Genomic DNA, 70,009 nt, shown 5'->3' with positions numbered 1-70,009 from the left:
ACCCAGGCACCAGGAGGTGACGTCACTGTGACCTCCCTGGCCTCTCACCATCATCTTGGATGTGCTCCTGGGAGCCCAATGCTGGTCTGAGCCCGGAAACAGGGGCCTTCGCTGTGGGGAGGTGCAGTGCGGAGATTCTCAAAGCAAAGCCTGATGACACATACAGCAGCGCCTGTAGGGAGGTCTTCACATGCAGATTCCTGGGGCTCGGGATGATTGAATTAGAATCTCCCAGGTGATTCTGACGTCCACTGCAGGATCAGAGCCTCTGAAGTGGGACAGACCACCAGGGGACTTTACATGGAGTGGACGAGGGTGTCAAGGAGGATATTGATGCTTTGAGCCTGGTTTTTATTCATGCCTGGAAAGAGACTCTTGCTCTTTACAAAAGCTGGGAATTAGCCGTCTGGGTAATCCAAGGGCCCCCTTCAAACCACACGCATCTGCCAGTCCCTGCAGCTAAAAATTGCCCTGCAATTCAGGGGACCCAGCCTGGCCTGCCCTCCCCATGCCAGGCTGAAACAGGAAAGGGCTTGGGGAGGAAGAAGACTGGGGAGGACGGCAGGAGGGAACTGTAATTCCCCTGCACCCACTGAGTGCTGGGCTTTCCATGTGACATTGATCTCCTCCTCCTCTGGACAACCTCAGGAGGAAGGCATCTGTTTCCCCTAAAAGAGCTGAGTGAGGAACCGGGCTCGGGCAGCGAGTGTGTGGTGAGGCAGATTGGAGCCCAGGACTGTGGCCCTCAGGAGTCTGGGTTCTCTCTCTGAAGGTTGGGGCTCTGGGTTAGTGTGGTCTGCTCTGTGCTCCCCAAACCAGATGTGGGGTGACTGCTGACCTCATGGGTGTCACCTCAGCTGTATTTCCGGTCTGCTCCAGACCTCCCCGGGTGATGCCCTCCCAGGTGGCATGGGCCCCCAGAAGCCTGTCACAGGAGCAAGTTCCCTGGCTCTGTTCCCCCGGGATCCAACTTTGGGAGAATTGGTGGGTGGTTATGTTAAATGATCATTTTTGTTGTTGTTGTTGTTTTTGTTTTTTGGTTTTTTTTTTTTGCGGTACGCGGGCCTCTCACTGTTGTGGCCTCTCCCATTGCGGAGCAACAGGCTCCAGACGCGCAGGCTCAGCGGCCATGGCTCACGGGCCCAGCCGCTCCACGGCATGTGGGATCCTCCCGGACCGGGGCACGAACCCGTGTCCCCTGCATCGGCAGGCGGACTCTCAACCACTGCGCCACCAGGGAAGCCCTAAATGATCATTTTTAACAGAGTATAATCATAACTCACGGGCAAGTGCAAAATGAATACCTGCCAAACATTGTCCCTAAGTAATGAGAGAACCAGTAAGATGCTACCACTGGTTCACAGGAGAATTCAAAGTACTGTACGTATAAGGCGGTAAAATGAATTTACAAATAGATGCAAAACTGGCAGAAAACAATTCTGTATAAATTGTAGATAACTGATAGTCATGCAAATGCAAAGGAAGAGATAGAAATGTGGATTCAAATGCCTTTGGACAGGACATCAGTTGTCTACAATTTATAGAGTTGCAAAATAGCTCAAGGACGTAAAAGGCCAGAATCAGGTAACCCAGAAGGCTGTGATTAGACAACGCCTAGTTTTGCCTTGAAGACACCTGATAGTCTTTTCACTTCAAAGCCTTTCAGTCACCAGAAGTGGGCCACAGATCTGGCTCTGAGCTTCCTAGCAGCCAAACAAGGCAAAAAGGAAACAGCCTCAAATTCAGTGTCTATAAGGACAGCTGTATACTAGTTGTTCACCGTAAGTCCAGCTTCGCGGTGCCTTGAGACCATGTTCTCCTTCAGGGGTGGGGCGGGGGCCTCGTCAAGGGAACCCAGTGCGGTGAAGGCAGCATCCTCAGTGACGTTCCTACCACAAATGCAGCGCTGCTGCCATAGCCAAGGCAGCGGTTCTCAAAGTGTGGTCCCAGACCAGTAACACCAGCCTCCCCTGGGAACTTGTTAAAAATGCAAATTCTCAGGCTCCACCAAGACTTTGGGGGTGGGGTCCCAGCCATCTGTGTTTTAACAAGCATTCTGGATAATTCTGATACGAGCTGAAGTCTGAGAGTCATGGGACAAAGTTCTCAACCCTGCCATCACGGTAGAATGACCCAGAAAGCTTTAACACCGCATCATGCCTGAGCGCCACGCAGGACCGATGAAATCCGGCTCCCTGGATGTAGGGCCTGGTTAGGTATGTTTTTAAAGCTCCCCGGTGGTTGTACTGTGCAGCCAGGCTGCAGGCTCACTGCCATGGAGTCAGTGGGTGCGAGCAGAGGCCAGGAGATGCTCCATCTTCCGCTCCGCAGGAGCCCAGCCCTGCCCTTGCGAGGCTTACGTGAGATGGCGTGTCCCTGTGTGTCTGCAGCACCGAGCACTCATCAGGTAGATGCCGAGGCCACCACCCCAAAGGTGACAGGGCCCATTAGACGCCGCGGTTCCTGGTCCCGGGAGCGCAGCTAGTGGGGACGCCCAGGCGCGGGTGCTGGGGCTGGTGCCACAGTGCTGGGGAGGCCCTGCGTCCACGCTGCGACCCGTCTGACTCCGCTTCTCTCCTCGTCAGGCTGCCAGGGGCTGTGGGACAACACGAGCTGCTGGCCCTCCTCTGCGCTGGGACAGACGGTGGAAGTGGCCTGCCCGCGGTTCCTCTGGATGCTCGTGGGCAGAAACGGTAACCGCTCAGCCCAGGGGCCCAGCTGGGAGGCTGTGGGGCGGCCCTCTGGGTGGGCCTGGGCCTGGCGGCCTGAGGCCAAGGAGACTTCTCTGGGGACAAGGAGTGAGTAGAAGGGTGGGGGTGGTCCTCGCTGGGGATGGGAAGCCTTGACTGGGGAGGTGTGGTGTGGCCTCAGTTGTCAGGGCGCCAAGCAAGGGGGCCGGGGGCCACATACTGGGGAAGTGGTGAAGGAGGCCAGGTCTGCTTCTCCCTGCCCAGTACCCTCTTCAAGAGGCTCCCCTCCTCCCTTCCACGCTTCTGCCCCCTCAGCCCCCGGGGCCCTCGCTCCAGCCCTCGTGTCTGGCTCACACCGGGCCCAGGCTGGCCTTCCAGGACACTTACTTCCTCTGTGCCCTCTCTGCCAGGCCCTGCTGGTGAACTCTGCCCTCCCTGGAAGATTCTGGCAAAGCTGCAGTTTATAAGGGTTCCCTTAATTTCAGGCAAGGGAGTGAGGATGTTGTCTCGGGGGACACGCAGGGACGAACACTGGCTAAAGCCCTGTCACGCGCCAGGCATGTTTAGAGACGTGAGCTCGTTCAGTCATCACAAAGCCCCTGCAAACCACAGACCTTTTCCCTGCGCTTGACCCAGTTCAGGAGTAAAAGTAACAGCGTCGAAGAGGGCTTTAGCCCTTGGCCTCAGGTTCACGGCTGGGAGGTGGAGAGGCGGGGACTGCCGTTTCTCCTCTCTGCCACACGGTGTCGCTGTGGGGCTGCAGGACCCGCCACCCGCCCGTCGGCACGGAGGCGCTGCACCTTGGCTGCGCTGCCTGGCGTCCGGGGCTGGGTGGGGGGATCATCTCAGCCTGGGTCCCACTGTGCTCATGCCCAGCAGCAGGTGCAGGGCATCGGCCAGCCCAGGAGCGTAGGTGCGGTCGGGACAGTCCAGCCTCAGTTACCAAGAACCATCCTCCCGTGGAGACACCTCGGGTCCGGAGTCCGGGGGAAGGCTTCTTGGTGGTGTTCCAAGGGTTCCAGGGCTCCCTAGCCAAAGCAAGGAAGGAGCACCCAGTGAGGACAAGCTGGCGCTCCAGACCCTTCCTTTTGAAAGAAGAAAGAAACAGAATAAGTTAATTCTTTCTCAGGGCACCCGCTACATGGGCCCAGACGGAATGAGTGTCTGTGTGACTGGGGAAACTGCAGGCTGGACTCTGCCTCCAGATATTTGTCTGTCTGTGCCAGGGCCTAGAATGTTCTATCTAGGGTGCATTCCTTTGATGCTTAAAAGGGCGCCGGTCTTCCAGAGTTCCTTATTAAAAAGCACACTTGCCGAGTGGGGTCAGGCCTTGGCGTTTTTACCCTTCTACCTTGGTGGGGATGGGAGCCTTATAGCAGCAGAGATTCCTAACCTGACAAGGGTCCTGGGGGCTTTTGAGAATCAGATAAAAGCTTTGGCCTGGCTCTTCCCCAGACTGCACACACATATACGTATATGTGAACAGAAATGCTGACTGTAGTTTCGGGGGCCCTTGAGGTGTTCATTGACCTGAACTTGGGGCAGAATCCCTTACCTATTAGGAATTAAACCCAGGGGAAGTGGGTGGGAGGAAGGGACTACAGAGGGAGCCTACCCCTTGTCTCCTCTGCGGTTCTACTAAGAGCCCTGTCAGCAGAGGGCACTGCCTTGTTTACTGCTCTGGGCGCCTGGCCTGGATCACACGCCGCAGCATCTTGGGAATCCTGTGGGGTCTGTGGAGAGAGGCCCCTGGACAGGCAGCCTGGCCTCCAGGGACACACTGTCTGATAACTGCTTTGGATTCCAGGCAGTGTGTGTGCTTTTAATTTGGCCTTCTCATCCAGCCAGTGTACCTTTGACCACCGTTCTTTCCTCTCTGACAGCCTAGCTTGTTTGATATAATTATAGAAACCTTCCACCCATCTCCTAAATTCCAAGACTCCAAGCCCCACCGTCCTGGTCCTTTTTTTTTTTTTTTTTTTTCCAGTACACGGCCTCTAACTGTTGTGGCCTCTCCCGTTGCGGAGCACAGGCTCCGGACGCGCAGGCTCAACGGCCATGGCTCACGGGCCCAGCCGCTCCGTGGCGTGTGGGATCTTCCCAGACCGGGGCACGAACCCGTGTCCGCTGCATAGGCGGGCGCACTCTCAACCACTGCACCAACTGGTCCATTTTAGAAAGGCCAAGAGCAGAAGGGAAGTAGCCCTGTGGCTCCCACTCTGTCTGGCACCAGCCTGAGTGACATCTGTGTGCTGTCGTGTTTCCTGACGCGTCCTGCAGTGTGGGTGATTATTCCCATTTGGCACAGAGAAATGATGCACCTAAGGGTACACAGCAACAAAGAGCCAGTGCTGGGTTTCGAACTCAGATCTAGCTGGTGCTAAACCAGTGCTCCAGGTCTCATGAGCCGTCCTAGACCTGGCACGCCTAGAGCCCGAAGGCCACGGTCTCCTGCTAGAGCTGCCCCTGGGACCTCAGGGAGAGGGCCAGGCAGGAGGGCCGTATAGTGATGGGCCACATCCTGGCTGCGCACTGTTGCCCAGTTCTGGGCCTTGGTTTTCTCATCTGTGAGATAGGTCAGCAGCACCGCCCTCAGTGGGGCGCTGTGAGGATGAGATCAGGATCAGTACATTAGCCTAGCGGCTGGTTCTAGAAATGCCCACCATATTTCTCCAGCTCAGTGGAACCCTGAGAGCCAGTGGCCCTGTCAGAGAGGAACACACCAGGCCCGGCTGGGGTAACTGGGGGCCCTGGACAGGATACTGATTAGAGCAAAAGGAGCAGCAGGGCCCCTCTGTACAGGGTCAGCTCCCTGCACCCCTGCAGCCTCCACAGCAGCCAGACCCGGGGACCGGAACACGGCCCTCCTCGGCAGCCCAGAGAGGAGGGTGCAGCCGGGCCGGTCAGGGCAGGCAGGGCAGCCCCCGCTGCTGTCCCAGACCTCCTTCTTGGCCGACAGCTCCTCTACCCCAGTCTTTGGGCTCCTGTTCTGAGAGCTCCTCGTGGGCAAGCTCTTCCCTCTCCTCTTGTAGAAGTGCTTGGAGCAGGCTCTTCATCCCCCCTCATCTGCTTGTCTAGCCAGCCAGCCAGCCTGCAAATGTCTGATGAGCAAGCGCTCTGGGCAGGCCCGGGGGAGCCTTCGGAACAGTCGTCTGCCAGGGAGGCAGGGGGGCCGTTGTCACCTCCGTGTGGGCGCAGGCTGCAGCCTTGTGCTGGAGGGGTGGGGCGGTGAGCCCCGGGACAGGGAGGGAGGGCTGCGGCTATCTACCAGAGATACGCAGAGGTGTGGCCTGGTGTCATGGTTAAAGAGCTAATCATTCCATCCTCAGGGGTGGCTGCCTGGAGGGCTAGCTCTGCTGGTTTTCAGATGCTGGGGAGCAGGGTGTGAAGTTAGATGTAAAATAGAACTTGTTAGTGCAGAAGTAGGACCAGGAGCCTGAGGAAGGTCCGCTGTGGGCGGGGCTGGGTCCTCACCAGCCAGGCAGATTCCCTGGGGGACCCACCCTTAGATGGCTGCAGGGCCTGTGAGCAGGAAGGCCAGGAGTAAGAAGGGCATTAGGACAAAGCCTGCGGCCAGGAGTGTAGGCCTGAGCCCCGGGCTTCACATCCCAGGGCCCCCATTTATGTGGTGTGATCTTGAGCAAGTTATTTAACCACGGGGTGCCTCAGTTTCCCCAGCTGTAAAATGGGTGTAGTATTTACATGTTACAGTACATTTTACTGTAAAAGTAACAGTGCTGGCCTCCTAGTCCTGTTAGGATTAAATGAGTTAATACCCATCACACACTTAGAACAGTGCCCAGCACGTAGCAGTGAGCGTGTATTGTTACAATAGAGCACGAAATTTTATAATTGAATAAACACACAGCCGTTAGTGTGAGATCAACATTGTTTGATTCAAGGTGTGTAACCTGCTCTTCTTAAGCACTGCATCCAGCCTCTCTCCTCGTAGGAGACACTGCAGTGCCTCCCAGCTTGAAGGTTCTCCGGGGGCACCCAGGGAATCGAGTGGTGACGCTGGAAGTTCTGCTGGGCCTGGGCCTGGGGCATGTGTCAGTCGTCTCCCTCACTGTGGAGCTCGGTGCCTGGCACAGTGGCCGTGAGGCGGGGGCCGGAGGGGTATCGGTGCAGGGCCGGCCAGCTTTGCAGGTCGACGTATCCAGGAGCCGCGGGTCTGTTCCACGCTCGCACATCTGCTCTAGGCCATCTGCCTGCGCACCTTTCCCACTACTTTTCCTGACTGACTCTTACTAAGGCTCCCAGGGCCAGCTGGGCCAATTGCAGCTGCCTGTGTGGTTCAGAGAAAGGGACAGGGTGACGGAAGGAAGCTCCAGCTGCCCCTCAGACGCGGCGAGGGCACCCGGAGAGCCGGCCTTGGGTCCGGTCCCCACTGCTCACTGCAGGCTGCTTGGCCTCCACAGGTTCCATATTTCGAAACTGCACGCAGGGCGGCTGGTCAGAGACCTTCCCCAGGCCTGACCTGGCCTGTGGGGTCCACGTGAACGACTCCTCCAACGAGAAGAGGGTAAGCCTGCCAACACCTCCCTGCGGGGCAGAGGTGGCTGGGGAGCAGAGAGTGAAGCTGGCTCAGGGTGAGGTTGGGGACCCCGGGCTGCCCCTCTCAGCCCCACACCCCCTTGCTCCCCTGGGCTGGATGGGCCCACTTCCCCGCCCTGGTCCACCAGCCCAGAGGTGATGGTCCTGAGGAGCATGGCACAGTGAGAGCTGCCACGTGCCATCGGGATGCTGGCGTGAAACCCAAAGAGCAGAGACTGGGGCTAAACGCTTGGGGCCCGGTGGTGAGTCTGAACCTGCCTGTGACCTTGGGGGTTGGGGAGGATGTAACTTGTCTGTGCCTCAGTTTCTTCATCAGGGAAATGGGGTTAGTAATGGTCCTGACCTCACAGGCTCGTGAACCTGTGGAAGTGCAGGCAAGGGTGCCTGGCGCAGTGCCAGCTCCCAAATGTCCCTTCTCAGAGGAGCTTCGGGCTCCAGAGGCAGGAGAGCCCGGCGGTGGGCAGGCCTGGTTTGAGACAGGATGCTGGTGCGGTGGCTCCCTGAAGGGGCCGTCTGGTTCAGAGCCCTTCCCAAAGGAGACTGAGTGGGGCCTGACGTGGAGGATGGAGTTTCTTCTCTGCCCGGTCTTATCATCCAGTCAGGGAAGACACATGAGGTCTTCAGATCCGATGGGAGTAATTTAATAAGGATACCTGTGGTCTTGGAGGGCCAGTGGATGGGCTCTGACCTCTGTAGATTACCCTTTCTGTCACTGACCTATATGAAGACAGGAGGCTTACGTGTATCACGTTTGTAAAATCCATAAGATTAAGAGGGATCATTTGTATAGTGGGTGGCGGGACGGAGGTTCGAAAGTGACAGAAATTTCCAACTGGCTTCGTAAGCTAATGTGGCTCACGTAGCTAGGGATGTGGAGAACGGGCATCAGGACCCTTTCATGAGCAGTACCCCAGAGCCACCCAGGACCAGGTTCTTTCTGTCTCTCCTCCTGCTAGCCTCGTGGTTTATCCCAAGGCTGGCTCTCTTCCTGTTGTCAGATGACTGCCATTGGTGACTATAGCCGCAGACTCCCCAGGCCTGCCTGTCCAGAAGGAGGGACAGCCTTACTTTTCTTGCTAACAGCAAGAAAGTTTCTCAGCCAGGCCGCCAGCAAGCCTGTCCTGACATCTCACTGGCCCAACGTGACTTGAGCCTGTCCACCTCCAGACCATCCCTGGCAGAGGGCTGGGACACATGCTTGGCTTGGAGCAGCAGTTCTCAAACTTTTTGGCCTCGGGATCCTTTTACACCCTTGGGAGTTATTGAGGACCCTAAAGAGCTTTTGGCTTTGTGAGTTATGTATATGAAAGCCACATATAAGAACTGTTGGTTTAGACTAATCAGCTGGGTGGGAACGGAGCCCAGGGCCTTAACCATGTTATTCACAGCCGGGTTGAAACTGTAAAATGCCAGAAGAAGGAGCAGAGATTTAACAAAGATAAATGCGGGCTTCCCTGGTGGCTCAGTGGTTAAGAATCCGCCTGCCAATGCAGGGGACACGGGTTCGAGCCCTGGTCCAGGAAGATCCCACATGCCATGGAGCAACGAAGCCCATCACCACAACTACTGAGCCTGTGCTCTAGAGGCCGTGAGCCACAACTATGGAGCCCGCATGCCACAACCACTGAAGCCTGTGCACCTAGAGCCCGTGCTCCACAACAAGAGAAGCCACCGCAGTGAGAAGTCCACACACCGCAACCAAGGGTAGCCCCCGCTCACCACAACCAGAGAAAGCCAGCATGCAGTAACGAAGACCCAACACGGCCAAAAATAAATAAATAAATGAAAACAAAGATAAATGCAAAGTTCTGGACTTAACTCAGAAAATTAGTTGTCTAAAATAGTAAAAAGATGACCTACCGTGGCTTCAGCTCACATAAAAAAAAAAAATCCCTAAGACTGGTGGAAGGGTTTCCAGACCATGTGATTCACTGGTCCTTAAATGTCAGTCCACAGACAAGCACAGACTTTGTCTTTTTTTTTTTCTTTTTGGTTGTGTTGGGTCTTTGTTGCTGCACGTGGGCTTTCTCTAGTTGCAGCGAGTGGGGGCTACTCTTTGTTGCGCTGAGCGGTCTTCTCATTGCGGTGGCTTCTCTTATTGCAGAGCACGGGCTCTAGGCGCTCTGGCTTCAGTAGTTGTGGCTCGTGGGCTCTAGAATGCAGGCTCAGTAGTTGTGGTGCATGGGCTTAGCTGCTCCACGGCACGTGGGATCTTCCCGGACCAGGGCTCGAACCCGTGTCCCCTGCATTGGCAGGCGGGTTCTTAACCACTGCACCACCAGGGAAATCCAGGGCTTGTGGGATCTTAGATCCCTGACCAGGGATTGAACCCAGGCCCTTGGCAGTGAAAGTGTGGAGTCCTAACCACTGGAATACCAGGGAATTCCCACAAACTTTTTCTTTTATTCTGAAATTGGATCATCCTTTCTTAGTGTTGAAATGTCTTTTTCTCTTTTAATCAAATGATGGTGAAAGTATATATTTGTTGGTTGTCTTTTTGCAACTTCCTGACTTGGCACACACCAGTTGCCAACAGTGGACTCAGATCAGCAGAAAGACCAGGCAAAGCTGCCACTTGGGTAAAAAAAATGGAGTTTGCTTACCCAGAGCAGAGGTTAGAAAACTAGGACCCTTGGGCCAAATCCAGCCCACCATCTGCTTTTGCAAATAAAGATTTATTGACACACAGCCACACCCATTTGCACCGAAAGGGCAGAGTTGAGTAGTTGCAAAAGAGACCAAATAGTACCCAAAGCCTAAAATGTTTTGTCTGTCCCTTTATGGAAAACGTCTGCTGTCCCCTGATGTAGAGGATAGAGAAGGAGGGGGCCCAGTCGAGACACACAGCAGAGAGATGGGCAGCTTGATCCAGGACAGGCAGCAGCCCTCTGGGGGGCAGGGGGTGCACAGCTGCAGAGGTTGAGGCCTGGGGCACTGTGGTCACATCTGGCTTCCTGGGAACAGGGCTCTTTTGGGGTCAGATCTTACAGACAAAGGCAGAGCAGGCCAGGGCATCCTGAGGGTACCCCGGCAGACAATAACACAGCCACAGGACAGCACGGGATGCTCAGCCAGGACCCTGCACGCTTGTCACCCCAGGCCTCCTCACGCTGCCATAGGCTAACCTGATGTGTTCCTGACCCGGGGCTGCAGATCCAGGCGTCCCCGGGGTGAGGCCGACGCCCTCAGCTGTGGGGCACATCCCACACGTGATGACATCCTAGTCTGACACATTGGTCCTCCGATTTTTTGACATTTCATTGCTCTTTGACGTCCCTACATCTAGGAGCCATTCATCCAATGCAACTTACTGCCATTGTGGCTCCCCGCTTGTTGCTGAGAGGTGGCTTCTGGCTTCTGGAATTGCAGTCGCCTCAGTGCAGAAGCACAGGGTCACATGGCAGCCAGCCCGTCAAAGGTTCCCTCTGCTGCCAGGAAACTTTCGGTCGGTCTGAGTCCCGTCGACTTTGTGCTTACTCCCCTACCCCTGGGGCTCACAATTACGTCTCAGGTGTTTTGGTACTCAGCTTCCCTAAGCTTGTTTGTTTCCTTTAGGGTGCAGTGTAGCCAGTTCAGATGACAGTCACCTTCCTCCGGAAATGCTCCACTTTACTAATGCTTCTCTTAAAATAAGAGAAGCAGAACTGGACCAAACACTCCAGACATTCCAACGTGGCCTGCTTCACAGCACTCCATTAATGTAACTGAGAAGAGACCTAATAGTCCTAGCAGCTACCTCATACCCATACCTCACACCGGCAGTGTCAGACTGCTGACTCAGACTGAATGGTGGTGGTGGGGGTAGAGGGTGGAGATGGGGAAGAATCAACATGTGCTGAGTGTCTTCCAAGTGCCAGACACTGTCTAGATACACTACCTGATACCCTGTTTGTTCTTCCAAAATGCCTGCACGGTAGATATTATCCGCATTTTGCAGATGAGGAATCTGAGGCTCAGAGAAGTTAAGTAATTTGCCCAGGGTCACGCAGCTGTTGAGTAGTAGCAGTCCTGGGTTTGGAACCCTTGTCTCTTGGCTCTGAAGCCTGTGCATGTTCTCTCTGCATACACTTCTTTAATGCCATGGAGCTTGGGCCACTCAAACCTCAAAGTCATTTTCATATGAACAGCTGTCAGATTTTCCCAATAGTATTCTTGTGCCTGTGGTTCTTTGTTTTTTATTACCCTTTTCTTCTGGTTATAAGATAGTACTTACCCACTGAAGAAAAATGAAAAGTACAGAAAAAAATACAAATGAAAATAACGACTCTATCCACAAGTTTATACTCCAAAGTTAACCACTAATAATGTCTAACACACCTCCTCACAGTCTTGTTTCTGTGTGTGTATGAGACTGAACCACATGAGATGGCCAATATGCAGTCTTTTTCGATGTACAGAAAAGGACAGTTTCATACAATTCAACCTAACACTTTTTTTTACATAAAGCAGAAATCACACTGTACATGTAAAGTTTGTATTCTGCCTTTTCAGTTAACATTACATTATGTCCTGACATCTTTTAAAACTCTTGGTAAGCACACTTTTTTAATGTAGTCTAACCTTTGGATTTAAAAGAATTTAGTTAACTATTCTTCTGTTGTTGGACATTTGCATGTTTTTCATCAAAAATGGTCCTGTGATAAACATCTTTATATATGAATATGCTTTTATATTTCTGATAATTCTTAGAATTAATTCCTAGAGGTAGAGGGGTGGCCAGAAGGAATGTATGTTTCAGAGGTTCTTGATGCATGCTACTTTCCAGAGAGACTGAACCAATTTTCACTCCCACTATACCTTCACCTACATAGAACATTAGTACTTTTAAATATTTGTTAATTTGGTTGGTAAAAAAAAAATGGTATGGCATTATTGCTTTACTTTTTATTTCCTTGATTCTTTTTAATGTAAAATAGATAGCTAGTGGGAAGCAGCGGCACAGCACAGGGAGATCAGCTCGGTGCTTTGTGACCACCTAGAGGGGTGGCATAGGGAGGGTGGGAGGGAGGGAGATGCAAGAGGGAAGAGATATGGGAACATATGTATAACTGATTCACTTTGTTATAAAGCAGAAACTAACACACCATTGTAGAGCAATTATACTCCAATAAAGATGCTAGAAAAAAAAAAAAAGACTGTTGTACAATTTGGTTTTCTTTTTGAACCTTAAAAATACAGGTCTTCACATTTATTTCTATATGTCACATTATTCCATTCCATTGAGATCTTCTTGACTCAAAGATGAGCCAATAGTGTGAGGTGGCTGCTGAACAAGTAAATGACTGCTTGGCTGCATTTATAAGAGTGCAGTGTATAGATCAGGGAAAGTGACGGTCCCACTCTATTTCTTCCTGGTCAGAGAATGCATCTGGAGCTTTTCAGCTATCTGGTTCTGGGTGTCTTGTTTAAGAAGGACATTCACAAACTGGAGGATATTAGTGGAGAAAAATGGTGAAGGGTTATGGAGAGAGATTAAAGACACAGGGAATATTTAATGCCCAGACGATAAGTGGGGGACAGATGGGCAGAAGAATTGTATTCAGAAAGGACAGGCCTCTCTGTAGAATCTTTGTGACTTTTCTATAAGTCTAAAGCTATTCTACCGTGAAAAATTTATTTTTAAAGTAATTATGGGCTCTAGGTACAAGACAAATTCAACTTATTTTCAGTGACTCCAGAAGAAGAAAAGGGACCAATAGGTACAATTTAAAGGTAATAGGTTTTAGATTCACTTGAGAAAAAATTATCTAATACTTTGCACTGTTGTATACCCAGTGACTTCTTCAAAAAGCAGTGAGTGCCTCATCCGTGGAGGTATTCAAGCAAAGGCTTGAATTCAGGGTGATGGTCAGGGGCCCTGTGTATGGGATAGAATTTTGAACTGGTATCAGATGATCCCCAAGGTCTTTTCCCAAGCCAAGATGTCGTGAGTCTATGAATGCGTGTCCTTGGGGTATGAACAGAATAGCGGTCAGAGTTGAAGGGGCTTCAGCAGCCTGGAGCAGGTGCACTCTGTGGCAGAAAAGGGCAGGTTCAGCCAGGTCGGTGGGTGAGGCTGACACGGCCCTCTCTCTCTGCAGTACGAGTACCTCCTGAAGCTGAAGGTCATGTACACCGTGGGCTACAGCTCCTCCCTGGTGATGCTCCTGGTGGCCCTTGGCATCCTCTGTGCCTTTCGGTAAGAACCTGCTGCCAGCTCTCCATCTTCCCAGCCTTCCCCAGCACAGACTTCGGGTCTCTTTTAATTGTTCTGACCAGAGAGAGGAAGGTCTGGGTGGGCCACTTTGTCCCCTCTTGATCTAAAGCTTACCTGTGGCAAAACTTGGAAGTTTCTGTGACCTCGTTCATTCCTTTATTCATTTGACATCTACTGAACATAACTAGAACTTACTGCACCAGTTGCTTTACATGTATCATTTCTGATTTTCACACAATGCTGTGAGATAGGTATCATCCCCATTTTACAGGTATATTAGCCAGACTCTTGGTTGCAAGAAACAGAAATCCGCCTTAAAGCACCTTAAGAAAAACAAAGGTGACCTGATGCACACAATTGACAAGTTCAGGGGCACCTGGCTTTAGGTGTGCCTGGATCTAGGTGCTCCAAGGTATCAGCAGAACTGGGTCTGTCTCCTGCCATTTCTTCACCTTGCATTGGCCTCAGGCAGGCTTTACGCGGGGCTGGCACAGACAACCACCAGCAGCTGCAGACGGACATTCTACCAGCTCAGCGACACCAGGGCCAAGGACCCCCTTCTTCATTAGTTGCAATGAAAGTCCTGGGGGAATTCTCATTGGCTGGCTTGGGTCACATGCCCAGCCCTGAGCCAATCACTGCAGCCAGGTATGGAGCTCTGATTGGTCAGGTCTGTCATGAGGGTGGGGCTAGCGTCATCCCCAACCAGAGATGGGATGCGTTCCCCGAAAGAAAGCCTTGTTCCTGAAGCGGAAGGAGGGGAACAGTTAAGAGACTTCTGCCCCTACAGCAAGGGGGAAACCTAGGCTCTGGCTGGTGAAGGGCTTGCTCTAGATCGTGTAGCTGAAAAGTGGCAGAGCCCGGGTCTGATTTCTCCCCACAGCCTGTGTTCTTTCTGTGCCACTTGCCCCCTTCCCCACCCCCTTCTGACAATTCTGGGAGCTGGAGGTGGTCGGAGCAGAATAGGATCTCGCCCTTATAACCCCAGCTTTTTTTTTTTTTTTTTTTAATTGCAGCATGAGACAGAGTAGGCTGGGCACCTGGGGGCCTGGGCTCATTCAGGTTCTGCAAACAGGGAGATTTAGAGAGTTGTCACGTCCAGGGCCTGGGTTTCCGTGGTGCGTGGGGGTGGGGGGAGGGTGGGCGGCTGAGCCCTGGGCCTCTCCGGCTCTGGCCCCTACGGCCCTGCATCCTCTCCCTCCAGGAAGCTCCACTGCACCCGCAACTACATCCACATGCATCTCTTTGTGTCCTTCATCCTGCGTGCCCTGTCCAACTTCATCAAGGATGCCGTGCTCTTCTCCTCCGACGACGTCGCCCGTTGTGATGCCCACAGGGTAACACGCCTGCGTGGCCCACGGCGTGGCCAGGCCTGCCTGCTCCCCCGCTGCCCCCGCTGTCCCTGCTGAAGCTGCACTTAATGCCTAGAGTAAAGGGGCCAGTGCTGGGGAGGTTCAGGGAGTCTCATGTCCCCAGATGCACAGTCTGGGACCCACATGAAAGCAGTTTGTCGAGAAGCCCATGGGGCTGCTGTTCAACTCCCAGTGTCCTGGAGTGGATTAGCCCTTCTGGGAATTAGACACATAGCAATCCCCTCCCTTCCCTGCTCCTGCCAAGTCCCAAATGTAGACAGATAGCTAAAGCTAGAGGGTTGGGATTGTAGAAAGAAAAAGGTGAGCATATGCTTGTGTGTCTGCACACCCAGATGTGCAGTGGAACAATCGTTTTGTTAAATCTAACCCTCGTCCTCCTTCTGAAAGCTCAGATGAGTCTTATTTCATTGCAATGTCACTGGGAACCAGTTGAGGATCCCTTTCGCTGTATGTAACAGAAAACTGTACATCGGTGCCTTAAACAGATGGGGGTTGTTCCCCACAGAAGCAGTCCACAGGTGGGTGACCCAGAGGTGGCACTGGCTCCATGCCATCATGGACACAGTCCTTTCCCCTTTCTGCTCTGCCATTCTTGATCCCATGTCCCATGCTTTACACTGCATGTTAACAACATGGCTGCTGCAACCCCAGGCCTCACATCCATGTTCCAGGCAAAAAGCAGGAAAGTCAAGGTTGAACTTTTTTTCTCTTTGGGAGGCTTTGCCTCTTCCCAAGATTATGTCTACGTCTCACGGGCTAGAACTGTGTCATGTGACAACATCTAACTGCAAAGGAAGCTGGGAGATTGAGTATTTTACTATCGTAGTCTCCACAGCAGAAGCCAGCAAGGGAGAAGGGGATTGGAAATCGAGATTGGTTTAGTCAGCCTGCCCGCCACTTCCCACCACTCACATCTGTAATTGCTCCCAGATCTGTCAGGTTTGCATTGCTTATAGTTTTCCACGTGCGTGTGTGTATGTGTGTGTTTTCGGACTCAAGACTGAGAGGTCCCTCAAGGAGGGCCCCTGTGTCTCAGGGAATTTCCTGGGAGTCAGAAGACAGATTCAGGCCCCACCCCATCACTGACCAGTGGAGAAGTCCAGCAGTGCCCAGCAGGGAACCTTTCCGGGTTCTACTAAGCCGCAGACTAACGAGCCAGCCACAGGCCACGCCTGGAGTCGGAGTGTCTGGGAGGCCACAGGCGGCCCTGGGCGCTCCTCCCCTGTGGACGTGGATGTGACCTGCGCTCTGTGCAGCAGCCCTCGGGCCATCCCAGGAGCTGTCCTCTCTGCAGGGAACAGCGCGGTGAAAGGAAATGAGGCCCTCACAGTGCGGGAGTGGGAGCCGTGCTGGTATAGAAGCCTCGGCCCGACAATCCCACAGGCATAGCTTCCAGGGATCCCTGCAAGGGACAGGCCTGCCACAAGAGTCACAGCATTAGGCAAGGCCAACCCTGGCACCCCCCTCGGGTATTCAGAGGCCTGCAGTCCAGACGCAGTGCACCAGGCAGGGTCGTGTACTCTCATCAGTGTTAGCTCGTCCCTTCTTCATCTATTTCCAGGAAAACTAAGCCTGGAAAGGATTTTATTAACCTTTTGCTCAGAAATCCCTTTCCCTCTCTAGGCCTCAGTTCCCTCATCTGAAAAATGCCCTCATTTGCTGCTGGGAATTGGGCGATATCTGACCGTTTGACACCTGGCAGCCGGCTCCAGAATTTGAATGCCGTTCCTGCTGCTGCAACAGCCCTTTGGCCATCTTGACCAAGCCTGCTGGCCTGTGGATTTCCACTCTAGAGAGCTCTATGAGCCTGGTCTTCTCATACTGGAAGGCCAGAGGGGGTGGCCGTGAGCCCCAGAGGCTCGCTGCTTGGCCTGGCTGCTGACCCCTGGCGCACCCCACCTCTCCTGGAGGGAAGCCCAGGGCCGCCAGCCTGGGGCTCAGCTGCCTCTCTTCGCAGGTGGGCTGTAAGCTGGTCATGGTCTTCTTCCAGTACTGCATCATGGCCAACTACTCCTGGCTGCTGGTGGAAGGCCTCTACCTTCACACGCTCCTCGTCATCTCCTTCTTCTCAGAAAGGAAATGGCTCCAGGGATTTATTGCCCTCGGATGGGGTATGTTTCTCCAGGGGTACGGTGGCTGCATGCCATGTGGGAAAGGGCACTGAGGCAGAAGGGGAAGGGTGTGGGTTCCAGTTTCAGCTCTATACTTAGTTAAGTTCGTGAACTTAGACAAGTTGTTTGATGGTTAACTCTCTGGCCTCAGTTTGTCTGTCAAATGGGAAAAAATAGCTAAAATTTGGATGCCCCAATTTCTGGCATCCAAAGCCTTTTACAGTTTGATACCCCCAACACTGTTGCCTCGTCTTCCCCAGACGTTGCATCCATACGTCCTCATTCCTGCTTCCTTTTGTATCAGTTAGGGTGCTTTTGACTGTAGGTATCAGAAAACCTGGCTTAGATAGGCTTGAAACATCAAAGAAATTAATTGGCTCATGTAACTGACAAGTCCAGGGATCACCAGCTTCAGGTGAGGCTGAATCCAGCAGCTCAACGTTTCTTTTTGTTTTTCTGCTTTGCCTTCTGTAACATCAGTGTTATCATTAGGTGCTCCCAATGTAACTGCCAGCAGCTCTGGGCTTCTTCCTGGCTTCATTGTTACATCTGATGAAAGAGAGGGGCTGTGTCCAAGCGCTCCTGGCAAATACTCTGAAATTCACTCTGACTGGACCAGCTGAAGTGTTATACACATCCTTGAACCAATCACAGGGGCCTGAGAGAATGGAATACACTGATTGGCTTAAGCTACTCAAACCACATAGCTTCCCAAAGGAAATTCAGGATTCAGTTTCCAGGAAGGAGGGGAAATGGTAGTAAGACAGCTAACTGCAGGCCGCATTGCTTCTCTTCCCCCTTTCCTTTCTGGTCAATGAAGATGATAATAATTCTGATTTCTTGAGCACCTACCGTATGCCAGGCTTTGAGCTCAACACTTTGCATGCATATTTAATCATCACAACAACCTCCAGAGGCCTCTTAGAGGAACCTTGGCTCAGAGACATGACATAACATGCTCAGCTCACACTGTAGACAAGGGTAGAACCAGAATTCAAACCAAGGCCTGTCTATTTGCAAAGCCCCTTAACTCTTATTCTGCCATAAACAAACATCCATCTATCCATCCTTCCATCCATCCGTCCATCCGTCCATCCATCCATCCATCCATCTATCCATCCATCCATCCCTCCATCAATCCATCCACCTATCTATCCCTCCATCCCTCCATCCATCCACCTATCCATCCATCCATCCATCCTTCTATCCCTTCCTGCCTCCCTCCCTCCATCCATCCATCAGCTGTTCATTTGATAAACATATGTAAGTTCCCCACTGGGTTCTAGACAGTCAGGTTTCTGTGAGTGACTCACAGGCTTACAGGGGTAGTCATGTGTAGTAGCCATTAGCTTCATTTACTTTCTCCTTGGTGCCTTTCATTAAGAAGTGCCCCTGCCAGGAATGCCCCCCACTGTCTTTCCTGCTTGTCTAAACCCTTATGTGGAAGGGCTGTATCTCCTCATTAGGGAAGTTGCCTGAGCCAGCAGAGTTCACTGAGCCCTCCTGCTTCTGAACTCTGGCAGCCTGATTAGCACATGACCCTCAGTCAGCAGGAGATGTAGGGCTCTGCAGATCTGGATTTCCACATAGGCCAGTAGTTCCAGAGAGCCTGGGACAAGGGACTTGCCTTATGCTGCTAACTCTGCCCCAGATGCCCCCAGTGTCTAGCCACCTCACTGAGCCTTGACTCCCAGATCTGCCAGGATTTCCCTGTATGAACGCGGACAGTTTCATCTTCTATAATATCAGGATCATAATTTGCTGAACTTTCTTTGAGCACTTCTTTGTCCTCAGAAGGGCTTATGGAGATTACAAAAACAAAACCAAAGATGGTTCCATCGCTCCAGGGGTTTGTAGTCTAGCAAGGAGACAAAAGCGCATTGTGATAATATCTCCATCACGGGTTTGTAGGAGGTTTAAGTGAGATAATGAGAGCCTTCTTTTCTTACTCAAGTATATTTTTAAAATATTTGTTTATTTATCTGGCCGTGCTGGGTCTTAGTTGTAGCACGTGGGATCTTTAGTTGCAGCACGTGGGATCTTTAGTTGCAGCATGTGGGATTTAGTTCCCTGACCAGGGATGGAACCCGAGCCCCCCTGCATTGGGAGCACAGAGCCTTAGCCACTGGGTCACCAGGGCAGTCCCTCTTCCTCAGATATTTATTGAACATCTAGTATATGCCAGGCCGTGGGGATAGAGCAGCACATTAAACAGCAGCGGCTCCTTCTCTCTGTGCCTCTCTGCCTGCACAACCCCCAGGGGACATGAAGGGACTCAGGAAGATCTAAAGCTGTCTGTTTCCGAGAGGCTCTTGTCTTGCAAAAGCGGCGGCCCCTGCCTCAGTTTGCATTCACCCCCCTCCCCAGAGATAGGTTGCTGAAATGAGTATGTGGCCACCATAAAACTCTGCAAAAAAAAGAAAAAGAAATTTTAAGTAGGAAAAAAAGTTACCATAGGCCCATAGAAAATGTTGAACGTTTTCTAGGGTTTCCTTCCAGACTTTTTTTATACTCCCAGTTTTTCCCACGTGGTTGCAGTCATCCTGTATGTCGAATTTTGAATCGTGCCTCTTTCCATGAACACAGAAGCATGCTCTGTGTTCTTTCAAATCTTCAGCAAACATTTTTAACCACCGTGTGGATGTCTGCAGCCAAATACCTATCTTTTGGATGCCTAGGTTGTTTCTCATTTCTCACTGTGGTAACTAACACAGCGAGGAACACTTTTATGGGCAAAGCTTGTTCCATGTGCAATAGAGAAGCCTGGAATTGGGACCCCTGAGTCAGAAGGCACAAGCTTTCGAAGTTTTTATGACTTATCCAAAGCTTTTACTTTTTCAAGGTGGCTGGGGTGTCAGTCTGTGCCCAGGAAAGAGTGATACCTCTGGCTTTTATAGGAGCTGCGTCAAACTCCCATTCACTGAGGGAACTCAGACTGGTGGTGCTCCAGCTGGAGCTGCGTTGGAACCATGCAGAGGGCACGTCAACCTGGTTGCCTGGGCCCCGCCCCACAGTCTCAGTCCAGTGGGCCAGCGGTGGAGCCTGAGACTCTGCATTTCTAACCAGGTCCCAGGTGATGCTGATACTGTTGTTGCAGGGACCACGGTGAGAACCACGACTTCAACCATTATCCGCTTTTCAGACTGTTCCACTGACTCACTGTTAAAGATGTAAGACAAATAGTCATGAACAGGTGGCCCTCAGAATCCACGTTTGCCCAAAGTACCCAAACTGAGGCAGAGAATTTTTTTTATCAAAGCCATACGTGTACTTGGTTTAAAGAATTAAATAGAACTACGAGTCTAAACTGAAAAAGCAAACAAAAGCAAGCAGTCTCCTGAAGAGGCTCCCACTCCTGCCACCCAGATGTAACATCCTCCAGCTCTTGAGCTGCTCCTTTTGATACCTGCTCTCATGTTTCTAAACAATATTCTACTATGTTTTGATTTGTCCATCTGAGGCATTGTTTTTTCCTAACGTCTATTCACACCCTTGGCCCACTTTTTAAAAAGTATTTATTTGTTTACTTGGCTGCGTCGTGTCTGACTTGTGGCACGCAGGATCTTCGCTGCAGCACGCGGAGTCTTTTTGTCGTGGCGTGCAGGCTCTAGAGCGCACAGGCTTAGTTGGCCCTCCGCATGTGGGATCTTAGTTCCCAGACTTGGGATCCAACCCGCATCCCCTGCATTGGAAGGTGGATTCTTAACCACTGTACCGCCAGGGAAGTCCTGAGGCATTATTTGTTGACTCCTTGTGATTAAAGGGAAGCGTATAAAATTCTTCATCTGCCACCTCTATCCTCCCGTCAGAGTCTTTCACAGTTTGGGGCTAAATCACAGTATTCAATGTATACGTCATCATGTCTATGTAAATATTGTTTACTACCGAGCCAACTGGTATACATTGATTTTACTTCCAATATTTAAGTTTTTATATTTTATGGAGTCATTTCTTAATTTAATTTTTATTTTATTTTGGAGTATAGTTGATCTACAATGTTATGTTAGTTTCAGGTGTACAGCAGAGTGGATCAGTTATACATATACATATATCCACTCTTTTTCAGATTCTTTTCCCGTATAGGTTATTACATAATATTGAGTAGAGTTCCCTGTGCTCTACACAGTAGGTCCTTGTTGGTTACCTATTTTATGTCTAGTAGTGTGTGTGTGTTAATCCCAGACTTATGGAGTCATTTTTTATTGACTCATTTTGTGTTGCTGTCACTGATTCTCCCACATCCTCAGCAGAACTGGAAAACCCTCCAGTGCTGGTTCCCCATCATCAAATGCAACAACATGAAGTCCACTAGTTCCTATCTGTCTGGTTTATTCCTGCTGTATTAATGTCCTAGGGCTGCTGTAACAAGTTACCACTTGTCTTAAAACAACAGAAATTTATTGTCTCCCAGTTCTGGAGGCCAGAAGTTCAAAGTCCGGTCTTGGCAGGGCTGCTTCCTTCTGAGGGCTCTGAGGGACAATATGCTCTATGCCTCTCCCCTTGTTTCTGGTGGCTGCTGGCGGTCTTTGGCCTTCCTTGCCTTGTAGGAGCCTCACTCCAATCTCTCCCTCCATCTTTACATGGTCTTCTTCCCTCTATGTCTCCTCTGTGTGTGTATCTCACAGCCTTCTTAAAGTGATGCCAGTTATATTGGATTAAGGTCCTTATAAGTATGACTTCGTCTTAACTAATAGCACCTGCAAAGACCCTATTTCCAGAAAAGGTCACATCCTGAGGTTCTAGGGATATGAACCTTTGGGGGGGATGTTATTTAATGTGATACACCCACCCATGTTCTTTCTAGAAGAGCCTTCTGCCCTCCTGCTCTATTTGGGCTGGTCATTCTCTAGAATTGCTCAACTCCCTTAACCTTCAGGCTGAGATTTCCTTCATTTTCCTCCAAGAATTCTATTCCTTGACTTCTTGTCTGCCTCTCTTTGGGTAACTGTCAAGTCGTGTTGGAGCACATCCTCCAGTGTCTGTCTTAACAAAGAGTGCATGGAAGCTACATTTGTTTTTTTGGCTGCGTTGGGTCTTCGTTGCTGCGCGCGGGCTTTTCTCTAGTTGCGGCGAGCGGGAGCTACTCTTCGTTGTGGTGCACGGGCTTCTCATTTGCAGTGGCTTCTCTTGTTGTGGAGCATGGGCTCTAGGCGTGCAGGCTTCAGTAGTTGTGGCGCATGGGCTCAGTAGTTGTGGCGCATGGGCTTAGTTGCTCCGTGGCATGTGGGATCTTCCCAGACCAGGGCTTGAACCCATGTCTCCTGCATTGGCAGGCAGATTCTCAACCACTGCACCACCAGGGAAGTCTGGAAGCTACATTTTTTTGCATTGCATATCTAAACATATCTTTGTTCAACTTTCACACCCAATTTGTAGTTTTGCTGGGCATAGAAATTAGGTTGCCAGTTAGTTTTCCCCAGAATTTTGAAGGCCTTCTGTGTTGGCGTCTGGTGTTATGCGACATGCCATGTCATTCTGCTTCCCGAGCCTTTTTCCTCACCTCTGTGTAAGCTGTAGGATCTGTAGGGTCTTCTCTCCGTCTCCTGTGTTTTGAAATATCATAGGGAGTGCCCCATGCAAGTCTGTTTCTACCCTCTGGCTGGCGTGTGGTGGTCCTTTCCTCTGGAAACTCACAGCCCTCATTTCCTGGACAGTGTTCTTACACTGCCCCTTTGATCATGCCCTTCCCTCTGGTTTTTAATCCTCTCTTTCTGAAACTTTTAATCAGATGGTGCACGTCCTGGAATTGGCTTCTAATTTTCTCTTTTCTTTCCTCTTACTTTTTATTCCACACTTTGTGTTCTGCTTTCTGGGCAGTTCCTGGTCTTTATCGTCCATCCCATCTACGTAATTTAAAAAATCTTGATCATCATATATTCAATTTCCAAGCCCTCTTCCTTATTCTCTGAATACTCCCTGTTTTCGGCATCCTGTTTGTGTCTTGGAGAAGTAGTCGTCCCTCTAATCTTGCTGATGATATTCCTTAGAATTGTTTTGCTCAAGTTCCTCGTACAGCCTGTATGGTCTGTTTCCTCTGAGTTCCTTTTCTCTGGTTGTTTTGGTCCTTGCCTTTTATGCAATCAGCTTTCTTCAGATGCTGGTGACCTTGACTGTTCATATTTAAGAGTGAGTCACTTTCGGTGTTGACTGAAGGCCCTCTGTGTGTGTGTGGAGGGGAGCGGGGGGACATGTCTCTCGAGGGAGACTGGGCTGGAAGTGGCCGCTGTGTGGGTGGGTCCTCAGCACCGCTACTAGAGGCCCTTTGTCTGGGGCTGTTTGGTTCCTCCAGGGAAGAATCCTGTCATCTCCTGCCTGGGGTGGGGTTTGGAGGGCTCGAGCAAGGGTGCAATCTCGGCTGTTAGAAGTCTGAGAACTGAGCAGCCTGGGGGTGGGCTTTTACCAGTCAGCGGATGACAGGCATATCCATTAAAAATAGAATCTGAGCTATATTTTATATAACTTAAAATTTTCTAGTAGCCACAGTAAGCACAGTAAAGAGAAACTAATTAGTTTCATTATTAGTAAAATTAATTTCAGTAGTATATTTTGTTTAACCCAATATAACCAAAATATTAACATTTCAATGTATAATTTAAAAAATCAATAATAGCATATTTTACGGTCCCTTACTCCTGCAAATCCTCCAAATCTGCTGTCTTGCACTTTGAGCACAGCTTACCTGAGAGCAGCCACACATCAAGGGCTCAGTGGCCACACGTGGCAGCACAGGTGTAGATCCTCTCTTGGTCCCCGTGCCCAGCTGAGTACCCCTCCCACCCTCTGCTGGGCCAGAGCCCCATTCCCCTTGGCTCTGTTTCTCCAGAGAATGCCCTTCTGTCGGGGATGAACTCTTTGGCTGTAGAATGGTGGTGCTGGCCACCTGGGGTGGTTACGTGCTTCCTGTCTTCCGGCCCCACCCTCTCTCCTGCCTGCTGGCGTCCCCGGTGCCCTCACCACCGGGCCCGGGCGCCTTCCCAGCAGCAGCCCCCATGCTGCGCTCGTGTTTCGGCTTTGTCTGCTCTGGGACATCGGTTACTGCTCCTCTGCCAGCTCCCATGTTCCTAAGCGTGCTGACATCTCTCGTGCACTGTACCCTCCTTGCCCATTCTTTGTGCTTATGAGCTTGTAGCTTTTTTATTTCTTTACTCTCGTGTTGGGGGGGCTTCAGTGAGAAACGGTGATAAATGTATAAGTGCAATTTGTCATGTTCAGCCAGAAGTCAGGAAGTGTTCTTGTATTTTATCTTTAAATTTCCTGTGTACTTACAATTCTCTAGTCCAAAATGTATTTTTGTTTACATAACATTGATAGCTTACATTACCAGTTGAATGGCCAAGCTTTTTACAAACCAATATTCAAATAAAACTAAAGGTTCTCCTGTGGCCTTGTATCCCCCCCAAACATCCCAGTTTGAGAAAGGGGCTCCACCAGTGGCCTCCACAAGCTCCATGGGCCTGCCCAGGGGCCCTGGTCCCCTCCCTTCTCCCCCGCAGAGGTCCTCCGGAATCTGGCCCAAGCTCCCAGGAGCCCCCTGCCCCCCAGTGGCCTTCAGGACCTGTCTGATCCTGCCTCCGTTCTCAGGGGTTCCTTGGCACCCTTGACGCGCGAGGCTGCACATTTACACGGGATGGCAAGGGGGTTTCCATGGCAACCAGCCCTTGGCACCTGCTTGCTCCCTGGCCTGGAATCACTGACTGTCCGGTCTCTCATAAGGGTGCTGAAAATTGAGTCCTCTCCTTTCTGCCCCCTCCTCTTTATTTTTAACCCTCAGGTTCCCCAGCCATTTTTGTTGCTTCGTGGGCTGTCACCAGGCACTTTCTGGAAGATGTCGGGTAAGCTGGTGGACAGAGAGAGGTAACGAGGGAATATTTTATCTTGTCCAGCTCTTCCAGCAGGACGGACCCTCCTTTGGAGCTGTTACCTAGGAGAGGCCTGTGTCTCACACTTGGGGCCACAGGCGAGTTCTCTGCAGCGCAGGCTGCCGAGTGCCCAGCCCTCCTGGGGTGGGCCGGCCCAGCCACTCTGCGGTTGGGTCAGGTGCCCGACGAGAGCTGTGAAACACTGGCAGCTGCTCTAAGGACCAGCCCAGCTCTTCCTCTCCTGGCAGCTCCCTCCTCTGACACGGGTGTGTGAGTCCCACAGGCCCAGGAGAGCAGGCTTATAGCCCTGACGGGCACCAGGAGCTCTAGTCTCGTTCTCCAAAGACTTGGGCTCAGGGACAGGGTAAGCCCGGGGGTTCCTGGGAGCGGGCTCATGGAAGGAAAGCATGGAAGAAGCCCGGGAGGAGGTGCAGCAGCTGGGCCGAGGGGGAGGGAGGCCGTGTGTCATCAGTGTAATGACACAGCCAGGCCAGAGAGTGGACGAGGGCAGACGAGGCAGTCCAATTCAGTCCAAAATAATCCTTCTTGCAGTCCAATTCAGTCCAAAATAATCCTTTTTTTTAAACGTTTTTTATTTCTTTAATGTTGTATCTATTTTATTTATTTATTTTTGGCTGCTTTGGGTCTTCATTGCTGCACGCGGGCTTTCTCTAGTTGCGGCGAGTGGGGGCTGCTTTTCGTTGCGGTGCGCGGGCTTCTCATTGCGGTGGCTTCTCTTGTTGCGGAGCATGGGCTCTAGGCACGCCGGCTCAGTAGTTGTGGCACACGGGCTTCAGTAGTTGTGGCTCGTGGGCTCTAGAGCGCAGGCTCAGTAGTTGTGGCGCACGGGCTTCGTCGCTCTGTGGCATGTGGGGTCTTCCCGGACCAGGGCTCGAACCCATGTCCCCTGCACTGGCAGGCGGATTCTTACCCATTGTGCCATCAGGGAAGCCCCCCAAATAATCCTTTTAATTGGATAAATTCCCTTAAAAAAAGTGTGGATTTTCAGCTTCTTTAGAACAAATGGAAAGTTCTATCAACATTCCTATGGGCCCTTGTGGCAAAAAGGAGGCGGATGGAGTTGCGGCCTCCTTAGACCAAGCACAGGCTCTCCAGTTGCCAAGTGCCCCTGTGCCTGATGGCCCTGGGGCCGAGGTCACACGTCAGTCCCCCGGACACTTCACTCCCTGACGTCACCTGCCTGGCCACCATGCTCCCCGATGCATTCTGACAGCATGCTGGCTTTGGGGTCCAGAATCTTCCATCTCAGGTCCACACGCTTCTGCTCCCCAGATGCTCCCTTGGCCCCGGCAGTGCTCCTGGGCAGCAGAGGACAGTCATTTCTCAGGGTGCTGAGCACGCAGCCTCTGGGGTCAGGACCTCAGTGTGGGTCCTTCCCGCAAAGGGGACGTCAGAGAACTAGTCTCTTCTGGTCAGCCAGCTCCCCACTCCTTGTGATGCCTGGCTGTCCCTCCCTAGGTGCTGGGACATCAATGCCAACGCATCCATCTGGTGGGTCATTCGAGGGCCTGTGATCGTCTCCGTCCTGGTAAGTGGCCATCCCCCTGAGCTGGGCTCCAGTGGGAGAGACCAAAACAGGACCGGCTTGCAGGGCAGAGGGCCAGGTCAAGGCCAGCATTGCTGCCTCTGGGTGTGCGGAGGGATAAACCGGACCTTCCGGGGGCTGGGCAGTGGCAGGAGGGTCTGGAAGCTCCGCCCCCTAGAGACCAGTGGATGGGAGGGCAATGAGGCAGGCAGCAAGAGCTCGCCTTCGCCTGGTCCACGGTGGCAGTTGCAGTGTGGCGAGCAGAGCTCCTTACCCGAACTGGCTGGCTCAGGCTGGCCTGAGATTCCCCCTCCACTGGTTCAGAACATTGGTGCCTGATCATTTTTCTTGGTGTTCTCTGGTTAAAGTGGGCAGACTCACTGAGCTGGGATTACAGGAGGGGGGTTGCACCTGGGGAAAGCCAAGTGCCAAACTGGTCTTGGGCCTCTGTGGTGCTGTGACGGGGACAGGCCCGGAGGGGTGGCCCCAGCGGAGAGATTCAGGAGGGACTCGTGGACAGGGGAGCTCAGGGGTCTCAACCCTGACTGGACTCTCAACCTGGGAGCTTTCTAAAAACCGTGATAGCAGAGATGCAGGGTCTCCTTGTCTTGGGGAGGGGCCTGGGGGCTCGTCTTGGTTTTCAGTTACCAGGTGATTGTGCTCTGCAATCCAGAGGCCCTTAGCTGAGCCTGTGGGCCTGGATAAGAACGAGAAAGACACAGCGGGTGGGGGGCACACTGGGGCAGCCCCTTCCCGGAAGTAATGTGCACAGGCTCAGAGGAATGCCAAGGCTGCAGAGCCAGGTGACAGAACATGCCCCTCCTGGGCTCACAGGAGGGCAGGACAGGGCAGCAGCCCCCTCCTCTGCTGATGGCTGACTGGCTCGCCTCCTGGGGCCATCCATGACCACCTTCTTTTTTTCCCAAAAATAATAGAATTTTATTTGATCCTACCTACCATCTCAACTTGCAATAGGAGAGCTGGAAATTGTAGAGAAATCCGAGTAGCAGCCACATTAGGCCACTGAGTAGCTCAGGAGAGTATAACGACTTCCTATGTCTGCTTTTCTTAGCAGGTGTGAGGGCCATTCATTAATCTGGAACCACTCAGGGAAGAGGGCGTCTGATATGGTAGTAATGCAGAGTGTACTGCACAGGGAGTGTCTAGTACTTTAAACAAGACTTTATGTTTGCTCCCCTAAGACATTGCTCCCCAAGCCATTTTATGGTAGCAAATAATTTGATTATCATTTTTATTTGCTAACCTTAGCATAGTGTTTTATAATCTGACTAAATTGAAGCTTAAGGGATAATGAAAGATATTAAGCTTTCATTTCCTACTATAGTCAATAGGCTGAAAACAGTATAATGAAATCTGCTATTATTTACCAAAAGTTGTTTTTTGTCAGCTTGTCACATTTAGATAATGTCAGAGCCTTTTTTATTAGGTTGATAATGTGGTGGGAAAATATTGACTCTATCACTATGTTTTAATAAGAATGTACTTGTTTTTCTGTAAAATCAAAATATATTGTCATTTCTAAAATAAAAATAATGGAATTCATGTAAAAAATTGGAAAATACGGGCTTCCCTGGTGGCGCAGTGATTGAGAGTCCGCCTGCCGATGCAGGGGACGCGGGTTCGTGACCCACTCCGGGAAGATCCCACATGCCGCGGAGCGGCTGGGCCCGTGAGCCATGGCCGCTGAGCCTGCGCGTCCGGAGCCTGTGCTCCGCAACGGGAGAGGCCACATCAGTGAGAGGCCCGTGTACCACAAAAAAAAAAAAAAAAAAAAAAAAAATTGGAAAATACAAAATATATTTTTAAAAAGGGGATAAAATCACCCATATTTTTAGTACCTAGATGCACATTGTGATCATGTGCTTTTCCTTCCTATTTTTTTCTTTGAGCACATGTACTTTTTCAAAAATGCTCAGTGTAGTTTTGTGTCCCAGTTTGTTCTTTTCACTTAGCAATAGATGTAATCTTTCCCACGTCATTTGAAATTATTTGACCAGCTGATGTGCTGTAGCTGCATAACACTGAGCCAGTTTCCCTGCTGCAATTGTGGGGCTTGGACAGCCCAGCCCGCGAGAGCCCCAGGGCCCAGGCTGCTTTCACAAGACTAGTCTCTCTAGTGACTGACGGAGGTTGGGTGGGCACTCCTGATGCAAAGTTTCTCCCTGCCAGCCTGCCACGGGGCCTAGAATTCCACTATTTAAGACTCATCCTTGGGATAGTTAAGATTTTCCCTCTTGCTTTCAAGTTCTCCCTATTAAATTAAATACAATTCAAAGGCAAAAAATGAAATAAGGTAAAAGAGCCTTTGTTAGTTTACACCACGCACGGCTTAGAGCAACATGCACCAACAGCGAGCTGAGAAGTGTCCTGAAGCAGGGGCGCTGGGCTGGGGTTCCAGACTGGCCACTAATCCAGTGTCTTCTGGCCAGCGTCCCCAGGCCCCAGGCTACTTGTCTGAACAATGAGGGGGCCCAGCCAGTCAGCTCCACTGATCCTGCTTCTGCAAAATGATTCTAGAGCTGGTGGGGGAGGGGAGGAGAGGGGCCGACGCATGGGCAACTTCATAGTGTTGCTGGCACTGGGCACTGGAGTTGGGGAAGGGGACAGCAAAAGAAATAGACTCCGTTCCTGTCCTTTAGAAAGTTAGGATTCACTTGGTGATTAGTGGACACACCCAGATGCTTGCATTTGGCCCCTTTCAAGTATTCCAAGTGCTCTTACAAGTAGCATCATCCCTAACTACAGTGAATCAGGAAAAGGAGGTGATCAAGAAGGCTTCCTGGAGCTGGTGATTGACCTGCAGAGATTCTGTAAGTCTCCGAAGCAGTGCTTCTCAAAGTGTGGTCCCGAAACCAGCAGCTTCACCTGAGAGCTTGTTAAAAATGCAAATCTTGGGAATTCCCTGGCGGTCCAGTGGTTAGGACTCCGTGCTTTCACTACCGAGGGCTTGGTTGGGGAACTAAGATCCTGCAAGCCATGTGGTGTGGCCAAAAAAAGGAAAAGAAAAGCAAATCTCATTTGCATTTACTAAACCATAACCTTGGGGGTGGAGCCCAGCAATCTGCACCTTAAACTTTGAGAACCTCTGCTATAAAGCCTTTGCTACTCAAAGCGTAGTCCAAGGACCAGCTTTGGCATTCATTCCCTGGAGCTTGCTAGAGATGCAGAATCTCAGGCCTACTCCAGGTCTGCCGTTTAACAAGATTCCAATGCATTCCAAGTGTGAGTAATCCATGCTGCAACTGAGCAGACCTCAGAGCTCCGGAATCCCAGGGGCGGGAGGCGGTGCTGTGGCAGCCATCTCTGCCTAGACAGTGTGTTTCACCAGGACTGGGGGTGGCGGAGGGAGTGATGAGCTGTCCTGGTGTGGTCTGCAGTGCCTTCCCTGCCCAGGGGCCAGGGACAGGGGTCAGGGCCTGGAGAGGTGCTGGGAAAGCAAATCACCTTTAGCCCCACCTCTGCCTTGTGTTTTACAGATTAATTTCATCCTTTTTATAAACATCCTAAGGATCCTGATGAGAAAACTTAGAACTCAAGAAACAAGAGGAAGTGAAGGGAACCATTATAAGTAAGTGGAGGGCAAAGACCTAGGCACGCTCGCTCAGTCAGCAGGCATTTACCGAGCACCTACTGTTTACCCAGCTGGTGCTGGGCACTGGTGGAGGTGGAGGAAAAGGAAAAGCCGGGACCTGGAAGTTTACAGTGGACCAGGGGAAGGGAGAATGGGTCCATGTGACCCTGAGACCCGGCCCCAGGGGTGGGGAGAAAAGAAATCTAAGCAGGATCCCGGGAGGCAGAGATCTTACCCTTGGGACAAGGCTAGGGAGTCAGAGAGTGGGCTTCGGGGACCCAAATTCAAATCTTTACAGGGACAGTGGCCCTCCTTGTCTGTGGGTTTTGCATCTGAGGATTCAGCCAACCTTGGATTGCAGATCGAAAATATTTGGGAAAAAAAATTCCCAATCAAAACATTTTCATTGTAGGAGGTATTATACGTAATCTAAAGATGACTTAAATACATGGGGAAATGTGCGTAGGTTATATGCAAATACTACCCCATTTTATATAAACGACTTGAGCATCCAAGGATTTTGGTGTCTGCGGAGTGTCTGGAACCAATCCCCGTGGATGCCGAGGGTGGACTGTATTTTCCAGCTTTTCGCTAGACCGTAGCTTTCACCAGACCTTAGCTTTCAGCAGATTTTCAAGATAATGTGATCCAAAAATACTTTAAAACCTTTAAGATGTTCAAGAAAGATGTTGTGTTAGTCTGCACAGCCTGCCACAATAAGATACCACAGATTGGCTGGCTTAAATAAGAGAAGTTTATTTACTCACAGTTCTGGAGGCTGGAAGTCCAGGATCAAGGTGTTGGCAGGTTTGGTTTCTCCTGAGGTCTGTCTCCTTGGCTTGGAAACGGCCATCTCCTCGCTGGGTCCTCACGTGGCCTTTTCTCTGTGCACCTGCATCCCTGGTGTCTCTTCTTACAAGGACACCAGTTGGCTGGACTATGGTCCCACCCTGATGGTCTCATTTAAACTGGTCCCTGTCTGCAAGTACAGTCACATTCTGAGGTACTAGGGCTTAGAGCTTCAACTTAAAATTCTGGGGGAACACAGTTCAGCCCATGAGAAGTGTTGAAGACAAATCAGTGTCCAACAGAGGCTTTCTCTGTCATGGTCTGAGTTTTGAGAATCTGGCAGAGGCCTGGATTACTGGATGACAGATTCCCCAGGATGTCACTAGAATAGTGGCTCCAAAGTAGGGGGCAGCTGGGGATCCAGGACAGAGTTGCCAGATAAAATACAGGATGCCCAGTTTAATTTGAATTTTGGATAAACAACAATTTTTTAGTACTTACACCAAAAAAAACACTACCCATTGTTTATCTGAAATTCAAATTGAACTGCGTATCCTGTATTTTTGTTTGCTAAATTTGGCAACCCTAACCTGGGGAGAAAACAAAAGAGCTTCTCCTTACAGATATTTATTATCAAACAAATGAAAATGCTGGTTTTGCTAATAATATATTAGACACAGAGTGATAGTAATACATGCAGATATGGTATAAATCAATAAAGTTATTCACGTGGGTATGGGTTCAAAGCGTTTTGCTGATAGGGTGCATGAACAGAAATTTGGGGACTGTCCGTGGACTGATGAGTATTGAATCCGGGTGACGGGTACGTTGGAGTTGGGACTTTCCGAAACGGAAGTGAAAACAAACAAGCAGGTGGGACGCTGCTGCAAAGCCTCCTGCGGTCAGGCGAGAAGGGAGGCCCCTGGGTGTGGAGGGGCCTGAGACTACAGCGCCTCTGTGTCCTCAGGCGCCTGGCCAAGTCCACCCTCCTGCTGGTCCCCCTCTTTGGAGTCCACTACATAATCTTTGCCTTCTCCCCGGAGGATGCCATGGAGACGCAGCTGTTCTTTGAATTGGCCCTTGGCTCATTCCAGGTAAGCTCCAGACTGTGACTTTACGGTGGGAAGAGGTGTTCTCTCTCTCCTGAGAGAAAAATGGAGAGGCCGAAAGCCAGATCTTCCCAGAGGCAGAGGGATGCCTCGTTTGGCAGAGACCCAAGAGACGCAGGGGCAGGACCTCACTGTGCTGCGTGACCCTCAGTGGGACCCAAGTTCCCCACCAGTCACGTGAGGGTGGGAGATGCAAGTAAGGAGAGAGAGACTGACTCCAGGGAAGACAAAGGGAACATAAGCCAGCACACAGGATCACACGAGTCTCAGTAACTAGAGTCAAAATAATGTAACCGCAGGGGGCTGGGGCTCAGCCATCAAGCAGTAGGACAGGAAGACGAGCGTAGTGGGGGCGTGGGCGGGAGGTGGAAGGCTGTGCGAAAGAATGATAGCCTCATCTCCACACTGGGAAGTCCACAGAAACCGCCCCAAGCGGAAAAATTCAGAAGTAGCAACATCAGCATATGATTGAGAATCAGTCAAGAGAGTTCCAAGGCGTTGCCTCTGAGGAACAGGAAATGGGGGCAGGGGTGTCAGGAGCTTACTGTTTTTTCCTTTCTTTTTTTTGTGACAAGAGACATTTGACTCTTTGAAACCAATTACATACACAATTTACTAAAAATAAAAGCCAACTTTAAAAAGAAAACAAAGGGAGGGGAGAAACCACCTACCTTCTAATTCAACAAGACGTCGTAGAGTTAAAAAATATAGTAAACCTGTTTGGACAGAAGGGGCTTTTAACATGAATCCCAAACTTCGCAGTGTTATTTGTTTATTTACTCATAACTATCTCCTTCCAAAAATAATATGATGTAGCTTTCAGGGAAAACATACAAAGGACAAAAAAATAAGTAGATTGGATCAGCGAATAAAGAAAATAAAGCCAAAACTGAGTTCATACCCAGAAACAAATTTGATGAAATTTTCTGAAGGTGGCAGAGGTGTGTCGTAATTTTGGTTTGGAGCTTCCCAGTAGCCAAAGCAAAGACAGAAACACGCTCTGTTTCAAGATTTAGATGAAAACAGGCTAGTCCCTAGGGAGAGGCCTGAGAGAACTCTCTCCCAGTGGGTTTTCCGGAAGGAGCCAGCCTGTCCTCAACAACACTGACCATCCCACAGTCTTCCTCACCTGGGCAGGCCGTGGCCGCCCTCATTCCCGGAGTTCTGTTCAGGATGGGTGTGCCCAGGGTGGTCCTCCTGTCACGCTCCTGTTCCAGGGAGGACGCGTCACTGGGAGCATGTTCCTGAGTGGGGTCTGGCCCTAAGCCGTGCCTTCAGACCCCCCCCCCCCCCCCAGGGCTGTCCCCTTCACTCCCTCAGAGCCTCTTCTCCGCCCAGAGACCCCGGCCAGTCCCCCAGACCCACAGAGCACCTAGTCTCCTGTGTAATCCGTGATCTTTTCCTCTGGGCTAGGAAGCTTCCACGTAACGTGTGGGAGGCTGGGCTCACCGTGGCCCCTTTAGCAGGTGGGGGGGTCCAGGTCCAGATGGGTGGAAGGTCATGACCCGGTCAACAGAAGTGGGTAGTGACCCCGCTGAGGACCTGGAGACCCAGGTGTCATCCTGTGTGGAAGGGGACCTTCTGTCTCTGGAGCTGGGCTTGCGGCTGGGGCTGCAGACTGCTCGTGAAGGCCGTTCGCCTCCTCTCTGGGGAAATGCTTGTTAAGAGGAAACCAAAGCGCCTTCCTAAATGTTCCCATAGAAATGTTTACAGAGAAAAAGGATCTTTAAGACTTCTTTCAAAAAAAAGAACCACTGTTCAAATACAAACAGATATCACTTTATTATATATTATACATTTATACTGTATGCATATTTTTTAAATTTTGTATTATGGAAAAAATTTTCCATAATACAAAAGTGAAGTGGACGATATAATGAACCTCCGTGTGGCCCTTACCCTTTCATGGCCTGTCCTGTTTCACCTCTACCGCCACCCACCCTCATCATTTTAAGCAACCCCAAACCATCGTTGTATTTCAAATGTAAATATTTTAGCATGTATTTCTAAAAGACGAGAGCTTAAAGAACACACACAGAACCATAATGCCATGATCACTGTCATATATTTCTAAAACGAAAGTTTACTAGCTCCTCCTAATTGTAGAAATACTTGCTTATTGAGGAAAATTTGGAAAATAAGGAAAAGAAAAAGGAAAATCCATCCATAATCTCATGACCCGATATAATGACCTCTGTTAAAATGTCAGTGTGTTTACTTCTGTCTCTTTTCTATCCAAGAAGACACACACACGTACACACACATGTACACACACAAAATTGAGATCGGGACGTGTGGTTTTATATCCTCCTTGTTCTGTTTAATTCTTTATCATTCCATCATGAACATTTCTCCAGGTCATTAAAATTCTTCAAAGACTGCATATTCTTTATTAGTATTTTTTTAATTTATTTTTGGCTGCGTTGGGTCTTTGTTGCTGCTCACGGGCTTCCTCTAGTTGCGGTGAGCGGGGGCTACTCTTCGTTGCGGTGCACAGGCTTATTGCTATGGCTTCTCTTGTTGCAGAGTCAGGCAAGTCCAAGACTGCATATTCTTAATGATTGTATACAAACCGTGGAATTTCTGAAGCTTGCTGGCTGAGGCAGGCTGCCCTCTGCATACCTGGGGCACGTCTAACCAGCCCTCACCCAGGGCTGCCCCCACCTCAACAGTGAGACTGTGTCTCTGGACCTTTGAGGCTGGGGCAGCCCTGGTCCAGTGAGGTGGCAGCAGCCTGACCACCAGCTCCCGGCCTGCCGACCCGGGACTCAGTCCCTCACCTGTGAAGAAGGGGTCCTCCCCACCCACATCCTAGGGCTCTGCAAGGATTGAATGAAGCACCTGGAAAACAGAAGCCCAAAATTACACAGGCTAAGCTGCGCCCCAAACCCAGCTCTCGTTTATTTCAAAGCCCGACTTTCACACCTTCTGACAGCGACTCCTAATCAATGGTGCCCCTTTGAACCATCTTTCAGAGCTGCTGATGGTCTCACCCCAGACATTTGGAGTTGGGGCACAGAGTGCACCCTGGGCCAGAGCTCCCAGGTGATTCTAACGTGTGGCAAAACGTGAAAACCGCTACCTTGAGTCCGTGTTCCTGCCCCACTCCCGTGGTCCCCATTCCATGTGGCATCAACCACACCTGAGACTCTTAGAGCAGATCCTTCTAGTTTGTAACTCTTGTTAAAACGTCAGGACTGGGCTTCTGTGGTGGCGCAGTGGTTAAGAATCCACCTGCCAATGTAGGAGACACGGGTATGAGCCCTGGTCCGGGAAGATCCCACGTGCTGCGGAGCAACTAAGCCCGTGCGCCACAACTACTGAGCCCGAGTGCCACAACTACTGAAGCCCGTGTGCCTAGAGCCCATGCTCCGCAACAAGAGAAGCGACAGCAATGAGAAGCCCGTGCACCGCAACGAAGATCCAATGCTGCCAAAAATTTAAAAAAACTAAATAAATTAAAAAACAAAACAAAAAACCACCAGGACTCCTGAGCAGTCGTGTGGAGGAAGCCCACCATAAACAGGCTGGTTCATCCCTCTCTGGGGTCCTGTCCATGTCCTAAGTAGCTAGGGGCAGGCCTGGCTGGCACTGGGGGGAGGGGCTGTGGCACCCAGGCCTCTGTGGGGAGCCTGAGGGCAGGGGCTTGTTAGGAAGGACAGGCTGGCCCTCGGAGGGCCCTGAGGTGAGCAGGGCATCCGGACTGCGAGACCCTGCTCATAGCTCACGGTTCCACGCAAACCTCTTCGGCTCAGATCCTGCATCTCATCCCGCAGCCCTGCCTGGCAGGCTCCACGCCAGGATTCCGGGGGTACCACTGGGAAGAGAGGAGCTCCGGATGCTAGGGAGGGAGGGTCCTGGTAGGCACAGACCCCCACCATCCCAGGGAACCTAAAGCATACGTAGCCCTGAGGCCTCTGACCTGGACACGAGGGGGGATCATGCCCCACTGTTGTCTGGCCGGTACCTGCCTGCGACCTGCACGCCGGCTGTTCTGACCACATGGCTACACATTTGTCTTTCAACTTGATTAGCTGGCCCTGTTTACATCTCTCCAGATTTCCAGCTGTCTTGCAGATGAGCCCACCCAGGCCCAGGGGCTCCCATGGGCTGCCCCACCCGCTGAGCTCGGGCGGATGGGCATCGCTCGGGTGCCATTGCTCCTGCCTCTCCCAGATGGCCCGCCTCACTGATTCCGGTGACCTGCCTGGTCCCTGTGGCCTGCGCTTGATGTAACTGACACCACCCTGGTGCAGGGGCCCTCCCTGGACACGGGGGCGGTCCTTGCCCCCAAGGGTGTCAGTCTGTGGGTGATGCCAGCACAGCTAGGGGCACTGAGGGCCGGAAGAAGAAGCCTCCACTTCCCCTGGAGGGGGAGAGGCGCGGGGAGGCTCTGCAACAGCTGTGGGGAGCAGTGAGCTTGGGGCTGGTGATGAGAGGACCCCAGGCGGGTAGAAGGCTGGGTGCTGGGACCGCACTCATCCCGTTGCCCTGCTTCTTCCGCAGGGCCTGGTGGTGGCCGTTCTCTACTGCTTCCTCAATGGGGAGGTGAGTGTCCTGGGCTGCCCGGGTGCAGGGGAGCTCCCTCACAGCCGTACCTGGAAGGGGTGGTGGGGAGTGGGGTGTGGCGTTGGTGGGGGAGGCCGGGCCCTCCTGGCTTGGGCCTGTCTTCCGGGAGTCTGGGATCACCTCCTGGGGGCCCCAGGATCGCCTGCAGGCCTTGTTAAAACAACTGCTGGTTCCTACCCTGTTTCTAAACCAGCAAAAATAGGTCCCGGCAGTCCGGGCTGGAGGCTGAGAACGTCTTAACTAGCACTCCAGGTGATTCTTATCCTTGGGCACGTTCAGGAAATGGGGGCAAGTGCAGGCGCCCCAGCCCTAACCGAGGCTGATGACTGTCAGCTTGCTCGATGGGTGACGCCGGTCACTGCCCTGCTCTGGGCCTCAGGCCTCTCACCTGTAAAATGAGTGACTCAGGTGAAATGTTTGCTGCTCCGTCCTCTGAGACCTCCAAAGAGTGTGACTCCTGGCAGGGCGGGGGGCTGCGCCCTTAGCTTGAGGTCTCCGCCCTGCCCAGAGCACTGCCGGGACGTGAGGCTCCTGGCACAGAGGCTGCGCAGTTGACGTTACTTAGATGCGGTGTTGCCCCACTTGAATGGGAGTCGAGATGGTAAATCTATGAGCGGCCTGCAGGAGGGGGAGGCGTGCCCGCTGGGCAGACGTGGCAGAGCCCGAACGAGGCCCCAGGGGAGCAGGACCCTGGGCAAGGGTCATCTTTCCCTCCGGGTGACAGCTGGTCTCTGGGGGCAGGTACAGCTGGAGGTTCAGAAGAAGTGGCGGCAGTGGCACCTGCGTGAGCTCCCACTGCACCCGGTTGCCCTCGGCTCCTTCAGCAGCGGCACCAAGGCCAGCCCCTCGGAGCAGAGCCGGGGTACCTGCAGGACCAGTGTCATCTGAGGCTGGAGCAGGGCCACCCAGACAGGCCAAGATGGGTCCTGAGGGCCGACTGCTGCCCATCTTCCTGCCAGATGCCGTGTGATCGCTCCTGCGACTCTTAACACCCCTCCTCCGGGCCTGGGGCAGGAAGAGGGCCTGGGATTTGGGTCTGTTGAGTTTTCTGGGAAGACTTCAGGGGTCCCAGGAGGGGGCAGGGGAATAAACGGTAACTGGGATGAGACTTGGTATTTGTCAGCCCTGTTGCCCTTGAGCCTCAAGGTGAAGGATGCTGTCCCCCGCCACTTCCTGGAGGACGGGGCTTCCGTGATCCCCCTGCTCCAGTTTTCAGGGACAAGCTTAGCAGAAATTGAGGCCCTTGGCCCTAGGTGGACCCTCCCCACCCCTCACTGCAACTCACCCACCCAGTAGCTCTTCCCCCAGAGCTTTCTGACAACCAGGTCACAAGGAGCCCAGGAGAGCCCCAGCCCTTTCAGTCGCCCTAGCATGGGATGAGGCACCTGTTCTTCCTGCTTTCAGCTAAGTTATCTGCAGTACAGCAGGAAATGGGGCAGAATCCCATTTGACAGAAGAGAAACTGGTTCACCAGTGACTTGACCAAGATACTCAGCAGGGAAGTGGCAGCTCGGTCCAGGGCTTCTGGTTTCAAATCCCCAGGCTCCACGGCTGTCTGTCTCCCCTGCTCCTGGGCAAGGGCGGACAGGGCCCTGTCTCCCCGCCCCACTGGGGATTTTAAGTCTCACCCTTTACTCTGAATCTCAGTTCCCTCAATTATTAGCAGCCATGTGAGGGTTAAAGGACTAAATGTTTGAACCCTTTTACAAAACAAAGCCTGCGTGCTCAGGGGAAAGTATTCTTTTTTTTTTTTTTTTTTTTTTGCGGTACACGGGCCTCTCACTGTTGTGGCCTCTCCCGTCGTGGAGCACAGGCTCCGGATGCCAGCGGCCACGGCTCACGCGCCCAGCCGTTCCGTGGCACGTGGGATCCTCCCGGACCGGGGCACGAACCCGTGTCCCCTGCATCGGCAGGCGGACCCCCAACCACTGCGCCACCAGGGAAGCCCAAGGGGGAGAGTATTCTTGACAGAAGCAGAGGCGACCCTCCCCGCGGCTAGAGAAGAGGGCATCTTGCTGGTAGGTGGGCCCAGCTCTAGTTCTGGCTTTAGGTGACCCTGGACAAGTGGCCCTGGCCCCCAACTTCTGCATCTCACCCCTGAAGACAAGGTCACCCCCTTTGCATCTTATAGTCTGCTACTGGGGTGAGAAGGCCAGATATCCATTTTCCAGGGCGCTCTCCAGGGACCTTCATGGACTCTGTACATCTTGGAATCAAAAAGTTAAAAAAAAAAAAATCACAGGAGAGGTAGAGGCACCCAGTCCAGCCCAGAAAGAGGACCTGGCAGGGCAGAGACCAAAACCCCATGCAATCAGTGGCAGCCAGAAGGAACCAGGAAAGGCCTGAATTCATCAGGTGGGGGAGGGGCACGGGGCTAGTGTTGAATGAAATGGGCTGAGGGCAAAAAACCCACCTACTGGGCAGAAAAGGGACTGGAAAGAGGCCAGTTTGGTGCACAGAAATGTAAAGTGACCAGCAAGGGTGGAAATCTCCACCGGTTCCTGGTCCCCTCCACCTGCAGGCCTCTGCATCCAGGGTGGTTGTTAATCATTACCTGAGGTCGGGCCAGTCCCCAGTACCCCCCTGGAGTCCAGCAGCTCCAGACACGTGCTCTTTGAAGTGTGCTCTAGGATAAAAATGGCACCCTGAGGCTGTCGGGCCCTTACCAAAGGTGGATTGCCCACGCTTACCAAGCCAGGCGGGCCCTCCTGGAAGGGCTTCAGGCGGGATTGACAGGGAGAGTCCCGAGGCACGGCCAGCTGCTGGAAGCTGGGGTTACCAGGGATCACGGGGTCCCCCCGACAGAGGGCAGGGCTCAAATAAAGTCAAACGGTTTGAAAAGCTTCTGCACCCCAGCAGCCCTGAACGCTGCCTCCCTGACGCGACCGAAGCTAAAGCAGGGAACCTGCACGAGGCCCTTTGAGCTGGTGAAGCAAGTCCTCGGCACTGACTGGACACCCTTCGCTGACAGACGGTTCACTCTTAGCAAGCCCGGAGGCCCCGGGGGCCCTGCAGCCCATATCCCAGCAGAGTCACTAAAACAGGTGTGAAATGTACTTGGCTGTGCGGCCAGCCTGAGCACCGGTTACCTGAGCTGCTTCCACATCTACTCCCATCCCAGGAAGGACTCAAGAATGGGTTTCAGAATATGTTTCTTCTTGTGAAGTCAACATCCTAATAACGTGGCTAAGCTGGTGCAGCTGGTGGCTCGGAGGCGCCCACCTGGCCTCTAGGCTGCAAAGGCCACTGGCCCGACCACCCCACGGCCAAGAGGCGGCAGTTCGAATGTCACATGTTGGAGAAGTCCCATCTTGACCACACTTTCTGGTAGAACTCAGCGCCCTCGCTGGGGGGGCCTAAAATTTTGCAGGCAGGCCCCAGGGGTACGTGACGCTGTCAGTCCGGCTGATACTGTTGATGTGGAGGCCGCTGATGCCGTTCAGGAAGAAGAGGAAGGAGGCCGTGAATTCGCTCCAGAACGTCAGGCTGAGGCCCATGAGCGTGACCTCGTTCCTAAGGAGGGTCAGGAAGCTCAGGAGGCCCCCGAAGGAGAGGATGGAGGCGAGGAGGAAGAGGGCGGAGCCCACGGCCCACTTGTGCCACGAGTGGGCGTCCTCGGACACCTGGGACACCATGAGGAGCTCCAGGCCAAAGATGGCGACCACCACGGCCAAGGTGGCCACGCTGCGGGCCACAGCCATGCCCGAGGCTAGCCCGGGCACGTGGGCCTGCCTCAGGTCTCGGAGGCAGTGCAGCTCAGCCTGGTTGGAGGTGGTGCAGAAGTGCCACAGCCCGAACAGACGGTCGTCGGCCAGGAGCCAGTGGCCATCACAGATGGAGAGGGAGGAGAGGACCACGGCCAGGGAGGCACACAAGATGATGAGGGCCCGGATGGAGGGTTCAAAGAAGGACCGGCGGGGCCTCCTTTGGGCCAGCAGCTTCTGGGCCTGGAAGACAGCACGGGGCAGCATGAGGGAGGGCCCCCGCCACAGCCCACCAGCCTCCTCAGGGAAGACCAAGAGCACACCTTGTAGCTTCCGACAGCCACGGTTTCTGCTTCGGTCTCCCAGGATGCCCACCTTAGTCACAGCACAGACCCACCTCCTGGTGGGGCGGGGGGACCCTCCTCCCATCCTACCTGTTCCCCCATCCGTCCTCCATTCGAGACCTATAAGCGTTGCCTGTGGATCCAGTTATTCATCGGGCAAAGAGTTCCCTGACCTTTCTTTAATGATCTTTATAATGCGTAAGAAACCCAAATTGTATTGACAGATAAATCTTGGTCCATTCTGAAGTCAGCAAACCTGTCTGGCTTGGCAGACGTGACCTTGAGCTAGCAGCCAGCCTTGGTTTCTTTGTATGCAAAACAAGAATGCTGCACTAGACATTATTAGCACATCAGTGAAGGTTACACAGCTCCCTCTTCTGGCCCCTGGTCTTCCCCAGTTTCATTCTAATCTGCACCCAGCTTTTCCTGCACTTTTCTTCAGTGCGCAGTGATGTTTGCACTTTGCCCTTCAGTCTGGCTCAGCCTGTACTCCGCCCAGGACACGGCACCACTGTCTGTTCTAGAAGCTTCTGGGCGGGGGAGTCCCTGAGGCTCCCCTTCAGCCTATGGTTTCGGCCCCACAAAAGTACACCCTATCCTCTCTCCTGACAAGCTGGGCCAAGCGTCCAGTGAGGTGTCCCTTCTCACAGCCCCGGGACACCCCCAAGCCACCGTCCCCAACCCCCAACCCGGAAGCAAAAGGAATGCTTCAAAGGGTAAAACTCCTTAGACGGCCCACAAGCCCTCCCAGGGCATCCTCCCGGCCACCTCGCATGCCTAGGACAAGCCTAGAACTTTCCTCCTCACACCTACTGGTCCCTCCACCTGAAAGGCTCTTCTCCCGGCTGCCCCCCTTTCTCCATTCTTCATGTCTCAGCTGAAACATCGCCTCCTGGGAGAGGTCTGTCTTGCCCACTCAACCCAGAACGGACCCCTCCGGTCACTCTCTGTCAGGAACCGTTCTGACAAGTTTTCCATTCCTGTCTGATTCATCGTGGGAGGGCAGGACCGTGGCCCCAGCACCCGGTGCCAGTGCCGTGCTCAAGAGCCACGAGGTCGAGTTTGCAGCCGCTGTCACTTCCGTCTGAAGCTCCCTTTAAACCATCTCCTGCCCAGTCATAACTTACGCCCTTTACAGTGTGTGTGGAAGCAGCCCAGGTCACGCCCCAGTTTGGGAGGTAAGCAAAGCACACAGCTCATGCGTGACGGTCACTGCTGGGAAGCAAACCGAAAGGGGACTCTGGGGGTGAGCCCTATGCCACGTGCAAGCGGAGGCTTCCAGAGGCGGTCTGGGCCACCCCTCTCGGTGAGGGGCAGAAAGCAGAGCCAGCTCCCGGGAGGCCCCGGGACCCTTATGGATCCGGCTGGCTTTCAGCGCTTCTGCCTAGTTAGGGTCCTGTCTCACTCTTAAACCTGAGTCTGTGGAGGAGGGTGCTCCACGGCGGGGGGCGGGGGGGGGGGGGGGACGGGGCGGGGTATGTAAAAAGGGAAAGTGTCACACACGGGTCAGGGGACCAGCCCAAGAGCATTCACCGAGATCACAGTACAGCCTGGCACAGCTGCCCGACAACTGTATCATGCGTAGTGGGGGGGATGCACACAGCCGGTGAGTACCCACTGGGGCCTTCGTGGGAGGGGCTCAGTACGTGGTGAGAAGGGCTGGAGTGGCCAGAGGGACGCCCAAGGGCTCGGGACCCGACTCAGACCAGAGGCAAAGGCAGTCGGGGGCGCTGTAAAGAACACTCAGGCGGGGAGTCCGGGCTCTGGTTCTCAAACCGCATCCCCTTGTCTCCTGAGGCCTCCAGGTGCTAAAGCAGGGGGCAGGGGCTCAGCTCCCGGCCCCTCACTTCAACCACAGCAGGTCCCTCTTACCTGCTGGAGCCGCTGGGAATCTAAGAGTCTGTACTGGATTTCATTAGGAAAGAACGGCTCTACTAAGAAACAAACCAAGGGAACTTGGAAATCTCTGTGCCTACAAACCATACAGGTGTTTGTCTTTGCGAGGTTTCTTAACCTCCTTGACCCTTATTTTCTCATCTACCGTTCCGTACTTACATTTTGTAGCAGGAGTTCGTGATCCCTGCAGGAAAGAGTAGCCATGAAGGCACCCGGAGGTTATAACTCCCTACAGGTTGATAAGTTTCTAGGATGGGAAAACCCCAGACGCAGGCAACAAGTCACAAGAACGCAGCACCCAGAGGCCTTTTGACCTCAGACATCACGCTGTCTGGAGAAAAAGCACATGCCGTCCTACCCTCAGCCCCACCTGTCCTGCACACGGAGTGAACTTTAATCTCCAGGCCCTGAGACATCACACTGGGATCAGGAAAAGACAGCTGACATCAGGTCATTTTCCCCCTCCCGCCCCAGAGGAGGGCATCATTCAAACTCTGACACCAGTAAAACTCCCAAGGATTAAGTGAGATCATGTATATAAAGGTGCCCAGCACAGAAGCAGTTCCTGATTAATATTAGTAACAGTAATAAGGTAACTCGGCAGTCCTCCTTCCTCACCACTGCCCCACACCCCGGCTGCCAGCACCTCTGTGAACTTCCAGTGATGCAGGGCCTGAAATCCTCTCCCGGAGGGCAGCTGGGCAGCAGCGTGGTCAGTGGAAGGTCCGTGGACCAGAGGGTATGAGGGCAGTCTAGCCTTGCCCCTGACCCACCAGCCTCTAGCTCTGTGACCTTGGGCAAATCACTTAAATCTCTTACGGCCTGGACCATCTCCACTGAAAAAAAAGAAAAATGGAAGCATTTCCCTTTTTCATCCAGAGCCCCGAATGATTAGTAGTGACCTGTAGAACAGTGTCACTTGGCACTCCTGGGCCACTGAGGCCAATGCCAAGGTCTTGTCTTCCTCTGGAACCCAGCACCCCATCTGATCCCGTCAACCCCTAAGTAGTGGACACTTTGGGTTGCTCACTACTTTTCTCCACATGAAGCCCCCGCCCCGCGCCCCTGCGCTTCCCCCCCCCCCCGCCCCCCTTCCCAGTGTCCACTCAGCCCAGGCCCAGGTCAGACCCACCCCCTCTTCAGCTGGAAATCTCCTCTATAGCCTCCCAAAGAGTAAGCCCGCTCCGCCTGCGTGACCGCAGGGCACCGGGAGCCAGCACGCTTGCCTTTTAGCTCTTTGGCCTCCGGCGAGCTATTTACCCCCTGAAGATAACAGTACCTGCCTCCTGGCCCCCCGGGGGGAGCCGAAAGGAGACCTAAGCACCCCAACCGCTTAGAACAGTCCCAGGCAGGCGGTTAAATGCTCCTAAGCATCAGCCCCGCCCCCCTTCTTTCACTAAAAGGTCAAGTCTGTTTACCTGGCTGCTCTCCTGCCCTCCCCACCCCCGTTAACCCTGCCGCAGTTTCTTCACCTCTTCATCTAGCACTCGCTTCCCCAAATCACTCCTAAATCCCGGTGTGCACGTCTCTCCCCCGCAGGGCCGTCGGCTCCCGAAGGCGGGACCGCACCCGCTCCCACCCTCCTCACTGCCGGTCCCGGAGGCGGCTTGGCCGGGACCCCAGATTATGCCCAGAACGAGAGGAACTCGCTGCATCCGGCTCTAGGGTTGCGGTGTCCCGGCCACAAGGGGCTTGGGGCGCGGCCTGTGGGTGGAGTTTCTCCTGTTCGGGCCCAGAAGTCTGGTTCGACTCGATTCTATCGCTGAGCCGGCCGCCACGGGCGGGTTACTGCACCTGAGCCTCGGTCACCGCATCTACAAAGTGCGCGCAGCGGGATCAGCCCCGGAATCTGCGCTGCGGGGCGCCGAGCGCTTGCAGGCAGAGGCTGCGGGCCGCTCTCACCGTCCCGACCGTCCAGTCGGGAGGTAAGGAGGCGGGACGCGTCCGCTAGGGAAGCTCGGCGCAGGGCAGCGGAGAGCCGCACGCCCGGGGGGTGGGGGTGCGGATGGACCCCTCGTATCATTCTACGGAGAAACCCCATCTCTGCGAGGCGGGCCCCTCCCCTCTCTACAGCCTGTCCTGAGGTTTCCGCGTGCCCCAGCGAGTCCACCCCCTTGCCCGCCCCCCAAAATCAGTTTTGGGAGGGGAGATGGTCTTGCTGCCCCCGCCCAGGAAAGTTCTGGCTTCCCCAGAGATTCTTCCTCGTGTGACAAGGCGAGCCTCATTTTTACGAGTGGATTCCGTCCATCCTTCGCTCCAGATGCGCCCCCTTTTAACAGGAGGGACCCCTCTGGTGCACCTAACAGATGAACACTGCGGACCCCAAAGAGAAGCACAACACTCCTCCCCAGCCGTTTAGGAGCCTCGGTGCCCGCAGGACCTCGAGGAGACCGCGCCCTGGGCGGCTTCCCCCCCCGGACCCCGGCCGGGCCACTCCACACCCCCCGCACCGGGCTCTCGCCCACCTGCACGCCGAGGGCTGTCATCCCGCGCCTGGGCTCGGCCGCGCGCTCCCGCCTGCTTCTCTCGGGGCTCCCGAGCGCTGCTCTGCCGGGGCCGCGGCTCCCGACTCCCGACCTCTTCCCGGGGGCGGGGCGGGCCGGAGGGAGGAGCGGGCGGAACTGCTGCCCCCGGGCGGCTGGTCGGGCCAGGCGCCTCCCCGCCCGCCCGCCCGCCGCGGCTCGGTTTGCGCTGAGTCAGCGGGGCCGCCGGAGGGGCCCCCGGGCAGGGGCAGGGGCCAGGACCCGGCCCGAAGGGGAGGCTCGGGCCCTGGGGGAGGGCTGACCCGGCCGACTTGCAGGCCCGGAGCCGCTCCCCAGTCTCAGGGCACGGCTGTGCCCGCGGCGCCGATTCCTCGAGGGCCCGGGGCCCAGGAGCCGGGTCCGCCCCGGCGGGTCCGCCCGAGCGTCCGGGGAGGCGGCGGCGTCCAGACGGCAGGCGCGCGCCCGGGCTCTGCAGCTCCACCACCGTGGGCCGTTGTGATCCTGGGCTCTTGTTTCCGTCTCTGAGCCACGGGCGATAAATGAGATGATGCCCGTGAAAGGTCGGGGGTCTTGCGAGGCTTCGGTAAATGTGAACGGAGTGGACTCCCCGGGGCCGTCTTTCCTGCGTCCCTTTTCTCTCCCCCAAAGCGGGGCGTACAGCCCTGCTCGCCTCCGCAGGGACCATCCAGAAGGCAAATAGGACAAGACAAAAGTCCTTGTTCTTCCTGGACTTTTGATGGGGCTTGAGTTCTCAAGGGGGCAGCGCACAACGTCCCCACCCCAAGAAGGGTAAATTCCAGCTGAGACCCTCCCAGCCCTTCTCAGCTGTTGATAAACAGGGAGGGGGTTGCCGCCTAAGGTGAAGCAGGGTCTCCCTTCTCCGTCTCGAAGCAGGGTGAGGGAAGTTACTTGGCCCACTCAGGCAGGCAGCTCCCCGGTGACTTTGCCCGGGGACGTTCTCAGCTGGCACCTAACGCTCCCGCCGCCCCACCCCAAGCCCCATCCCGGGCATCTCCCTGTCAGAGGTTCATCTGATTCTGTCGCTGCCGCAGAAACCGCGTCAGGTACGTTAACCTAGCGCCTGCCTTGTTCCGTGTGTGGTCAGGACTGTTTGGGGGTCTGCTGCCTGTTATGCTTTCTTGGTAAGAATAGAAAGTCTTGAATCGGTGGAATTTAGAGCGACATGTCAGCAAGATTGCTGGAGAAGTAGAAATGACTGAGGAATGATGATGAGGAAGTGATGGTCCGCTTCCAATTATTTTATGAGCGTAAGAAAGCCGGGGGACTTCCCCTGGAGGTCCAGTGGTTAAGACTCCGCACTTGCACTGCAGGCGGCGCGGTTAGGGTTCACCTGGGCAGGCCCTTCATTTGCACTATTTGCTCTCCTAGGTCCCTCCGTGGTGCCGGAGCTGAGCAGAGCGGGTGTGGCAGAGTGAGAGACAGCAGCTCCACTCAGCAGGAGTGACTGTCGTGAGGGGCAGGGGCTTCCCAGTGCCGGGGGGGGGGGGGGGGAGGGGAATGACAGGGTGGGACCTTCAGGGGCTAAAACCAGGAACAGCCTGGGGGTGAGTAGTGGGACAGCACAGAACCCACCCTCTTGCTTGACTGTCTCTGCCTTTTCTCCTCCACCTGTCCTGCTTCTAGGCCTGGCCAGTGTTGGGGAAAGAGCAATTGCATAAAGGGAGGATGTGGCCCCCACTCACCCCTCTGACTACTCCTGTCTGATGAGAAAGTCCCAGGCACTGATCTTAGAAAGTTCCAAGGCAAGGGCACAGGTACCGATTAATGAATCAACAAACTCAGTGAGCACCCTCCCATCTCCGGGCCTTCGTACTTGCTGCTTCCTCTGCCTGAAAGGTACTTCTTCAAGATATTCACAGCTAAGACTCACCACCTCACTCCCCCAAGGAGGTCGGAGAGAAGCCTGCGGTGACCACCGCACCTGAAACAAAGATCCTCCATTCTCTTCTCCCTCCCCTCTATCACCACAGGAGCAAGGACTTTGCCAGGCACGACAGTAGGCGCTCAATAAATATTAATTGAATATATGAATGAGTTAATTGTATACCTACTCTGTACCCGCTGGCCTGGCTAATGAGGGACAAAGGAGAAAGAGACAAAGTCCCCGTCAGGGGTAAGATGCTTGGGTTTTAGGGTCAAAATCTGCGTCCCCTTCATTTCTGCTCCCTCCCCAGCCTCCCCAGTTCAGGCCCACATCCTCCTCCTGTCTCTTCCCTTGCACCCCTGGTCCACCATCCTCTCGCCAGCTCTAGGCCCATCACCTCTAACGTGGAGGCCTGCGTAACAGCCTCCTGCTGGGCCACCCTGCCTCCACCCTCAGCCTCTGTCCTGCAGCTTCCCGTCCCCTCTCTCTGCAGGCCCACCCCTCTGCCCTCAGCTCCAGCTGCACGTGCCCGCTTGTGCCCTGGGCGGGAAGCTCTGTCCAGTCTCAGGGATGCTGTGTTCACGGTTCCCTCTGTGTGACAGGCCTTCCCTGGGGGTCTGCTGGGCAGACTGTCACCTCTTCAAGGACCTCCCTTGAGTTCACCAGCCAGAGTAGCATCCCACACACACTTGACCCTGTTACCTTCGTGTTTTCTTCCTTTCTTTTTTTTTTTGTATATATTGTCTCATTCATTCCTTTTTTCTTTTTCTTTTTTAAATTTATTGAAATATAGTTGATTTACAGTGTTGTGGGCCTTCGTATTTTCTTGATCCTTAGCTGACCTTCTCTATTTGTCCGTTTCCCTCTCTGAAGTACAGCACACAGTTGAGTGCTAGGCCTGTCTCTCTTTCACCCCCGCGTGCCCGGTTCTAAGAGCAGGGACTGGGCCGTAAGGCTTGCGGATTGATGGAGCAGCCTCAGATGCATTCTGGGCGAATCACTTCCCCTCCGTGAGCCTTGGTTTTCTGTCAAACGGGGAAACGCATCCTTTGGGTGTTGCGAGGGTCGTGGGGGCAGTGACTCTGTCAACTGCGCCTGGCGCAGGGTGGGCACTGACCCCTGACCCCAGAGAAGCTTAGCTGAGGCAGGCTCCACTCTGCCACTAGGGAGGCCCCTGCCCCGGGTTTTTCTCCTTTGAGCACTTGGGGTGTGGGTTCTCGGGCCGACACGTGGGGAGACCCAGAGGCAATAACGGGGAGTCTGCTAGGAGCTGCCTAGTTCACTGGGCAGTTTCAAAGCTGATGATTAGCTCTGCCTGCCCGAAGCCTGGACTCCTGGTCCCTCCAACTCTCCGTTCTTTGTGGACCCGCCCACTTGCCTCTCCCTGTTCCCTTCCCGTCCCCTCCCCACCTTCTCCCCAGCGCCCTGACTTCACCCACTGGGTCTTTCTCTTCTCCCATCGCCCTCCTCAGGTTTCCTGAGTCCAGGCCGGTTCCATCCCCTCCAGCCAGACCTCCACCCGCCCTTTGCCCCCTCTGCCTCAAGCTCTAGCCCTGCATCCCGACCTCTTCCCAGTCGCCTGACTGCAGCAGAGACTTTGTGTAGGCATTATAGTGGCCCAGGGGCTTCCCCGCCTGCCCTGGGGCTTTGCTTCACAGTGCTTTGCTCTGGGCCAGGTGGGTAGCAGGTGTGATGTTTATGCTGCGGGTGAGGGTGTCGCCTCAGGGGACCCCACGGCACCAGTTCCCCACCAGGGCAAGGGCGGTGGGGAAGGGGACTGACCCGGTTGAAGGGATGAATGGATGCAGCAGGGATGTAGGTGGACTCAGAGGGTGTCCTTTCTGTAGGGTCTCCCCTTTCTACAGGCAAGGCCATCCTGGAGATGGGTGCCCCTCCAGGGCACCAGGACCTGCAGATTTCCAGGCAGAGTTGGGGAGACTTCTAGCACCTTCTTTGCAGGCGTGGACCCTGGAGTTGTCAGCGCACTTTGAGACACTCCGTCCCTAGGCGATGGTCCCCGTAACTAGGCACACCCAGGGCAGTTGTAGAGAGCAGACTGACAGCCCGTCCCTTCCCAAAAGGGGCCGGTGCTCTTCCTTAACCAGGGCACCCCGCCTGCCGGATCAAAGGGTCCAGGAAGCAAAATTAGACACCAGGAATTGGTGGTGAGCACGGAATGATGACAAGAGAAGTTAAAAGCTGAGGCAGGGCTTTGCCTAGGCTCTGGGAAGCCCAGGAAATACCCATCACCCCGTTTATTAGCTTTGACCTTTACAAGGAAGGCATGCTGTCACAGGGGCCAGAGGAGTGAGAAGGGAGGGAGGGATGGTCCCCCACAGGGGCGTGGAGGGCTGGTCAGAGGGGATCCTCCAGGCCTGAACCAGCAGGGTCTGGGCGTCTGGCCACTTACCACCTCAGTCTGTAGACGTGTTAAAAGCAAAGAAGTGTTGTCAATTCAAAAATTGGGAGGTTTGGAACTTCCCTGGTGGTCCAGGGGTTGAGACTCTGCGCTTCCACTGCAGGGGCCACGGGCTCAATCCGTGGTTGGGGAATTAAGATCCCGCATGCCGCACGGGGTGGCCAAAAAATTAAAATAAAATAAATTGGGAGGTTTTACACTAGATTCTGGATTTATTGGCTTCTCTTGAAAATGAGACAGTTTGGACCCTGAGGGTCCCTTTTCTGCATGGGAACAGTGGCCACTTTGGGTGACTGCCCTTTGCATGGACTGTGCTCTGGGGAGCCCCCCAGTTTTACCGTCCCCCCGTTCTGTTCACTCTTCTGTGTTGCCTGCCTGGCCCTCGTAGGATTTCCCTTTATAAGCCCAGCTCTGTGTTGTGCTGGTAAATAACCCAGCCATGCTTTCAGGGTCTGTTTCCACGCTACCACCGCTGCCTTCCTGGCTGGCCCCAGTTTTTGTTCCCCGGAACTCTGCCCGCCCCCCCCCCCCCCCCCGCGCCCCAGACCAGTCTTTCCTGCCCAGATTCCAGACCCTCCTGCTGCAGCCCTCACCCCGATGGCAATGATCTCCCCCTTCTGGGTTCAGGTTCCCGGAGAATCTCCTTAGTCGAGGAAAACGAGGCTGCTCGGTGTAAAGGGAAGCAGATGGTCTGAGCACTGGTGAGTCTGGGGCTAGGGGCCCGTCCTGGTCCAGAAAAGCTGTAACCAAGGGCTGGGGGCAGGCAGCCTCCTGGGCGGCAGGGGCTTCGGGCAAGAGCGCAATGAGGTGGGGGCTGTGCACTCGACAGAGAGCCCCTCCCTGGAGTCATCGTGGCTCCCTCCATAAGCCCCCTCCCCTGGAGTGCGCCGGGGGTGCACTGACCGGCCAGGCCTCTGAGACCGCGCTCTTTGCCAGCCTGCAAGCCGACCACCTCCTTTTCATCTGGTATCACTTTGTCGGTGGTGAGGGGACCCTTCCTCCTCTCTTCCAACTTTGCCCTGGATGATATTTTGTCTCTGACCTTATGAATTGATTTTTAAAATACATTTCAAGAATTCTAAATGCGACATTCTCCAGCTCCTATGTATTTTCTGGATATTTATGTGATCCTCAAACTTTTCCAGTAAATGACGCCCCCGTCTTTTGTTTTGTTGGACCCCAGTTCCGAGCCCAGCCAACCATTCTCAGATCACAGCACGCGGGCATCCTTGAATCCAGGTCCTCCTGAAGTTTATTTTCCGTTTTTCGTTCGCCCAGTGGTACCACCTCTAATGTGTTTGATGTATATCCTTAACCATTGTGTATCCTTGTATGTGTGTGTGTGTGTGTGTGTGTGTGTGTGTGTGTGTGATTTTTGCTTTCCTAAGTGGCATTATGCTATAAATCTTGTTCTGTTTCCTACTATTCTCACCCAACAGCATGATTTGAGGCCACCCCTGTTGGTATATGTGTAAATCTAATTCAGTGTTTTACACATGATAGGTTGGGTCCCAGTAGCGGCTGGTGAGATCAATTTGACAGGGGCATAATCACCACTTATAATAAATGAATACAATGTAATAGGCAATATCAGAGTGCCTCAAACATAATTAGGGTAAATGTTGTTTCATGAATTTTTTTTCAAAAAGAGATAGATACAGGTTGCAAAGTAAAAAGTATTTCTTAGGTGGGTCCCAGGAAAGTTTGAACGGGCTGGTTCATTGCTTCTTTTTTTCTTTTTTTTTTGCGGTACGTGGGCCTCTCACTGTTGTGGCCTCTCCCACCACGGAGCACAGGCTCTGGACGCGTAGGCTCAGCAGCCATGGCTCACGGGCCCAGCCGCTCCGCGGCACGTGTGATCTTCCCGGACCGGGGCACGAACTCGTGTCCCCTGCATCGGCAGGCGGACTCTCAACCACTGCGCCACCAGGGAAACCCCAGATCACTCTTTATCTTGACTTACATTGCTAACTATATGGATGGACATTGTAATAACATGTAATTCTTTTTTAAAAAAAATAAATTTATTTATTTAGTTTTGGCTGCGTTCTGTCTTTGTTGCTGCACGCGGGCTTTCTCTTGTTGAGGCGAGCAGGGGCTTCTCATTGCAGTGGCTTCTCTTGTTGCAGAGCGCGGGCTGTAGGCGCGCAGGCTTCAGTAGTGTGGCACGTGGACCCAGAAGTTGTGGCGCATGGGCTTAGCTGTTCCGCGTCATGTGGGATCTTCCCTGACCAGGGCTCAAACCCGTGTCCGCTGCACAGGCAGGTGGATTCTTAACCACTGCACCACCAGGGAAGTCCCTGTGGCTTTTTACTGTTGATGTGACCCTGGTCTCCTGGCTGAAGGAGGGCTTGTCAGGTTCCTCCACTATAAAGTTCCTCTTTCCCCCAGTCCATTCTGTCTGTACCATTTGCAAGGGTGTCCATGTTTAAGGGGTGGGAAGCTGTGCTCCACATTCCTGGCAGTTATAACATTTATATTAATTTTTTGGGTTTATGCCTGAAAGATTCCCACGCTCCCATATTATCTATTTATTTTTTCCAGAAAAATATCTATAAAATTGACTGTGAGTTTACGAAACAATGCTCCACCTCGGTAATGATCGGAGGGATGCTGGATGCAACCATCTATGCCTTGAATAGTGTCTGGCACGTAGTCTGTGCTCCGTAAATATTTGTAAATATTTGTCAGTGAGTAAGACATGCAGAGTGTCACCGGTGGCAAAGCAGAGTGAAGAGCAAGGGAACATGCCACAAGGAAGGGACGTGCCTGGCACTTTTGAGGACCCTCAGGAATGCCGTGTGTTTGAAGTTAAGTGAGCAGGGGACAGAGTCCTGGGAGTTGTGAACAGGCTTGTCAGCCGTTGAAAGGACTTTGGCTTCTACTCTGGGTGAAATGCCAGGGAAGGGTTTTAAGCAGAGGAGGGACATCATCTGACTTACTCTGGCTGCTGTCCCACAAATGGTCTGAAGGGGCAAAAGGAGAATCAGGGGGCCGATTAGGAGATTGCCATAGTGAACCAGGTGGGAGCTCAGGCAGGTTGTAGGTGCGTCTTTGCAGGTTCAATAAGGGCCAGCCCCACAGGTGTGACACTTTTGCTGTCACACTGGGTCCTTTGCTCAGAGAAGCCTGTGCTTGTTTTCATGCTCTGCTGTCACCGTCTTGAAATATTTTTTCCGGCTTTCTTGAGATACAATTAACATAACACTTGGTCAGCTTAAAGTGTACAACATAGTTATTTGATAAACTGTATACTGTGGAACAATGACCATAGGTTATTTAACTATTTATTTTTTGTGTGATGAGACATTTGAGGTCTACGTTCTTAGCGCCTTTCAAGAATATAGTCACCATTATGTACGTTGGATTTCCCAAAACTTATTCATCTTATGACTGGAAGTTGATACTCTCTGACCGCCATCTCCTCATTTTCCCCACTCCCCAGGCCCTGGCAACAACCGTTCTATTCTCTGTTTCTCTTTTAGAGTTTGGCTCTTTTAGAATACACATACATATAAGGTTATACAGTTCTACTTTTAATTTTTTTAAAGTTTACAGTGTGATCTGAACCATTTATATGCTGCAATCTGATTACCACCATAGCTTTACTTAACATCTATATCACATCCCATAATTATAATTTATTTTTGGTGAGAACATTTATGATCCAGCATCTTAGCAATTTTGAGATATATAAAACAGTATTGTCGTTTGTGATCACTGCGCTGCGTGTTAGGTCTACGTAACTTATTCATCTTCTAGTATCAAGTTTGTGCCTTTTAACAACATCTCCCCAATTTCTCCACCCCTCACCCCCGGTAAGCACCATTCTACTCTCTGTTGCTAAGGGTTTGGTTTTAGAGTCCATATATAGGTAATATACAATATTTGTCTTTGTCTGGCTTATCTCACTAAGTATAATGCCCTCAAGGCTCATCCATGATGTCTCAAATGGCAGGGTTTTCTTCTTTCTTCCTTTTTTTTTTCCTCCTTCCTTAAGGCTGAATAATATCCCATTGTATGTAAACACCACATCTTCTTTATTGATTCCTCTGTTGTGAATAATGATGCAATAAACAGGCGAGTGCAGATATACTTTTGATACCTTGCTTTTATTTCCTTTTGCTATATACCAGGATGTGGTATTGCTGCAGCATATGGTCCTATATTTAATTTTTTGAGCAACCTCTAGTTTTTCCATAGTGACGTTTAAACTATTTATATCCCCACCAACAGTACACAAGGTTCCCTTTTTTCCATACTCTCACCAATGCTTACCTCTTGTCTTGATAATAGTAATTCTAAAGCTGTGAGATGATACCTCATTGTGGTTTTGATTTGAATTTCCCCACTTTTTAGGGATGTTGAGCATCTTTTCATGTACTTGTTGACCGTTTAGAAGTCTTCTTTGGAAAAGTATGTATTCAATTCTACTGCCCATTTTTAAATTGGATTTTGTTTGCTGTTTTTGCTTGTTTGTTTTTGCTGTTGAGTTGTATGAGTTCAATATAAACCGATTTTGGATACTAACCTTTTATCCAATATATGCTTTGAGAACATATTCTCCTTTTTCTGTATTCTCCCTTAACATTTTGTTGATTGTTTCTTTTGCTGTGCAAAAGCTTTTTAGGCAGATGTAGATCCACTTACTGATTTTTTACCTTTGTTGCTTATGCTTTTAGGGTCATATCCAAAACAACCATTGCCAAGACCAATGTTAAGGCACTTCTTCTCTATGTTTCCTTCCAGGAGTTTTAGGGTATCAGTCCTTATGTTTGTCTCTAATCCATTTTGATTAATATTTGTGAGTGCTATAAGGGTCTAATTTCATTTTTCTGCATGTGGTTTTCCAATTTTCCCAACAGCATTTGTTGAAGATGCTATTCTTTCTCCATTCACAATAACATCAAAACCAATAAAATAGTTAGGAATAAATTTAACCAAGGAAGGGAAATAATTGTACAGTAAACACTTGAAGATTTTGATGAAAAAAACTGAAGAAGAAAAAATAAAATAGAAAGATGTACTATGCCCATGGATCAGAAGAATTAATATCATTCAGATGTCCATAGTACACATCTATAGATTCAATTAAATCTCTATCAAAATTCTAATGACATTTTTCACAGATATAGAAAAAAAATCTTAAACTTTATCAAACGAAAGACCCCAAATAGCCAAAGCAATCCTGAGAAAGGACAAGTTGGGAGGCATCAAACTTCCTGATTTAAAACTATATTACAGAGATACAGTAATTAAGACAGTATGGTACTGGCAAGAAAATAGTCACATAGTCAGTGGAACAGAATAGAGAGCCCAGAAATAAACTCCTGCATATAAAGTCAACCAATATTTGAGAAGGGAGTCACACATACTCAATGGGCAAATGATAGTCTCTTCAACAAATGGTACTGGGACAACAAAATGACTACTTTTAATTTTTTGAGGAACCTCCATACTGTTTTTCACAGTGGCTGTAGTAATTTACATTTTCACCAAAAAGGATTTCCTTCTGTCCACATCCTTGCAAACAATTGTAATCTCTTGTCTCTTTGACTGTAGCCATTCTAACATGTGTGAGGTGGTATCTCATTACAGTTTTGATTTGCATTTCTGTGATGATGAATGATGCTGAACACCTTTTCATGTACCTGTTGGACACTTGTACTATTTTTTGAAAAGTGTCTAATCAGATCTTTTAACCATTTTTAATCAGATTATTTGGTTTTGTTTGTTTGCTGTTGTATGATTTATTTATATACTTTGATAATTACCATTTATGATAAGACGGTTTGTTAATATTTTCTCCCATTGCATATGTTGCCTTTTCATTCTTTGGATTATTTCTTTTACTGTGCAGAAGGTTTTTAGGTTGACATAGTCCCACTTGTTTATTTCTCCTTTTGTTGACTGTTATTTTGGGGTCATATGCAAAAAATAATTATTGCCAAGACCAATGTCAAGGAGCTTTACTCCTATATTTTCTTTTAGGATTTTTATTGTTTCAAGTCCTACATTTAAATATTTAATCCATTTTGAGGTAAATTATGTGAATGATGTAAGATAAGGCTCCAATTCCATTCTTTTTGATTCCTACGATTGTACCAGTTTACACTTCCACCAAAAGTACATAAGAGTTGCCCTTTTTTTTCCTTCACATAAGCATTCTAGCAGGTATGAAGTGATATCTCATTGTGGTTTTGATTCGCACTTCCCTGATATTTAGATGAGCATCTTTTCACGTATCTGTTTGTCGTTTGGATGCCTTCTTTGGAGAAATGTCTATTCAAGTCTTTATCCCAGATTTTTATCTTTTTAGCCATTGAGCTTTATATATTCTTTATGTATTTTGGATAAAGCCCTTATCAGAGAGATGGTTTCCACATATGTTCTCCCATTCTGTAGGTTTCCTTTGTATTTGCTGATTGTTTATTTTGCTATGTAGAAGTGTTGTTTTTTAGTTTAATGTTTTTTGCTTTTTTGTTATTTTAGTTTTTATTTCATATGAAACAAGTTCCACTTGTTTATTTTGGTTTTTGTCACTTGCACCCTTGGTACAAGTATCCAAAAAGTCTTTGTCAAAACCAGTATCAAAGACGCAAGAGGGAGGAGATGTGGGGAGATATGTATACGTATAGCTGATTCACTTTGTTATAAAGCAGAAACTAACACACCATTGCAAAGCAACTATACTCAAGAAAGATGTTAATAAAAAAAAACCAATATCAAGGAGTTTATTCCTTAGGTTGTCTTCAAGTAACAGAAGAAGTAATAGTTTGGGGTCTTACATTTAAGCCTTTAGCTCACTTGGAGTTAATTTTTGTGAGAGGTAGAAGAAAGCGGTTTAGTTCATTCTTCTGCTTGTAGTTCTCCAGTTTTTCCCGCACATTTGTTGAAGAAACTATTCTTTTACCATTGCATCTCTTGGCTCCCTTGTCAAATATTTGTTGACCATGTATGAGCTGGTTTATTTCTGGGCTCTTGATTCTGTTCCATTTGTCTATGTCTCTATTTTTTGCCAGTATCATACTGTTTTGATTACTATAGCTTTGTAATAAAGTTTGAAATCAGGAATTGTGATGCCTATAGATTTGTTCTTTTTTCTCCAGATTGATTTGGTTATTAGGGGTGTTTTGTGGTTTCATACAACTTTTAGCGTGGTTTTCTTTATTTCTGTGCAAAAGTCATTGGAATTTTGATAGGAATTGCATTGAATCTATAGATGGCTTTGTATAGTATGGACATTTTAACAATATTAATTCTTCCAATCCACGATCACTCTTTCCATTTATTTGTATCTTCTGAAGTTTCTTTCATCAAGGTCTTGTAGTTTCATAGATCTTTCACCTACTTGGTTTAATTTATTCCTAAGTGTTTTATCTATTTTTGAGGCTATTGTAAATATGATTGTTTTCCTTACTTCTTTTTTCAAATTGTTTGTGGTTAGTATATTAAAACACAGCTGTTGGTACTTCCCTGGTGGCACAGTGGTTAAGAATCTGCCTGCCAGTGCAGGGGACATGGGTTTAATCCCTGGTCTGGGAAGATCCCACATGCCACGGAGCAACTAAGCCCGTGCACCACAACTACTGAGCCTGCACTCTAGAGCCTGTGAGCCACAACTACTGAGGCCATGTACCGCAACTCCTGAAGCCCATGCACTCTAGGGCCCATGTGCCCCAACTTCTGAGCCTGTGTGCTGCAACTACTGAAGCCCACACACGTAGAGCCTGTGCTCCGCAGCAAGAGAAAACACTGCAATGAGAAGCCTGCATGCCGCAATGAAGAGTAGCCCCCACTCACAGCAACCAGAGAAAGCCTGTACGCATCAGTGAAGACCCAACTCAGCCAAAAATAAATAAATAAAAAAAATAAAATACAGCTGTTTTTTCTACGTTGATTTTTATCCTGCAACTTGACTAAATTTGTTTATTAGATATAATGTTTTTTGGTGGAATCTTTAAAATTTTTCATATATAAGATGATATTAAATGCAACCAGAGACAGTTTTACTTCATCCTTTCCAATTTGGATTTCTTTTATTTCCTTTTCTTGCCTAATTGAAATGGCTAGGACTTCCAGCACCATATTGAAAAGGAGTGATGAGAATTGACATGCTTGTTTTTTTTCCTATTTTTAGCAGAAAATCTTTCAGAATTTCACCATTGAGAATAATGTTTGCTGTGAGTTTCTTCTTTATGGCCTTTATTATGTTGAGGTACATTTTTCTAAACCAATTTTGGGAGGATGTTCAATTTTGTCAAGTGCCTTTTCTGTGTCTATTGAAATTACCATATGATTTTTATGTTTTATTCTATTAATGTGGTGCATCACATATTTTAATTTACATACTTTATTTAATTTACATTGAAGCATCCTTGCACCCCAGGGATAAATCCCACTTGGTCATGCATGGTGTATGATCCTTTTTGTATACCATTGAATTTGGTTTGCTAGTATTTTGTTGAGAAGTTTTGCATTTATATTCATCAGGGATACTTCCCTTTTTTTTTTTTTTTCTTTTTTTCTGGTAGTGTGCTTATGTAGGTTTGGTATCAAAGTTACGTTGGACCCATAAAATGAGTTTGGGAATGTTCCTCCTCTTAATTTTTTTGGAAGAGTTTGTGATAGATTTGTATTAATTCTTATTTAAGTGTTTGGTAGAACTTCCCAGTGAAGCCATCTCATCTTTACCTTTTTCTGTTTGTAGGTTTTTGATTAATGATACAATCTCTTCACTCATCACTGATCTGTTTAGATTTTCTATTTTGTTTTGATTCAGTCTTGGTAGGTTTCTAGGAATTCATTTATTTCTTCTAGTTTATCCAATTTGTTGGAGTATACTTATTCATATTTGTCACTTATGATGTTGTATTTCTGTTGTATCAGTTGCAGTTTCTCATCGTTCATTTCTGATTTTGTGTATTTGAGTATTCTCTTTTATTCTTAGTATAGATAGAAGTTTGTCAATTTTGCTTGTCTTTTAAAAAAAATCACACTTTGCATGGATGTTTTCTATTGTTTTCATGGTCTCTATTAATATCTGCTCTGATATTTCATTCCTTTTGCTTCATATGTGCTTAGTTTTTTGCTTTTTTTTCTACTTCCTTTAAGGGTAAAGTTAGATTGTTTATTTCTGATCTTTTTTTCTTATTGTAGGTGTTTATAATGATAAACTTCTTAATTACAGCTGTTTTTGTTGCATCCTGTAAGTTTTGCTAAGTTGTATTTCCATTTTATTTTGGTCTATATATATATATATATATATATATATATACACATATATACATAGATCTATATCTATCTCTATATATGTATATTTGAAAGACATTATTGTAAAGCTGATGTAACCTTTTCCAGTTTTATTGAGATATAATTGACCTATGATTTGTCATACATATATTGTGAAATGATTACCACAATACAATTAGTTAACATACATCATCTCATGTAAAAAGATTCTTTTTTAATAGTACATATATGTTGTATATGTATATAGCAATGAGCTTCATCATTTGGAGGGAATTGGATCTGGCTAGGGCTTGGCCCTTATAATGAAGTTTGATGTCTTTTTCTACTTTTCAGGTGCGGTATTGACATGGTTGTCTGGAAAAGTTATTTACTTTCTAGTAATTTCAGAGATACAGAAAACTGGCAGTAGCAGTACAATGTACACTTTATCTCTAAGCTCAGATTCCTCAGTCATCATTGATTTTCCACATCTGCCAATCTAAATGAAGACCTCCAGTGTGTTCGACCTCAAACAGAGACACTCTCCCAGTAGACCACCGCCAAATGAGGAATTATTATGGTTTTCACTTTATAATCCCATCCACAGGCCCTGTTCAACTTTCACCACTTTCCCCAACTATATGGAAATGTGGTTTTCTATTCTGATCCAGTTTACTTTTTCTGGAACAGTTCTTGAGACTTTCCCTTATTTATAAAACCTTGATGGATTTCAAGTGCGTAAATGAATACGATCTGGGTGGTCTTTGCTGTATGGCTTCTTTCTCTTAGGATGTTTTCAGTGTTCATTCATGTTGTAGCATGTATCAGTACTTCATTCATATTTGTCATTGTGATTAAATCCATACAACATAATGTTTACCATTTAAGCCACTTTAAGTATATAGTTCTACGACATTAACCACATTTACATCCATTAAACACCAACTCTCTTCAACCCCTGGGAATCCCATTCTACTTTCTTTCTTTGAATTTGACTTATTTGGATATCTCATACTAGTGGAATCGTAGCATGTTTGTACCTTTTTGGTCTGGTTTGTTTCAGTTAACATAATGACTTTAAGGTTCATCCACATTGTAGCATACCTTAAGTTTAAAGGCTGAATCATATTCCATTGTGTATATATCACAGCTTGTTTATGGAATCATCTATCCATGGACACTTGGATTCCTTCCATCTTTGACCAGTATGAATAGTACTGGTATGAATATGAGTGTACAAATATGTGTTTCAGTCCCTGCTTTCAAACCTTTTGGGTATACACCCCGAAGTGGAATTGACATATCATATGTTAATTTCACGTTTAAGTTTTTGCTATAATATTTTCCACAGTGGCTGCACCATTTCACTTTATTTTTTATAGAGCAGAAAAATGGAAGTCTTTGAATCTACCCTATTTTTCATATCCATTCATCCACTGATCGAATTTTGTATGGTTTCTACCTTTTGGGCTATTGTGAATAATGTTGCTATGAATATTTGTGTACCAGTTCTTGTTTGAACACCTGTTTTCAGTTCATTGACGTATATATCTAGGATTGGAGTTTTTGAAATAAACGGTAATTATATTTTCATCTTTTTGAGAAAATGCCAAACTGTTGTACGTATAGTCTGTACCGTTTTCCATTTCCACAAGCAAACCATAAGGGTCCCAATTTCTCAACATTGTTGCTAACATTTTTATTGGTTCTTGATTATAATCATTTAGTGAACGTGACTAAATATTGCATTGCAGTTTTAATTAGTATTTCCATAACAACACAAAAGAAGTATACCTAAGATAATTTTATTAGAAACTCAAACCTCAGGATACTGATTTGTAGCCATAGCTGTCGCATAACCCAAAACTATTAACAGTCACCCTAAATAAATTTTAAAAACCATTAAGCCCAAAAATGATCCATCAAAATTCATTGCAATAATACAACCAGTTCTACCATGGAAATAAACCCAAACCCACTACAAATCTGTGAAGGTTTGGAAGGAAAACCTTATAAAACTAACAACAAAAATAGTACTTAAAATACTATGTATGTCATCATTATTCTTACACGGAATGGAACCATGCCAATGTAATGAAAAATCATCGTTGTTTTTCAACTATAAGAACACTAGTGATCAACATTTGAAGATTCCACACAGTAATCAAAATCATTAACAGTGCATTTATTGATCTACCAGTCCCATCAAATATCTCAGCACAATGAAATGCCCATTCTTTGCTTTGTATTTGTTTAATTTTGCAAATCATAACAGGTTTATTTCTAGCAATACACATCAGGTACAATAACTGTCTTCTAATCCATAACTCGTATGTAACAAGATGTAAACAACCTATGAATTATTTGATAGTTTCATGAAAACAGAGCTTCTATATTCTTTTTTTTTGAATTTTATTTTATATATATTTTTTATACAGCAGGTTCTTATTAGTTAACCATTTAATACATATTAGTGTATATATGTCAATCCCAATCTCCCAATTCATCCTCCTCCCAGCTTTCCCCTCTTGGGGGTCCATACAATTGTTCTCTACATCTGTGTCTCAATTTCTGCCCTGCAAACTGGTTCATCTGTACCATTTTTCTAGGTTCCACATATATGCATTAATATACGATTTTTGTTTTTCTCTTTCTGACTTACTTCAATCTGTATGACAGTGTCTAGATCCATCCATGACTCTACAAATGACCCAGTTTTGTTCCTTTTTATGGCTGAGTAATATTCCATTGTATATATGTACCACATCTTCTTTATCCATTTGTCTGTCGATGGGCATTTAGGTAGCTTCCATGTCCTGGCTATTGTAAATAGTGCTGCAGTGAACATTGGGGTGCGTGTGTCTTTTTGAATTATGGTTTTCTCTGGGTATATGCCCAGTAGTGAGATTGCTGGGTCATATGGTAATTCTACTTTTAGTTTTTTAAGGAACCTCCATAGTGGCTGTATCAATTTACATTTCCACCAACAGTGCAAGAGGGTTCCCTTTTCTCCACACCCTCTCCAGCATTTGTTGTTTGTAGATTTTCTGATGATGCCCATTCTAACTGGCTTGAGGTGATACCTCATTGTAGTTTTGATTTGCATTTCTCTAATAACTAGTGATGTTGAGCAGCTTTTCATGTGCTTCTTGGCCATCTGACTGTCTTCTTTGGAGAAATGTCTATTTAGGTCTTCTGCCCATTTTTGGATTGGGTTGTTTGTTTTTTTTTTAATATTGAGCTGCATGAGCTGTTTATATATTTTGGAGATTAATCCTTTGTCCATTGATTCATTTGCAAATATTTTCTCCCATTCTGAGCGTTGTCTTTTCGTCTTGTTTGTAGTTTGCTTTGCTGTCCTAAAGCGTTTAAGTTTCATTAGGTCCCATTTGTTTTTATTTCCATTACTCTAGGAGGTGGATCAAAAAAGATCTTGCTGTGATTTATGTTAAAGAGTGTTCTTCCTAAGTTTTCCTCTAAGAGTTTTATAGTGTCCAGTCTTACTTAGGTCTTTAATCCATTTTGAGTTTATTTTTGTGTATAGTGTTAGGGAGTGTTCTAATTTCATTTTTTACATGTAGCTGTCCAGTTCTCCCAGCATCACTTATTGAAGAGACTGTCTTTTCTCCATTGTATATCCTTGCCTCCTTTGTCATAGATTAGTTGACCATAGGTGCGTGGGTTTATCTCTGGGCTTTCCATCCTGATCCATTCATCTATATTTCTGTTTTTGTTCCAGTACCATATTGTCTTGGTTACTGTCGCTTTGTAGTATAGTCTGAAGTCAGGGAATCTGATTCCTCCAGCTCCTTTTTTTATTCCTCAAGACTGCCTTGGCTATTCGGGTCTTTTGTATCTCCATACAAATTTTAAGATTTTTTCTTCTAGTTCTGTAAAAAATGTCACTGGTAATTGGTAGGTTTATTCCTAGGTATTTTATTCTTTTTATTGCAATGGTAAATGGGAGTGTTTCCTTAATTTCTCTTTCAGATTTTTCATCATTAGTGTATAGGAATGCAAGAGATTTCTGTGCATTACAGAAAGTTGTATCCTGCAACTTTACCAAATTCATTGATTAGCTCTAGTAGTTTTCTGGTGGCGTCTTTAGGATTCTCTATGTATAGTATCATGTCATCTGCAAACAGTGACAGTTTTACTTCTTGTTTTCAAAATTGTATTATTTTTATTTCTTTTTCTTCTCTGATTGCCATGGCTAAAACTTCCAAAACTATGTTGAATAAGAGTGGTGAGAGTGGGCAACCTTGTCTTGTTCCTGATCTTAGAGGAAATGCTTTCAGTTTTTCAACATTGAGAATGATGTTTGCTGTGGGTTTGTTGTATATGGCCTTTATTATGTTGAGGTAGGTTCCTTCTATGCCCACTTTCTGGAGAGTTTTTATCATAAATGGGTGTTGAATTTTGTCAAAAGCTTTTTCGGCATCTATTGAGATGATCATATAGCTTTTCTTCTTCAATTTGCTAATATGGTGTATCTCATTGATTGACTTGAGTATACTGAAGAATCCTTGCACCCCTGGGATAAATCCCACTTGAACATGGTGTATGATCCTTTTAATGTGTTGTTGGATTCTGTTTGCTAGTATTTTGTTGAGGATTTTTGCATCTATATTCATCAGTGATATTGGTTTGTAATTTTTTTTTTGTAGTATCTTTGTCTGGTTTTGGGATCAGTGTGATGGTGGCCTCATAGAATGAGTTTGGGCGTGTTCCTTCCTCTGCAATTTTTTCGAAGAGTTTGAGAAGGATGGGTGTTATCTGTTCTCTAAATGTTTGATAGAATTCACCTGTGAAGCCATCTGGTCCTGGACTTTGGTTTGTTGGAAAATTTTAAATCACAGTTTCAATTTCATTACTGGTGATTGGTCTGTTCATATTTTCTATTTCTTCTTGGTTCAGTCTTAGAAGGTTATACCTTTCTAAGAATTTGTCCATTTCTTTCATGTTGTCTGTTTTATTGGCATAGAGTTGCTTGTAGTAGTCTCTTAGGATGCTTGTATTTCTGTGGTATCTGTTGTAAGGTCTCCTTTTTCATTTCTAATTTTATTGACTTGAGTCCTCTCCCTCTTTTTCTTGATGAGTCTGGCTAATGGTTTATCAATTTTGTTTATCTTCTCAAAGAACCAGCTTTTAGTTTTATTGATCTTTCCTATTGTTTTCTTTGTTTCTATTTTATTTATTTCTGCTCTGATCTTTATGATTTCTTTCCTTCTACTAACTTTGGGTTTTGTTTGTTCTTCTTTCTCTAGTTCCTTTAGGTGTAAAGTTAGATTGTTTATTTGAGATGTTTGCTGTTTCTTGAGGTAGAATTGTGTTGCTATAAACTTCCCTCTTAGAACTGCTTTTGCTGCATCCCATAGGTATTGGATCATCATGTTTTCCTTGTCATTTGTCTCTATGTATTTTTTGATTTCCTCTTTGATTTCTTCAGTGATCTCTTGGTTATTTAGTAACGTATTGTTCAGCCTCCATGTGTTCGTGTTTTTTGTGTTTTTTTCCCTGTAATTGATTTCTAATCTCATAGCGCTGTGGTCAGAAAAGATGCTTGATATGATTTCAATTTTCTTAAATTTACTGAGGCTTTATCTGTGACCCAAGGTGCGATATATCCTGCAGAATGTTCGGTGTGCACTTGAGGAGAAAGTGTAATCTGCTGTTTTTGGATGGAATGTCCTATAAATATCAATTAAATCTATCTGGTCTATTATGTCATTTAAAGCTTGTGTTTCCTTCTTAATTTTCTGTTTGGATGATCTGTCCATTGGTGTAAGTGAGGTGTTAAAGTCCCCCACTATTGTTGTGTTACTGTGTTACTCTTTTATAGCTGTTAGCAGTTGCCTTATGTATTGAGGTGCTCCTATGTTGGGTGCATGTATATTTATAATTGTTTTATCTTCTACTTGGATTGATCCCTTGATCATTATGTAGTGTCCTTCCTTGTCTCTTATAACATTCTTTATTTTAAAGTCTATTTTATCTGATATGAGTATTGCTACTCCAGCTTTCTTTTGATTTCCATTTGCATGGAATATCTTTTTCCATCCCCTCACTTTCAGTCTGTATGTGTCCCTAGATCTGAAGTGGCTCTCTTGTAGACAACATATATATGGGTCTTGTTTTTTGTATCCATTCAGCGAGCCTGTGTCTTTTGGTTGGAGCATTTAATCCATTCATTCACATTTAAGGTACTTATCGATATGTATGTTCCTATTACCATTTTCTTAATTGTTTTAGGTTTGTTTTTTAGGTCCTTTTGTTCTCTTGTGTTTCCCACTTAGAGAAGTTCCTTTAGCATTTGTTGTAGAGCTGGTTTGGTGGCGCTGAATTCTTTTAGGTTTTGCTTCTCTGTAAAGCTTTTAATTTCTCCGTCAAATCTGAATGAGATCCTTGCTGGGTAGAGTAATCTTGGTTGTAGGTTCTTCCCTTTCATCATTTTAAATATATCATGCCACTCCCTTCTGGCTTGTAGAATTTCTGCTGAGAAATCAGCTGTTAACCTTATGGGAGTTCCCTTGTATGTTATTTGTCGTTTTCCCTTGCTGCTTTCAATAATTTTTCTTTGTCTTTAATTTTTTCCAATTTGATTACTATGTGTCTCGGTGTGTTTCTCCTGTATGGGACTCTCTGCACTTCCTGGACTTGGGTGGCTATTTCCTTTCCCATGTTAGGGAAGTTTTCGACTATAACCTCTTCATATATTTTCTCGGGTCCTTTCTCTTCTCCTCTCCTTCTGCGACCCCTATAATGCAAATGTTGTTGCATTTAATGTTGTCCCGAAGGTGTCTTAGGCTGTCTTCATTTTTTTCATTCTTTATTCTTTATTCTGTTCTGCAGCAGTGAATTCCACCATTCTGTCTTCCAGGTCACTTATCCATTCTTCTGCCTCAGTTATTCTGCTATTGATTCCTTCTAGTGTAGTTTTCATTTCAGTTATTGTATTGTTCATCTCTGTTTGTTTGTTCTTTAATTCTTCTAGGTCTTTTTTATACATTTCTTGCATCTTCTCGATCTTTGCCTCCATTCTTTTTCCGAGGTCCTGGATCATCTTCACTATCATTATTCTTTATTCTTTTTCTGGAAGGTTGCCTATCTCCACTTCATTTAGTTGTTTTTCTGGGGTTTTATCTTGTTCCTTCATCCGGTACATAGCCCTCTGCCTTTTCATCTTGTCTATATTTCTGTGAATGTGGTTTTCATTCCACAGACTGCAGGATTGTAGTTCTTCTTGTTTCTGCTGTCTGCCCTCTGGTGTATGAGGCTATCTAAGAGGCTTGTGCAAGTTTCCTGATGGGAGGGACTGGTCTATATTCTTTAATTGCTTATTTATTCATGTAGCATGAGGCCTGTATTGTGGATCTTACACCTTCTTAGAAGCATGAAACATCAGAATCATATTACTGTTTTATTAATAGCCATAGCATTTATAAGTTACCTCTTACCATGAGGCTAAATGTCCTTTTGAGGAAAAACAGTCATTACAAATTTCCTTTTAGCAATTCCTTACTTTGGCTCTAATGTAGTCAGAGGAGTCAAAGGAGAATTCTCAGTTGATAAAACCACCCTTACCTGATCCTTCGCCTTCCACTTTATTCTCCCATTTTTAATTGCAGCTTTAACAGTTGTTTACTTAGTATTCCTTCATGAAATAGACTCTAATAATCCAACAGGGATCTCATCCAGTATGGGCAAAATCTCATTTCATCCATACTACAAAATAAAGGATATCTTGGTTGCTTTATTCTTATTAATAATCTTACTGATACTAGTAGTAGTCTCATCTGACCTTCTAGGAGACCCAGTAAATTATACTCCAGCTAAGCCCTTCAGTATTCCCCCTCACATGGAACCAGAATGATAGTTTTAATTTGCATGTGCAATTCTGCGATCCATTCACAGTGAATAGGAGGTGTATTAATCTTCTCAATCATGATTTTAGCTATGTTCCAATACTTCATACAGCAAAACAATAAAGTATAACATTCTGACCTCTTAGCTAATGTTTATTTGGATTCCTAGTAGTGGGCCTATTAACACTTACATGTATTGGAAGGCAATCCATTGATCACCTATTTATTATCATCAGACAACTAGCATCTATTCTATACTTTCTTCTAATTCTTGTCCTCATACCACTAATAAGTGTTATTGAAAATAACCTCCTAAAATTAAGAGTCTTTTTTAGAAACAGCAACATTTCTCCCTAAGACTCAAGGAAGAAGCTCCAGCTCTCTCATCAGCACCCAAAGCTGAATTTCTGCTTAAACTATTCCCTGAACAATTTGCTTAGGGGACATAAACACTATTGTTGAGTGCTATATATAAGTATTAAAAATTGACATCGTAAAAACTAACATTACTATGTAATTTGAGAATTATATGCCCTTCCACATATATAAGTACAATACATATGCTTTATCATATATAATACATAATATGGGTAATTGTGAATTATCGCATGTGTATAAGCATGTACATCAGTGTACTGATGTTACATAACACATTAAACGTTTCAGTGCCCACTAGGTTCCAGCCTCTGTGAGTTTTTACAGGGGTAACTGAAGTGATTAATACTATATATAGTACATATGTGTATTAATCATACATAATACGTTGTCAAATCATTTCCAGTCAACATGCTTATCATTGCTGATAACTAGGACTTAATGATGAAGCCACGAGAAACCATCAACTTGCCCCAAAATGTGCCTGTCTGCATTTCTGGCCCATGAACCATACAGATTTCTATAAATGGACTATATCTGGCATCTTGTTCTTACTTCAGGGTCATCTCACCTTCAGGGCCATAGCACCTACTCTTTCCCCTTAAATAGGACGTCACAATGGACTCGTGACTAATCAGGCCATGCTCACACATAACTGGTTTCATGCATTTGGAATTTTTTAATTTTGGGGGGTGCTGTGACTCAGCTATGGGCATCAGTGGCCTTAACACAGTCAAGCAACTTGTAGCTGAAATTAAATTGAGTATTATTTACCAGCATCATTCACCATAACGTGTCATTGAGTCAGTGGTCACAGAACATAGAGCAATTACACACATAAGTGCACATGCACATTTCAGGTAAATAGCTTGCTTAATCAAACCCTCTTACCTCCTGCTAAATCTCATACTTTGTATGCCATCAACAACCTGCCAGACTCCTAAAACAAGGCCAACATATAACTATATAAGATTTAGTTAACTTATCTAACAGTCATATTGCCCTCACTTCTCCAACCCAAAGTTAGTTAACTGCAAGCTAGCCTCCTAACTGTACCAATTACTTAGATATGTAAGGCTTATAAGGACAACCCATAGTTCTGCCATTTACTCTGAACAAAAGCAAAAATAAATGTCAGTGAGGTGCCACCTCACGCCAGTCAGAATGGTCATCATTAAAAGTCTACAAGTACTAAATGCAGGAGCAACAGGAACCCTCCTACCCTGTTACTGGGCATGTAAACTGGTACAGCCACTATGGAGAACAGTATGGACGTTCCTAAAACAACTGAAAATAGAGTTACCATATGATCCAGCAATCCCACTCCTCGGCCTATATCTGGAAAAGGCAAAAACCTAATTCAAAAAGATACATGCGCCCCAGTGTTCATAGCAGCACTATTTACAATAGCCAAGATGTGGAAGCAACCTAAATGTCCATCGACAGATGAATGGATAAAGAAGATGTGATATACATACACACACACAGACACACACACACATACACACGCACACACACGCACACACACACACTGGAATATTACTCAGCCATAAAATAGAAATAATACCATTTGTAGCAACATGGATGGAACTAGAGATTATACTAAATGAAGTAAGTCAGATAGAATGACAAATGTAATATGATTTCACTCATATGTGGAATGTAAAAAATTTGATACAAATGAACTTATTTACAAAACAGAAACAGACTCACAGACATAGAAAACAAACTTATGGTTTCCAAAGGGAAAAGGGGGGGAGGGATAAATTAGGAGTTTGGGATTAAGATCGTATTACTATATATAAAATAAACAACAAGGACCTACTGTATAATACAGGGAACTCTATTCAATATCTTGTAATAATCTATAATGGAAAAGAATCTGAAAAATAATAGCTCTATAAATATGAAAAATATATGAAAAACATAATTTAAAAGATAGTGTTCTCCCAACACTAACAGTCATCATAGCACTACTCAACATATGTTTATACATGTGGCTAAAATCCTCCACACCAGTAACTATACTTTCATTGATAAACAACAGAAACATAAAATGAGAATTCGAACATACAAAGTAAATAAACTTCCTATCATTACTAATCCTAATAGCCACATTATTACTACCCTTAACACCCATTCGATCAGTGCTGGACTAGGAATTCAGGTTAATATAGACCAAGAGATTTAGAAGGTGTAAGGAAGTATAATTTACTTAATTCCTTAAAATAAGGATTACAGAACTCTATACCAATTGAATGAAAATCAGTTTAAGTTAAATCCTTACTGTATTGATGTGCTTCCATCCCACACACTTTTTGTTGACAGGCAAATCCTCTAGTCAACTGGCATCAATCTGTTTCTCCCGCCATCCAGAAGGAAAAGGTGGGAGAAGGATTGGCAACACTGAAGGTGATTTTTTTTTTTTTTGGATTTGCAATTCACCATAGGGCTTGGCAAAAAGAGGGCACAACCTGTCTTTAGATTTACATTCCCAGGCTTGCTCAGCCAGTTTACGTACGTTGACACACTGCTGATTTTTCTGAACAAATCACAAAGATCAGCACTTCATATTTACTATTTGGTGCTTGAGCTGGAATAGTAGACACCGCTTTGCATCCATTCCTCCATGCTGTAGTAGGCGAACCTGAAGCAGTACCTGAAGACGAACGAATTTACAGTGTCGTCATAACATGCCATGCGTTTGTAATCATGTTTTTAGTTATGCTCATTATAATTGGAGGACTTGGAAACTGACTTGTCCCACTAATAATTGGAGTAGCCAATGTAGCATTTCCTTGACTACATAATAGAAGCTTTTGACTAGTTCTTCCAACATTCTTACTCCTACTCCTGTCATCAATAGAAGCTGATGCAAAGTTAAATCAGAGGTGAAAATCCTGTATATCTCTATAGCATATCCATTTCAACGAGGCTTCACAATGCAACATCACGTATTATGAAAGAACTTTACATTTTCATGATCACCCATTCATCATCCTTTTTTGATAAGTTTTCTAGTTCTCTATATTATTTCTCTAATATTGACAGCTAAACTGACTCATACACATACAATAGATGCATAAGAAGTAGAAACAATTTAAATCATTCTACCAGCCATCATTCTAATCTTAATTATCCTACCATCATTATGAATTTTTTACATAATAAATGACATTAATAACCCTTCCCTAACCGTAGAAGCTATAGGCCATCAATGATACTGAAGCTAGAAATACACAGATTATGAAAACTTAAGTTTTGACTGTCCTTGAGCTCACCACAGCCTGGTAGATGGAAATTGTAAGAATATACTTCAAACAGTTTTTATTGCAATCTGTTTAGGAGTTCACGTTACACTCCTGCAAGCCTCAGAACATTACAAAGCACCTTTTCCAGTCTCAGATGGAGTATAC

At 48.6% G+C, this 70,009-nt stretch overlaps 2 protein-coding genes and 1 long non-coding RNA gene across 8 annotated transcripts; 2 read left to right on the top strand and 1 right to left on the bottom strand.

Annotated features, from left to right (window-relative positions):
• The first annotated feature begins 13,332 nt into the window (after window positions 1-13,332).
• Window positions 13,333-37,499, top strand: SCTR (secretin receptor). The gene is made up of 9 exons (XM_027099178.1): window positions 13,333-13,425; window positions 14,648-14,780; window positions 16,774-16,927; window positions 24,699-24,759; window positions 26,266-26,335; window positions 29,830-29,921; window positions 31,681-31,807; window positions 36,329-36,370; window positions 37,133-37,499. The coding sequence occupies exons 1-9, from the start codon at window positions 13,355-13,357 to the stop codon at window positions 37,277-37,279; spliced, it is 897 nt and encodes a 298-aa protein (XP_026954979.1). The 5' UTR covers window positions 13,333-13,354; the 3' UTR covers window positions 37,280-37,499.
• Window positions 37,500-39,019: 1,520 nt separating this feature from the next.
• On the bottom strand, window positions 39,020-44,922 carry TMEM37 (transmembrane protein 37). Its single transcript, XM_027099180.1, has 2 exons — window positions 44,801-44,922; window positions 39,020-40,338 (listed from the first exon to the last, which is right to left on the bottom strand). Exons 1-2 carry the CDS (start codon window positions 44,819-44,821, stop codon window positions 39,748-39,750), a joined length of 612 nt encoding a protein of 203 aa, XP_026954981.1. The 5' UTR covers window positions 44,822-44,922; the 3' UTR covers window positions 39,020-39,747.
• Window positions 41,934-59,755, top strand: LOC113616033 (uncharacterized). 6 transcript variants are annotated; one of them, XR_003431190.1, is made up of 4 exons: window positions 41,934-44,260; window positions 44,615-45,882; window positions 46,463-49,823; window positions 58,708-59,755. It is a non-coding gene; the product is annotated as an uncharacterized LOC113616033 (long non-coding RNA). The 6 variants fall into 6 exon arrangements; XR_003431187.1 differs by lacking the exon at window positions 58,708-59,755 and having other exon boundaries at window positions 41,934-42,045; window positions 43,875-44,260; window positions 46,463-50,879; XR_003431188.1 differs by lacking the exon at window positions 58,708-59,755 and having other exon boundaries at window positions 41,934-42,426; window positions 43,875-44,260; window positions 46,463-50,879.
• The last annotated feature ends 10,254 nt before the right edge of the window (window positions 59,756-70,009 follow it).

The sequence above is a fragment of the Aethalodelphis obliquidens genome, unplaced genomic scaffold, assembly GCF_003676395.1.
Source record: "Aethalodelphis obliquidens isolate GAN/ISIS:26980383/991018 unplaced genomic scaffold, ASM367639v1 scaffold129, whole genome shotgun sequence".
Lineage (NCBI taxonomy): Eukaryota > Metazoa > Chordata > Mammalia > Artiodactyla > Delphinidae > Aethalodelphis > Aethalodelphis obliquidens.
The sequence above is the reverse complement of the archived record's forward strand: the minus strand, read 5'-3'. Positions and strand labels throughout refer to the sequence as shown.

What these genes read in the sequence shown, in the direction of transcription:
- SCTR (XM_027099178.1), top strand. Translation starts at nt 13,355, where the DNA reads ATGTACACCGTGGGCTACAGCTCCTCCCTGGTGATGCTCCTGGTGGCC. An exon ending in CCCGTTGTGATGCCCACAGG is followed by an intron (nt 14,781 to 16,773) that starts GTAACACGCCTG and finishes CTCTCTTCGCAG; the next exon opens with GTGGGCTGTAAGCTGGTCAT. An exon ending in CACTTTCTGGAAGATGTCGG is followed by an intron (nt 24,760 to 26,265) that starts GTAAGCTGGTGG and finishes GTCCCTCCCTAG; the next exon opens with GTGCTGGGACATCAATGCCA.
- TMEM37 (XM_027099180.1), bottom strand. Translation starts at nt 44,821, where the DNA reads ATGACAGCCCTCGGCGTGCAG. An exon ending in TGACAGCCCTCGGCGTGCAG is followed by an intron (nt 40,339 to 44,800) that starts GTGGGCGAGAGC and finishes GCTGTCTTCCAG; the next exon opens with GCCCAGAAGCTGCTGGCCCA.